The sequence below is a fragment of the Lathyrus oleraceus genome, chromosome 6, assembly GCF_024323335.1.
Source record: "Lathyrus oleraceus cultivar Zhongwan6 chromosome 6, CAAS_Psat_ZW6_1.0, whole genome shotgun sequence".
NCBI lineage: Eukaryota > Viridiplantae > Streptophyta > Magnoliopsida > Fabales > Fabaceae > Lathyrus > Lathyrus oleraceus.
This window is the reverse complement of record NC_066584.1, coordinates 511,021,152-511,082,099: the sequence shown is the minus strand read 5'-3', so window position 1 is coordinate 511,082,099 and position 60,948 is coordinate 511,021,152. Positions and strand designations below refer to the sequence as shown.

The following is a 60,948-nucleotide window of genomic DNA, read 5'->3' as shown; positions in this document are numbered from 1 at the left end:
ATTGCAGAAAGTTTTCAGAAATCTTATTGCTTGGAAAGCTCTGGTAAGAATTTCTGAACTCCCTAGTACTAACTCAGGGGGAGCTTTTGTCTATCTGATCTAATATTTTTCATGTTTCATCTGATAATTTTATTTGTTTTGTCATCATCAAAAAGGGGGAGATTGTAAGAACAAAAATTGTTCTACAACAGATTCCATGATTTTGATGATAACAAAGGATGAAACCAAAAATGGCACCCTAACGAAAAGTTTCTAAGTGTGCAGGGTTCTAAAGAAAGAAGAAATAAATCTGATGATGTCATCAGATGCAAAACAAGATCAGATGCAAAATCTCAAGTATCAGAAGCATCTAAAGAGAAATCTCGTTTTAAGAAGCTCTGACTCTGGACAAAACTGCAAGTATCAGAAGCATCTGAATATGAAGTAAAGTCTAGAAGCTCTGACTCTGAACATATGCCTTCTGCAAACTCTGAAGTTATCAGCGCCATCTGAACATTCAAGAAATAACATCAGAAGCAAGTTTCTCCAGATACACGAAGACTCTAATCAGAATTGTTAATCATGATGAAGTAACGTTTAAGCCAAGTTAAAGTTCTGCAAATGGATTTCCTCAATTAGAAAGAGACGTTAATCTCCACTTCCAAGAGAAAAGATACTAATTGTGGTAAGTAGTCACTTCTAAGTGAAAAAAGTCTACTGCAGAAGCTATTAATGGAATGGCGTAACTACATCTCAATATCCAACAGATTCAACGCCACTTCAACTCTACTTCAACTCCTATAAATAAGAGAAGAAATCTCATTCAGTATACACGAAGAAATCACTAGCCAAAACTATACTGAAATCATATCACGCTCAAGAAAAACATCTTTGATCTTCAAAGATTTTCACTAAGCTTTTGCTTATCAAGTGAAAAATTTGTTCTTAAGTTTGTAATATTTGCTTTCTTAGAAGCACTCTAGATTACACATCTTGTATCTATTTTTATTTGATTTCCTCAAGTGACTCTTTGTAGTCTGTAGACTTGAGAGGACTAAGAGATTTTCTTTTCTCTTAGGGGTTGTTTGTAATCTTTCAAGATTAGTGGATTAAGTCCTTGTTGAAGGCGAAATCACCTTGGCCGGGTGGACTGGAGTAGCTTTGTGTTATAAGCGAACCAGTATAAAATCATTGTGTGATTTCATTTTGCAAAAAGCGCTTATTTTTTTCAAACAATTCAAACCCCCCTTTCTTGTTTTTCTCACCTTCACGGACGTAAGGGGTGCTAAAACCTTCCCCTTACGTAATCTACTCCCGAACCCGAATATGGTTGCGATGACCATTATTCCATCTTTTAAAGGTTTTATCGATATTTTCCTATTCCTTCATTGGGATAAATAAAGTTCGGTGGCGACTCTGTTCGAACACTATTTTTCCACAACCATCGCGAGGAATCATATTTTTCGAGATGCGACACCAACCCATTTAAATCCGTTGATATTTGATTCGGTTAATGGGTTTGAAGTTTTAAATACACGAACCCGCGAACCCAACTCATTGGTATGTCACACTATTTTTATTTTTATTTGTTTATAAATTATCTAGCATAATTCTTACAATGCATATATTTGTTTAAAATAAAATTATAGTTTTTTATTAATTGTAAAAGCCTTAGTCTAAATCAAATTTGAGAGATCAAACTTTTTTATTCAAAGAGATATATATCTTACCTTTTAAATTATACTTTATACCATTTGTATATTTTTTTGACTTGATCTGAATCGTAAAAGAGTTTTTAGGTATTGACTTATAAATTTTACTCAAATTAAATACTAAAATTGTATGATTTTTTAATGTTTTTTTAAATAAATATGTTAATTAAAATAATATTTTATTTAGAATTTGAAATTATATTTACTGGACGACCCACGAATCCAACCCACCCCAACCCATTGAATAGCAAATTGATTTGGTTCGGGTTTAGTCTTATAAGTACGAGTTGAACACGCTTAGTTTTTTTGTTGTCTTACCTCCCTAGAGAAAAAGGAAAAGCCTTAAGCTTGCCATTAACAAAAACGAAAAGCTTAGCTAATTGAAGGATAATAGAGATCCAATTGCAGAAAGTAGTATTAAAATCAAAGAACTTTTGGTTCAACATATTAATTTTATCATAAATGAGGCAGATGCAGTCCTTGATTTGTCTACCCTTTACAAACCCTATTTTATTTTTTGAAATGATGATAGGGAGGATTTGAGCCATTCTATCAATCAACACTTTAGAGATGATCTTATACTTGAAGTTTGTCACTGCAATAGGTCTGAATTATGTGTGTGTGTGTGTCAGAGAGAGAGAGAGAGATAGATATATAGATAGATAGATAGATAGATAGATAGATAGATAGATAGAGAGAGAGAGAGAGAGAGGGAGTATATGCAATAAGTGACTTAGGAATGAGGACCACGATATTAGTATTCATGTTAGGCATCAACCAACTAGTTGAGAAAAAAAACCCTAAACAACTTTGTAGACATCCTCCTTTCCTTTGGGATGGACTATAAAGTTTGAACAAAGGCATCATTGTGAACATTTAATTTTGAATTTCTTCTAACAAAGGCATCATTGTAATTAAGTTGCTTGTGTTGTTTGAAACAAGGGCGAGAATCACATGTGCTATTAGAATATTATCCTGCATGTCATTACTACCAGTGAAAATGAAGGTAAAATGATTCACTACTTGGTATGCGATTTCAAAAGGATTAGTGACAATTTCATCATTAACTCTAAGAGAAGAAATCTTCTTATACGCTTGCTTAATACTAATTGTGTTGTGAAAGAAATATGTGTTTATATCCTCTTACAGTGCCACTTAACTGTATCTTTTTCTTGTAAAAAGGCTACTTTAAAATTTAGTGCATTGTCCAACTCAATTTTAACCAAATTTTCTTTGTGAAAAATATCACCAGAGTAACCATTATTATTGATGGCTTGTTCAATATTGTTTAGATGGTTTACAACATTGATGATAAGGGAATGCGTATCCCCAAATTTAGTTTTGTTATAAAACTTTAAGTCCTTCTTTGGCCTTTTCAACTTTTGTGTTTAATATTTGCACAAGAGATCTAAAAGCGCATAAATTCTAAGCATTTTTATGATATCTAAACAAAAATTGTGGTGTGACCATAATTTCATGAGTTTGAACTAGAAACATACCTCTGATTCTGAACTTGGATGTCAAATAAGATAGGAAAATGGTTTGACTCGTGCTTGGTAAATGTAGGACAATAAAGGGAGGAACAAGTAGTGATTCAAGCTTGATTACAAATAATTATGTCTAGCCTCTTCTCAATGCAGTGAATATCTTTTCTGCCATTGACCAAGAGAAATTACAACCTTTTATTGGTAAGTGCATTATGTTATCGACATCAGACCAATTAGAAAATCTTCCATAGGAAAATCTTCCATATGTTATTGGTAAGTGCACTAAAATCTCCTATATAAGACCAAGGGTGGTTGTATCTGTACTGAATATAAAAAAGAGTATTCCATAAACATTTTTCTTTTGATGTAATTAGTTGATGCATAAACCAAAGATATACCAAAAAATAAACTTGTTAATCATCAGCTTGGACTAAGATATGTTCTAAATAAATAGAAAAAATGTGCCACAAATTAGGTAAATGGGTTTGTATGTCATTGACTGCAAACCCTAATAGACATAGTCTAGCAAACTAGGTAGCAGGGAAACAACTAATATTCATCCAGATCGCAACTATAAAGTCTCATAAGGGTCAACTTTGTGGGTGAGTTGTCCAAACCCCTGAAATTGTAATGTAAACATTTCATTTTGCAAGGTTGGGGGATCTAACGTTAGACCTAGTGCCAAAAATGGTTTTAGAGTCATCGGGGCTCAACATGGCTTGAAAGGAATATGGCGAGTTAGCTTCAAAAATTTTATTTGAAGCAACATCATTTGAAAAATATTCATTGTGTTCAGAATCTTGGTCTGCAAGGTTAGTCCGTTAATTATTTAGGAATTTCATATGCTTGATGACCCTTTCAGGAATGGTATGACCATCAATGTGAGATTCCTTATGCATAAAATAGGATTATGTGTGTTGGTTTGCATCTATTAAAGCCTCATTAAATTCTACCATATCAATTATGAGTTGAATGACATCAACAAACTCTGAATCACAAGAGTCTTGTTCATCCACTTAGGTGGCACAAAGTTATGCTTGCTGGGTTGCATGGTTGTCATTAGGCACTGTTATCGAATCAATTTCAACATTTAACTACTTAGTTTCCTCAATGATTTTGTCAATTTATTCTACACGGGATTTGCCATAGGGTCTTGCTTGGAGGTTGAACCAACAATTACGATTTCAGCAACCTGAGGTTTAATATTCTTTCTTTTTTTGTCTCTAGAAAATATGTTGTATTTATTTCTTCTCTAAAATGGTTTTTTCTTTCATTCACATGGCCTTTTCCTTTTCTGCATTAGTCCGCTTGCAAATGTTGAAGGTGTTGTGATATAATCCAAGCCCAACTCCAAATCCAAGTTAGTTACTTGGGTTAGAAGTTAGTTATTTATATATATACATGTAAATAGTGTAACAATAATAACAATTACTTTTCACTCTCTCAATCTCTCTATTTCCTTCCCACCCAAAAAGCTTTTGCACTAACAAATTGGTATATATAGCTCCTGGTTCGTTCTTCTTGATCGGAAATTCAAGAACTGCATGTCGGTGGTCATGTTTCCGGGGATCGTGAATCCGTACAAAGATGAATGATAACAATGGTATTCTCAATTCTCTTTCGATTCTTGATGGAAAAATTGGGTCCGATGGAGAAACATATGCAGTCATTTTTTGGTTTTCAAGAAACCCTAGAATTGGTTACTAATGGCATCCCTGAGCTTTCTCATAATGCAAATGATGCTCAGAGAGTTACTCACAAGGATGCAAAGAAGAAAGATTGCAAGGTTGCGTTTTACATTCAATATATAGTAGATGCGACGAATTTTGATCAGATTTCTCATGTTGAATCGGCGAATGAGGCATGGGATATTCTTGTCAAGTATTATGAAGGTGGTGAGAAGGTTAAAGTTGTCAGATTGCTGGCACTGTGACGGCAATATGAGTTACTAAAGATGGGAGAAGATGAAAATATTACAAGATATGTCTCTAAAGTGCATAATCTTGTTCATCTCATGAAAGGCTATGGTGAAATCCTAACAGAAGATGATAGTTGAGAAGGCAATACGTACATTGACCTCTCACTTTGATCATGTTATCATAGCCATTCAAGAATCCAACAATATTGAAACCATGAAATTGGAAGATTTGATTGGTTTGTTGGAGGCATGTGAGCTAAGGATTGTCGAGAGAAAAAGGGTTCAAGATTCGATACAAGCATTGTAGGCACAGACATGGAAGAAGCATGATGGTTCCAACAAGTTCAAGGGAAAAGGAGAAAAGACTCAAAGCAATAAGTCTTGGGTGAATCTTCAAAAGCATAAGGTTGATGATAGGACTTCTGAATACTCAGAAAGAGGAGAAGGAACCTCATATCAAAAAGACAAACAAGAGAAGAAAAGTGTGCAATATTATAACTATGAAAATGGGGTCACTTGGCTAAGAATTGTTGGTATAAGAAGGATAATGGAGCGACAAAAGGCAAGGATGGTGAAGGAGAAAACATTACACGTGAAGATTTAAATGATTTTGATGGTATGGTGCTTATGGCTGCAGTTGTAGATGGGTATGCCGACTCCAAGACCCAATTCCTCGACACATGTTGCTTGAATCATATGAATGGTCGAATAGTGTGGTTAACAAATTTCGACGACTCGAAGAAGAGCAAATTGAGGCTTGTAGATAATAGCTTATTGCAAGCATAATTTACTGGCAACATAGTCATTCAAAGGAGTAATAGAGCGAAAGCTATGATCAAAGATGTACTCTATGTACCTGGCATGAAGTGCAATTTGCTAAGTGTTGGACAACTGGTCAAAAATGGTTTTTCAGTGGTTATGAAAGATGGAGCCTTTAAATTGTTCGACACCCATAATAACTTGGTCTTAAAATATCCTATATCAAAGAAGAAGACATTTAATACCATGATCAGTTTGACTGAGGTACAATGCCTAAAAAAAGTGGTCGACCACAAGCATAGTTAGTTATGGCATTTGAGGTTTGGCCATTTGAACTTTAGGCCACTCAATCAACTGATTACCCAGGATATGGTAATTGGTATACCAAGTCTTGTGATGCCTGACAAACTCTATGAAGGTTGCTTTGTAGGGAAGAAATCCAAAAAGTCTTTCATTTCGACTATGCCAATAAGATCCTCCTGCATACTAGAAGTAGTAAATTCAGATGTATGTGTCATGTTTGAGGGTCATACCATTGGTAGAAACATGTATTTTGTCTTATTTGTCGTACACTCGAAAGCTTTAGATTTATGTTATCAAGCGCAATAACAAAGTATTTTCAATCTTTAAGAGATTCAAAATGCTTGTCCAAAACCAGAGTTAAAAGAAGATTAAGGTTCTACGAACAGATGGAGATGGTGAATACACATCCAATATATTTTAAGAGTTTTCTGTATAACATCTAATTGATCCCAAGGCAATTGTTCCTTACACGCCTCAACATAATGGAATAGCAGAAAGAAGAAATCAGACCATATTTGATATGGCAAGATGCATGTTGAAACAAAAGAACTTGCCTAAATTCTTATGGGGTGAAGCAGTTACTACTCCTATTTATATTATGAACAGGTGTCCAACCAAGAAACTAAAGAACAAGGTTCCTAAAGAAGTATGGAGTGACAAATGACCACCAATCATTCATATGAAGATGTTTGGCTCTCATGTTCCTGATGCTAGGAGAAGGAAGCTTGATGATAAAAGTGAACCTATGATTCTAGTAGGATATCATAAGACTAGAGCATACAGACTATTCAATCCTAGCAATGATAAGATCGTGATGAGTTGAGACATTATGATTGATGAGAACTTTGGTTGGGATTGGAATTCAGGTGATGCAACTAACAAGCCATTAATGAGATATGGAATTGATGAAGCAAGTAGTGAGCACGAAGAAATTCCAGTTATTGATATTCTAGTCGCAGTTGAAGTCGAAGCAGACAATAAAAAGGGTGTGGCTAGCACAAGCAAAAGACCTCAAAGTACTAGAGTTCTACCAGCAAGGCTTCAAGATTGTGAAGTGGTCGGTGATGATGAAGTCACACCAGTTGGAGATTTGGTTCATTTCTCTTTACTTGTAGGTGATGAACAAATCAACTACAATGAGGCCTTAAAGGATAAACAATGGAAGGCGTCTATGTTTAATGAGTTACAAGCTCGAAAGAAGAAGTGCATGGGAGCTAGTCGAATTACCAACACACATTAAAGCTATCAAAGTGAAGTAGGTGTTCAAGCTAAAACACAATCATGATGAGTCGATTGCAAGACATAAGGCAAGACTAGTAGCTCGAGGTTTTCTCTAGAGAGTAGGACTTAACTACTCTAAAGTATATACATTAGTAGCAAGATTGGATACTGTCATATTGGTGATTGCCCTGGCATGCAAGCAAGGTTGGTCGACATTTTACTTAGATGTGAAATCAACATTTTTGAACGGTCCCCTAGATGAAGTTGTGTATGTCACACAACCTCCTGGGTTTGTGATATAGGAGGAAACAAGTAAAGTGTACAAGTTACACAAAGCTCTATATGGTCTCAAACATGTACCTAGGGCATGGAACAAGAAGATCGACTCATACTTAGTTGAATTGTGTTTCAACAAATGCATGCTTGGGTATGATGTCTATGTACAAGTTATGGCATAAGATATAACCATTATCTACTTATATGTTGATGACTTGCTAGTGACAAGAAACAAAATGAAGAGCTTGTCGAAGTTCAAAGAGTTAATGAAGAAAGAATTTGAAATGTCAAATCTGGGAAAATTATATTATTTCATAGGCATGGAATTTCAAATTTCGAAGCAAGGTATGGTGCTACATCAAAGAAAGTATGTCAAAGAAATACTCAAGAGATTCAGGATGGAAGACTTGAATCCTGCATCCTCACTTGTCGAACCAAATCTGAAACTAGAGAAACATGGAGAGGAGGATAAGGTCGATGCTACTTTGTTCAAACAAATTTTAGGATCCCAGAGGTATGTGTGCAACAATAGACCTGATATAGGTTTCTCAGTCGAATTGGTAAGCAGATACATGGATGAACCAAAGGTGTCACACATGAAGGCTGCAAGAAGAATCCTAAGATACCTAAAAGGATTAATAAATTATGGAATCCTATTTCATCAAGATTCTGAAAGCAAAGAAGTTATGATTAATTGATATTCAGATGTTGACTGGTGTGAAGATAAGGAAGATCACAGAAGCACAACTAGTTATTTTTTGAAGTGTTTGATGCCTCAATCTCATGGTACTCGAGAAAACAACTTATGGTGGCATTATCATCATGTGAGGCTAAGTATATAGCATGATCATATGCTGCTTGTCAAGCAATCTGGATCAAATATGTGCTGGATAAAATTGAGGTCAAAGTGAAGAAACCTCTGGTGTTGTAGATCGACAATAAGTTAGCCATCAATCTTGCAAAGAATTCAGTTCTGCATGGAAGGAGTAATCACATTGAGGCTAGATTTCACTTCCTAAGAGAGAAGATAAATCAAGGTGAACTTGAAGTGAGTCATTGTTCGAGTGAAGCATGGTTGACCGACAATTTCACAAAGAATTGAAGATCGACAGATTCCTGACTTTGAGAAAGAAATTAGAAATAGTTCAAATCAATTATTATTAGTTTGTGTTTGACGACTTAGATTATAAGGGGTATGTTGTGATATAATTCAAGCCCAAACCCAAATTAACTACTTGGGTTGGAATTTAGAATGTCTAATACAATTAGTAGCTACAATTGTTTGTTTATTCTTATTATTAATGTTCACGAAAAACCGGTCTTCTCAACGAACAGTACATATTTGTTAATTTCTCAAATCCATTTTCAAAAGTACTTTGAAAAAATGACTAATTTCTCTATCAAAATTATGATTATCGAAAATAAGTTGAGAAATTGGCCAATGAGTGTTTCAACACTACTCAGTATAAAAAAAATAGAATTTTGGACGCTGGATTCTTAAGATAAACCAAACATGTCTCATAGAGTGATTTTGCGCATTTAGATTGAAATTTCTAGTCCATCCAAAGAGCTCCAGAAAGACATGGTTTATAATGAGACAAGATTTCCAAATGCATTGTAATGTTTAATACAATTTTGGTATTAATCAATTATACATGGACATTTTAAACAAAAATGATATTTTGGAGAATTGATTTATAAAAGCAATCTAGGATAATAAGAGTAAATTGTAGATTTATCATGCTATTTATTATTTTATTTTTTGTCTTACTTACAGTTTGGTTCTTTATTAATATTTCTAATACAGAGTATTTTGGATTTTTTAAAATTAAATTAATTTAGAAAAATATTTGTTTTAGTATGTTCATATTACTATAAAGAAACATGTACTATATATTACTCATTCCGTTTCTTTTTAAGTGTTATTTTTTAATTTTTTACACATACAAAAAAAATTAATCATTGTTGTTATTTTTCATACAATAATTCTTCTTTTACCTATAATACCCTTAATTATATATTATATTTATTTTATTTTTTCTCTCTATGTAAAAATTAGCTAGAGGTAATTTTGACAAAAAAATCATTAATACTATCTTGAATTTTGTAAGTGACAATTAAAAGAAATATTTTTTTATCAAAAAAGTAATATTTATAAAGGAGCGGAGGGAGTAATATTTTTGAACTAAATTGCATGCAATTTTATACTTAAATGGAATGAGTTTATGTCTCAAAACAAATATAAACAGCACCCTAAAAAGCCATTGTTGGTGTATTGATGTGATTTGATGTTGACAGGAATACAATGCAATATAAACGTGTTATGGGGTCCCCAACCAAATAAAATGAGTGGAAAAGGAGATCACTCACACTCTCCTCTCCTTTATGTAAAAGATGAAATTATGAATTGATTTGAACTTGCCTTTTGGAAACTAGTCTGTATTTGTGTGGTGAACTTGGAGATTTATGTCGACAGATCAAGCAAGATAAGATACCATCGGTCTATGAATCATTACTCAATTCTTTTTTTATATATAAACAACAAATACTCCTCAAAACACGTTTTTCTCATCGATAAACTCACCCATTCATTTTTTAATTTGTAAATTTAAATTTCTCCATATGTGTCATAATGTATTTTAATATATGTGAACTAGTCAATTGGGTCGCTCATTGTGGGACGAAGGAAGTATACATCTTTTGATGTTCAGTTCTTCTAATTTGTTCATCGTTTTGAATTTCTCCGTTTAAACAACAGATCAAGTTCTTCTTAAGATGTTTGAAAAGTATTCTAAAATTGGATCTTCATCGGAAGCTTGAGAATTAAATAACAAACACGAGCATCTCTTTTGATAATTATGTTAGAAATTTTGAAGAAATATTTAAGAATAGAATTAAAAGATGTGTGGAAAATTGTGGAGAATGAATGACTTATTTATAAAAAAAAAGGCACTTCTTTTGCCTATATTACATGTGACAATCCTATTGACGCATTGACAGAGCATGCGTCAGGGGCTGTGGCCCTTATATGCTTGTTTTAGTGCATGTATTAGACCTAGAGACGCCTCCTCTTTGATGCGATTTTTTTTAAACATGGATATTTTGATTAATAATGGAGAAAGATAGTTATTGTGATATTTAATTAAAAAACTTGATTATTTAAAAAAAAATACTTTTCCACAATTATACAATTACAAATCAATCATTATTTGGTATTGATCTAACAATTTAAAAAAAGAATTTATTTTCTTTTATATCATTTTCAAATTATGTATTTCATGAAAACAATTATTTTGTAAAATTTTATGCTATTATTAAGTGTTATATGATATATGGATGGATTTATTAGACATTATATGACATGTTTGATCCAATTTGAGTCTTAGAAATGCGTGTAGTTGTATTGAATTGTGTTCATCTTATTCATAATAATAAAAAAAATTAGGAATGAAGAAGGTGACTCGGAAGAGAGGGCGACCACGCCGTAAGGTACCCTTGTCACCGGAAACTCCATCACAAATCAAGGGATATCACAAACAAACAGAAGAGGAAAAGCAAAGTGAAGATGATGAGGCCACCACAGAAAAGAAGAAAGAATAAATTATATCAAACAAGATTATTTCACTCTTGATGGAAAGAAAATTTAGAACGAACACCAGTACAACCAAACCCCTCTTTGAATTATTTTTCACTCACAAGGAACTAAGACAACTTTGAGTGAACAAATATAAAAGGATAGTAGAAATTTGAATTCTGGTATGTTTTGAAATGAGGAGAATCGTCCTTTAAAAATAACTTAAAAAGGAAAAAGATCTATGAGATTTTAATGCTCATAAGTCATAATCGAGTATCCATATCACCTAATCCATTATGTAGTTTAAATATAGAAAATTTTCAAATATGCTGCCACTAATTAATTAGAAGCCTTAATAATCAATTATGAGGTGTTACTAAAGAGATAATTGGTTAACCCTGATGTGCTAATTGATTATCTAGTGTAAACTACACTCATAAAGGTTTATTCAAGCTAATAACCAACTAGCAACTTGCGTAAGACATTTTTTTGGTGATTTTATAAAAGTAGACACACTTCAAAAATATTTTAGTGTGTGTAAGAGTGCTTTAGTATCTTAGGATATACACTTATACTTTTACAATACACTAATCATTCAGACATTGGAGTAGACAAACTTTCACACTTACTCTCTTTCACAACCTTGAAGTTTCAAGATCCCTTGCTAGATTCACCATGAATTCAACACTTTATCTGAAACTTGACATCTTCTATCTGATGGTATTTGATATGTCTTCTTTGATAGACGCTAACACCAAATGTTGCTTGATCAAATATATTAAATGATTCAATCGAATTCCTTATGACATTAGGTGTTGTCAGCATCAAAACAACCAAGGATCATTAGTTGATGACTGTACTTGCAAACACATAGCTATACACTAAACCCCATTCGACTAGCAAAAAGTTTGCAGTGGTTGGATTTCATTGATCTGTAAAGGAGATATGGGTCTGTCCTCCAGTATGTGGGTAATTTTGATGTTCTCACTAGCAAGAGATTGACGTGGCCTAGTCGTTAGATGCACTGCGGTTCTTTTACCTTTGTTTATCATTCTAAATGTTAATTGTACTCGTAATAGTTGACAACTGTGGTCCTCACAGACGACGTCAATGATCTTGTGAAGATCAATGAGATTCACAAAAGAGGGTGAACTTATATATGAATGTCAACTCTAGTATTTTGAATGTGCTTTGGTTCTCTTGTCCGACAATAGGGGTACCTGCAAAAAGTCAGACACTCAAGTCACTAAGAGTCAAAAGTGAGAAGTATTTAGATTTAAAAATGGGTATCTTGATGTGACACCTAAATTGTCCTTTTATAATGGCATTTTAGGATTTTAGGGATGATAAACTGGAATGTCTGCTCTGTTTCGACTCATACAGGACAGACCCGCGAGAACCACACCTTTAAAGTCTAAAATTGAAAAAAGATCTATAAACTCTTTTAATACTATCATACTCAATCAATTATTAACTAAATTTAATCCCATCCAATTAAACCAATGACCGAACCGTAACAAGATTCATTAAATAATTGATGAATCTAGTCCATATATAGACCATATACATCAAATCTTCAACGAAACTAAAAACAAAATTTTATTTATAATAATAACAAAAATAAATATTAGTTGTATTATTAAAATCAATATTTTTTTTAATTTAAATTTCATATCATTCAAATAAATATTTTTTTATGAAACTGACAATATACAAATATGTCTTTGATGTGTTGTGTCACTAATATAACTTTTGTAATAGTAGTCAAACTTAATGTCATATGTTTAATAAACATTATAGTATTTTAAGCAGACTTAACAATTTCCTTAACCAACCTTCCACCATTATAAAAACACAGCACCAATCAGTCACAAAACACACAACATTCATTCGCCAATTCACATTCTTTCTTCGTATTCATTCATCGCAAATGGCTCTCGAGATCGCTGTCAAGGCCGCCGTTGGTGCTCCGACTATTCTCGGAGACTGTACGCTCTCTCCGTCTAGATTTCGGTTATTTGTTCTTCTTTCATTTTTCATATTTTGATTTTGTTTTGTTTTCATTTCAGGTCCATTTTCACAAAGAGTGCTGTTAACTTTGGAAGAGAAGAAGATCACGTACAATACTCACCTGATTGATGTCTCTAACAAACCCCAATGGTACTCTAAAATCAACTCTGCATGTAGTTTTTCTCTTTTTCTATGTATTGTTTGTGTGTATTTTGTTGAAATTTGTGGGTTATTATTCATTGTTTTGTTGTTAGGTTTTTGGAAGTGAGTCCTGAAGGGAAGGTTCCAGTGGTTAAGTTTGATGGAAAATGGGTTCCTGATTCTGATGTTATTGTGGGGCTTCTTGAAGAGAAATACCCTGAGCCACCTTTTGTTACTCCTCCTCAATTTTCCTCAGTGTATGGTCCTTCAATTTGACACTCTTTGTCCTTTCAGAGTTGACTTTTTTCACACCGTTTTGTTTTCATTGTGTCGCTGTCACTGTTTTTGGTCCAATTTTGTTCAAAAATGCTACATGGACCCTTCATTTTTCTACACCTGCATCAACTTTCAAATCACATGCAAGTCCGTGGTTAATTTTATTGAGTTGTTGGTTAATTTAGATCATGCATAAAATTGTGAAACTATGGTAAATTATGTAGTTGAATTAATTACAATATTGATCCGTTGGTGAAGGCTTGGGTCCTTAGAGGTAGATTAGACCGTCTCAAAGGCCGGATGCTAAATTAAAAAAAAAAAAATACAATTTTGATCTTGAATTGAAATAATCCTCTACTCAACTGAATTAACAACATTTTCTAAAGTGATTTGTAGGAGAAAATGGGTGTTTGAAAATTATTACTGTTGATATCTTTTCTTATGTTAAAATTTTCTTTTGTTCTTTTTGTGTGGTGATGTTTAAGGGGAGAGATGGTAATAGTATATTAGTAAGAGGCATCTCTTCAAAGAAAGAACATCCTTGAAAAGAGGTTATGACAATTCACACCTTGAAGATAGTATTTAAGATCATGAGAATGCTTATGTTAGTGTTGGTTATGATCTTTTTTGTCTGTTCTTTTGTGAGGTGGGGGTGCGAACAGTTAAGTTAGTACAAAGAACTATTTGGATTGATTTATTTGAGCTTATTTACTTGCTTAAACACTTCTAAAACTCTTTAAGAAAGCTTATGGAAACAATCTATGACCTTTTCTGCTTATTTCCATAAAAATCTCTTGGATAGATTAGGAAAAAAGTTCGACTTTATTTTATACACATTTTTATAGAAATAACTTATACGTAAGCATTAAATGATAAGCATCTGTGCTTCTGAATTTGGCTGTACACACTCCATGTTCATAATTGCAGTGGATCTAAGATATTTGGGACTTTTGTGAGCTTTCTGAAGAGCAAGGATTCAAATGATGGAACAGAGCAAGCCTTGGTTGCTGAACTGAATGCTTTGGAGGAACATCTTAAGGCCAATGTATATATGTGAATTTATAATCAACAACCTTATTTTTTGTTAAGTTTTGTTTCTTTTTTTACCTTATGGTAATAGCTAATTAGCCACACTAATATGTTGGAGGTATGTATGGTAACCCAGGGTCCGTATGTTGCCGGTGAGAAGGTCACTGCTGTTGATTTGAGTTTGGCACCAAAACTTTACCATGTAGTGGTTGCACTTGGCCACTTCAAGAATTGGACTATTCCTGAGAGTTTGACACATGTTCACAACTACGTCAAGGTAAGCGGTTGTTTTCTGCAATACGTTGAAGTTAGCTTCAGATGACTCGTGAATCTTTATCTTTTTTTAACGGGTCCTATTTAACCGTAAAATTAACTGTGGAGTATGTGTATGGAGGTCCTTTTTGTCATACCTTAATCATGAAAATGTATGTGAGGCCTTGAGCTATAGGTCGCATTGCACGCCTCAAAGTCGGTCTTGCAATCGTGTTTTATGCATTGCCATTGAACTTATGTGAAAACCGAGACGGCCCTGCAATCATGCCTTATGCATTGCCATTGAACATCTGTGAAAACCGCCTGATGAAATTGTTTGGCATTTTGTTATGACTATTTTTTCACATAATGAGGCACAAACTGTATATGATTGGTTGGTTGATAGATAATAATGTTATATTGCAGCTGCTCTTCGCTCGCGAATCATTTGAGAAAACCAAGGCTGCAAAGGAATACATCATTGCTGGATGGTTACCAAAGGTCAATCCATGAAGTAGCTCGAAACTATGAGTTTAATGAACAACACCAGCCATGCACTATGATTGAAGGTTGTTAAGAATTAAGAACAGTATGTTGTAGCTTATCATTTTGAACGGTTGAATTAGTATGTTGTTCTCTTCTATAATAAATATGTGGTTTGTTCATGCGTGTTTTGTTGATCCATAACTGGTATTTTTCGTCAATCAGGAACATATGTATTAACTATGACGTTCCTGAATGATTTCCTAATCGTGCCAAACTTTAGATTACCGAATAGTATCTTCTCTTTAGATGCAAATTGCAATTTATGGCAAATTAGAGAACTGATTGAAGGAAAGCAGCATGTTTTCTTCTGAAAAATTAAAGATATATACTAGTACATGACATGAATATTTACATACAATGTTTCTGAAATCTTATGTACATAAAATGTTTCTGAAATCATGTGGATGATATTCTTGATCATTACAATACCATAATAATTGACACAGATAGCACTAGCTAGTGATAATAAAGTAGAAAATATAAAGATTTACTAAAGTACCTAAATTGGTCATAATTTTCAAGAGGTGAATTATTGTGTTTATTTGTTGTGTTGTTGTGGATTTTGAGAGGAATCCAAAGTTGAAATCATATTCTTTATCACGTGAGTTGTCATATTCATTATCCAACTTCTCAAGGCTGAATACATAAGACTTAACAAGTTATGAAGAAATATGCTGATGCTAAGAGATGATTTGCCGAGTTTCAGATAGGGGATGTGGTACTAGTGAAGCTACAGCCTTATAGGCAACATTCCATTGCTCTGCATCAGAAACAAAAGTTGGGATTGTGCTATTTTGGATCATTTCTTTTGATTCAGAAGATAGGCATATAAGTATCTACACTAGCTGAATCACATGATGAGAGTGGACGTGGGAATAGAATTAGAATTTCTAACAGAAAGTACATGGAGGAAACCTGACTCTCCTCTCTGAAGCTTCTATGCTTTTCTAATCCTTCCTTAAACTCCATTGTATCCCTACTGCAAGTGGCTTAGCTGTATACTTTTATATCTAAAATTGTACTATTGCATTGATTTATTAGTATAATTTTCTAAGCACCATTCTCAAGGAATGATCCTTTCATCAAAATCTTTGTTAGTAACACTTGAGAAATAATTGATTTTACAAAGGAATTATAACAATTAGATGTATGATTTCACAATGATTTTCTGGCCAGTATTTTGCAGTTAATTAGGAGACATGTAAGCTTGCACCATTTATATATATCAAGGATGACAGAAGAATCATCATATTTTCTTGGGTTTTTGATTTTGGGTTTGCGAGTGATGTATTAAGGTTGATTTTTTTCTTTAATGAGATTTGATTTTGTGCAAATTTTCTAAAGCTTGAGATTTATTTTTGTGATGATTTAATGCTATTTAATTTTTTTTTGGGTGTGATAAAATTAAGGCTGATACATGTATTAGTCCCTTAATTTAATAATTTTCCGATTTAGTGTCTTAATTAAAAAACTTTATAAGTTAGTCCCTTAACTTCATTCATGTTATTTTATTTGATCATTTCCGTTAATTTCTAACAAAAAACAACTGTAAGTTCCGGTAACGTGCTGTGACAACAAGATCATTCGTATAAATCTGAGTCTAATATATAAGGTTAAAATTGAAACATAATTTAAATTGTGTATAAGTTTTTAACTACACATGTCGACTCAAATTTGTATCAATGACTTTACTGTCACGCCACATCACTAGAATTTAACGTTTTATTTTTTTTTGTCAAAAATTGACGTAAGAGACCAAATAGAATAATTGAAGTGAAGTTAAGAGACTAACTTATAATATTTTTTAGCTAAAAAACTAAAGCGGAACATTTAAATTAAATTAAAGGATTTGATGATTAATTATACCTAAAATTAATATCTTTGATTCACTTATGTGTGTCTTGTAAAACACATCTAAACTTCACTTGAATGAGAGACTTTAGATCAGAACTTAGTAGGCTTAGATGACCAAACATATGTATCTTGGGGCAAGATATATATATGAACATAAACCAATACCTTTGGTTCATTTGAATGAGATATGGATATGTCGTTTTATCGAAGTATTTTGTAGAAGTATTTATTTAAACTTTGAGTGATGAAGAAAAAAAATATGCTTAGAGATTTCTAGAAATCATAAAGGCGAAAAGCAATAACAATATCGACATAATATGCCGAAGCAGCATGGGTAATCTGGAGGGAAACAATTGGTGACAATTAACCAGAAGTCAGCATGCGGCTGGGGGTCGACAACACCAAAGTCATTGTGGCGGTAGAGGCAAGGAGTCTAGCGGAGGTTCAGTGGCAAGTGCGACGATTTGGTCCGGTGTATCGATGTTTGTTTGTCGAGTATCAAGTCAATTTCATTCGGTTCACATGTATCGGGTTGGTTCATTTCAGTTCACATATCTGTTTGTTAATGAGTTGTATTTAGGGATCTTTAAGGATCCTTTATATTTCAGCAGGTATAAATATGCATCTTTATCATTATTGATTTTACAACCTTCAGAACTTCATGACTAAAGACATATAAAAGGGTTAGGAATCCTATTAGGAAACTTAGAGAGTGTAAAAGAATGTCTAAATCAAAGAGGTTTGACAAGTCCAGATTAAAATGTTTCACTTTCCAAAAATCGATCACGTCATTACGGATTGTTCATAGAGAAAGGGAAAATATGATTATATTTAGATTGCAGCTGTCTAAAATGAGGATAGTTATAAGAGTTTTGATGCATTAGTGATTTGGAGTTTGGAGATTGAAGAGTCTTGGGTCATGGGCTCATGTTTCTCTTATCACATGTGTCCAAAAAAATAATATTTTAAGACTTTGAAGTTGGATAAAGTTGGATCGGTTCTCCTTCGTGACAATAAGGCTTGCAAGGTTCATGGTATTGATACATTCATACTTAAAATGTTTGATAATCGTGAGTTTATTCTATACAATGTGTGGTATGTTCCAAAGCTTACTCGAAATTTGTTATCCATAAGTATGTTTGATAATTTAGGCTATTAAACTAGAGTTGACACAAAATGTAAGATTTTACACGGTGTAGTGATCATGGTTAAAAAGTCTAAAAATATGGGTTACATGTTTTAGAAAATTTTAATGTTTTTGCTCTTTCATCATCAGTTAGTGAGGACTTTTATGAGAAAAATGAGCTATGAGATCTAAGGTCTAGATATTATATATGATTGTTTTTGTTTTAGAGCACTTTAATGAGCTCACATAAGACAAGGGATAAAAACACATTTGACCACTGAGTTGCCATAAAATTTCTAAGGTAAGGATGACGTTAAAACAACTTATCTGGTTGGCAACTATTCTTTCACAAAAATAGACTTCTAGATACCTATGGAAGTTTAGACTATAAAATCTTTTAAATACTCTATTTTCAAGGTCATCAAAGTTTTGTCTATAGCATAAATCAAGCCAATCCAACTTGATGGTAAAGTTTAGGATTATATCTTCAATAGTTATCCAAGACGTGAGACGAGATATGAATTGTGGAAGTGGAATCTGAAAGATCAAAGTTTATCATTCGCAGATGTATAACCTTTAGTAAGTCTCGTCAGGGTATGAAGTGTAAAAATCGGGAGATGAGGGTTTTATAAACTATGGCAGAGAAGACTCAATATAAGGTGAAGTATGCTGCTATGGATATTAGTAGTATGGAGGAAATGATTACAGATGCCTCTGATTTTGACTTGTGATAAAGTAAGAATGGAGATTGTACCATCTCAAATATACGATTATGGAGACCTTGAATGTTATGATTTCAATGAGGATAAAGGGTTGGAAAACTAAGAAAAAAGACTTTTAGAGAGACATTTGAAAGCAGATGGAGTAAAAAATGGTTGAAATACCATGCTTGTGAACTTGTTAGATTACATAAACAAGCAAAGTTGGTTAGAATCAAGTAGTGCAAGTGAAAAAATCAAGGTTCAAGCGTTGTTTAAACTTGACCGATGTTGTTGAATAGAGATTTCAACATAGTATAAAAGAGTAAGATGGTTGAAGAGTAAATTGACATCTCGTGTTTTAAAATCAAGATGGAGAATTGTAGAAATATGTCTTAAAATCATAAACGATGAAGAGTAAGAAAACATATATAAAGATTTCCATAAATCATAAAGCCAAAAAAACAACAATAATGTCGACGGAAGATGGTAGAGCCGCGAGGGAGGTCCGATGGGTGGCAGCAAATGGAAGGTCGATAGGAAGTCGACAGACGTCAGAGGAGGCGGTTATATGTTTAAATTCAAGGTCGACTGGAAGTCAAAAATAATTTTATGTTGCAATGAAAAAATACTTGATCAATTAGTGAAAAAACTACCGCTATATGTAGGCTTCTTGTTTGTTTGTTGTATTTTGTATTGTGTTATATGTTTTTCTATGATCTCAATAATATCTCTCGAATTTCTCACGCCAAGGATTATTATAATTAAGTTAAGATCATACCGGTGGAAGTTATAATTGGATTAATATGTGCATGTTTAGAAAGAGCTTCCATGCATTCTTCCTTAGTCATGTGAAAGATCAAACACTTTTCGATCAGGTGCTGCACCTATAATAAATATTCAATTCACAAACTCTGTCAACTTGCATGTATGAGAGTATGATCAGTGATCACCATTTAACTATATACAGTCACAACAAAAAAGGAAAAAGATAGTTATAGACTCTAATACAAACTTTACCAAGTGAATGTAAGAAGCCGAAGAAGAAGAAGACGAGTCTCCCATTATCTAAACTAGCTTTTGGTATTGTATATGGAACAAGTCAACAAGATTTGTAATGTCTATAGGTGGAAATAAAATGTACTAGAATATAAAGTGAAGTTGTAAGAGGGTGCATCAAGAAAGTGGTGGGGGTGCATGGGACCCAGTGCCCCACGTGGGAGATAAATGCTAATTGGTCGGGAGAGGATCAGAGGAGATTCTAAATCACCATTACATTTGTCTTATACTACTACTACATAGTAGTATCATCATCTATTTATCTCTCTCTAGTATAATACAAATTGTATATATTTGGATTTTTTTAATTATTTAATTTGTAACTGATACATACCAATACATATTTATTGATAATTTTTTTTATATTAATTTTAATTATTTCAAAAGATTAGTCTTCCTTTCTAATTGCTAACTTAAAAAATAATGTATTGAAAAATGGTAAAGTAATTTTTTTTGAGTATATGTAAAATGGGAGTTTAGAATTTAGGAGGAGTATATGAGGTAAATTATTCAAAGTGTTGGGTTATTAGGCTTGATTTAGTGAAGTTTGTATATGTGTTTGGGGAAGTCCAAATATGTTTCGGGCTACCAACATAATTTTTATTGGAGATTGTTTTTTTATTATATGTGTTGCTCACTCACCACGATACAAATTCAATAATGCTTTTGAATTTTAGATTTTATTCTCCATTGAGCATTGTTGAAGTAATCCAGGATATTATTTTGAAAATATGAATAAGAAAAATTTCATAAAATTAGGAGGATGATCAACATACACTTCCTTCTAAATGTAACAGTTCAAAAACACATTATCTACATCCATTTGAAAGAGTTTAAGAAAATATAATGCATGAGAAAGATAGAAGCATCCTTATGGCTTCTAATCGAGCTAAATTTATGCCTTCATGTTGATTGTAACTTTTTGTAACAAGTCTATCATTGTTTATTTCTCAAAATATTTGCAAAAATATCAAGCTTGTTGCTAAGACCCACTTAGGTTTCAGTAACTAGATTAGCTAAATATTTAGGAACAAGCTTCCAAATGTTGTTTCTTTCAAATAGATTTAACTGCTCTTGAATAGTCAAAGATCAATATTCGTAAATGGTAGCTTCGTCAATTCCCTTTCGCTCAATGTACAAAACAAAAGCCATAAGGTCACATACCTTGTTAAGGGAGTGCCGGGTGATAATCCTCTTAGAGATATACAATTATATTCTGAAGAAGGTGTTCTTTGGCCATCCTTTATTCCTTAAGAAAATCTTGATGATCTAAAGAATTTTCTTCACTTATAATCTGATCTCGAACTTGATCGTGTTCTTCTTCTTGATCTTTATATTCATCCTCTAGAGTTATCTTTTCCAAGATACCTGCATAATCAACGACTTCCACTTCTTCTTACTAGGGGTTAGTTCAACAAAGATAATATGTATGAGTTCTTATATAGTTATGACCTTTTCGAAAGGAAGGTCTAAAAGAGGAAGACAATTTTATTTCAAGGTTTTAATGACCATGCATATAGAAGAAATACTTTATTACCTATGTATAAAACTTACTTAATATTAAGTAACTTGTATTATAAAACTTTAATCAATTAGAGCAACTCAAGGGTAAGATTAATGATCTTACCAAAAATCACATATTCAACGATATCTCCTTGTTGTTATTATGCGAAGAAATTTTCTCTTCGTAGGAGTGAATAAGAGAGCATATTTATTTCTTCAGTTGTATGACTTGAAGAGTCATTATCAATGTCATATTTTGAATTTAATTTTTCAAGCATATATGCATATCATGAGCATACATATTTTTATTTTTAGTAATATGATTGTCTTTATTACAGTAATTTTATTTTAGGGTTTAGAATTTATATGTTGGTTAGGTATTACAATTATTCCTAAAGTTTTTGTTGTTGTTCTTAGGTTCATAACAAATGTCATCCTTATTGCAAGACACTATTTGGTTACCTAACAAAAGAATCAGGATGTCTCTTTCTTTAGTAAATTTATCAAGTGTGTTTTGAAGATCATCAACTTTAACTTTCAAAATCTCACATTTATCACACTTGATAGATTCATCTAAGACTTTATGAAAAAAGGAGGAGTTTTAAATCAGATGATCCTGTCTCCCTTTAAGACTTTCTATTTCTTCCAAAAAAAATTATTTTTCAATTCGAGGAAAGAAATAATGTGTTTGGAGATAGAAACAATTTGTTCAAATTTGTTGTTTTGTCTTTAGTTAGATTTTTGCACATGCAAAATAAGTCTTGTTAAGAAAAATAAAAGGTTACTTCATATTATTCATGATTTTCCATGAGACATGTGTTTGCTTTTTTCTTATCAGAGGATTCCATATAATTTTCATCCCAAGGCTATTTTAAGTTTTTTTTTGCGGTTTCTTGGGCCTTTTCTAATTTTTGTTTCTTCTCTCTTCCTTTTTGCGTTGGTGATTTAGCATATTTGATAGAAGTAAAAGTGAGTAAAATTCACAGTCTAAGCACAGTTAGATGAGCATTTCTATGCTATGCTCAAGGCTCAATAAAAGACACTTTTGACAAGAGAAGTTCAAATATTTAAAAGACGGTTTAAAACAACATGAGTAGTTTAAGGCTATTCAAATGTCGAAGACACATAGAAGTATACTAGATTGTAATAGTATATAAGACTAGTTCATTCATGTCAAAATGGGTCACAAAATTCATTAAGCATTTTCTATAGAACTTAAGTATCCAAGTCACAGAGAGAAAATCGTTTGTGAGAAGATGAATGAATCCGCATCATTTTCTTTTAATCTTTAAATTCGAAGCATTTACTTAAATTATCTTTATGTTCTTTATTTAGTTTTTATCTTTAAAGAAATTATGTATTATTTAGTTAGAGTTTATATTCAAACTTCCGACATTCAAACATTAATATTCAAAGTATAAACATTCTTTCTCAAATCTTTGACACAAAATATCATAGGATTTTTTTGAGTTTAATCCTGTAAGTGAATGAAAACTTGTGATTTTATTTGCCAAAAACTACAGTAAACACTCATATTTAAGAAAATGTGAAGAAAAAGCATCTTCCACTAGATTCTTCGAAATAAGAAAATGAAGAGAGATGTCAACCTCGAGGAGAACTATAAAAGAATCTTCTTCCAACGAAGAAGATAAAGTTTTCTTAAAGGCATCCTGCAAGGAAAATAATGTTAAGGTAACTAAACCATCATATGAGAAATTGTTTAGAATTAGTTCTGAATTAGTTGAAGAGAATGATAAGCTTAGAAAATGCAATATAGACCTTAAAAAGCATGTAGTATTTCTTGAAGAAAGTAACAAATCATTTAAGATTGAAAAAGGTAAAATTATAAACTCAAGAGAAACATGTGAAACTTGTGTCTCTTTGAAAAAGGAAGTATTTAATTTTCATGAAACCCTAGGAAAGTTAACCAAAGGAAAGAAAAGCTTGACTTGATCTTATCAAGTCAAAGGCCTTTGTTAAATAAGAATGAACTAGGATTTAAAAAGGATAGAAACCCTATCAAAGGTGTATATCATAAGGAAAAGAATCATCCAATTTATAAATACACACACCGCAAAAGGTCTAGCTATCTAGAACCTTTGTGTTTTGACAAGTTAAAAATGTCTAAAGGTAATAACCCTAGACCTTCTAGAAAAACTAATGCACATGAATCCAAGAAAATATGGGTACCAAGGGTGAAACCTTCATGTTTTGCATGTATGTTTTGCTGCTCTAATCCTTAATGATAATTAATGGAGTTTTACAGAGAAGTATACTTCTAAGTATATAATATGTATGAAGTCTCTGATCCAAGAATGTACAATGACGGAAAATATCAGTTACAGTGATCAAAGCAAGTGTTTTGAGAATATGTCAAGGTTTATGATTGTCAGTGATCAGTTGAGAAAATACATTTGTAATGGACCTATTCATTTCATTGTTCATACCAACTCTCGCTTCCAACGATGTGTATAGAAGGACACGGTGTTCCCTTTAAGGGAAATATTTAATTAAAGTAGTACATTATTTTAAAGTTGAACTAATAAAAAAAACTCCGATTAATCCTTTAAAACAGTGTTTTTAATATTGCTAATCTCAATAAATTATATTTACGAACCAAAAAGATGAGTTTCCAAGTGTTTTATAGAAAGGAGGTGCAAATAAGACCAAACAAGGGTGTAACACACAAGCCAAAAACAAAATATGTTGAAAATGGGCCAACCAATCGATTGGGACTATGAACTAATTGATTGGATCAACTCAAAAATATGAAATTTAAACTTTGGAGAAAACCATAACGACTAGTTGGATGAGACATAAATGCAACGAGTATTTGAAATAGCTAACTCACAATTTTTGAACTTTCCAATCGATTGACACATCTTTCTAATCGATTGGACAAAAGATATATATATATATATATATATATATATATATATATATATATATATATATATATATATATATATATATAGGTAGGTAGGTAGGTAACCTTCCATTCTTCTAATCTCATCCTACTCTTTCTTGTGAATTACATTAGAAACATGTTATCTCTCTCAATCATCCATAATCACCTCCAATGACTTCAGAAAGAACCCAATCCTCCCAATCATCATCATCCTACTTCTCCAAAGATTTCTCCACTCAAGCTCAGAAGAATAATTTCAATTGATATTATGCCGATAGAGAATGATATGTCTCTAACTACTTGGATAAACATCTCTTCAGGGATTTCTCGCTCATGGAAGCTTTCATATTTGCCGGCCTGAAGGACTTCGTCTTTGAAAACCCTCAAGAGAGGTACCTAAAATTTTGAGTGATGAAGAAAAAATATGCTTAGAGATTGCTAGAAATCATAAAGGCAAAAAGCAATAACAATATCGACATAATATGCCGAAGCAGCATGGGTAATCTGGAGGGAAACAATTGGCGACAATTAACCAGAAGTCAGCATGCGGCTGGGGGTCGACAACACCAAAGTCATTATGACGGTAGAGGCAAGGAGTCTAGCGGAGGTTCAGTGGCAAGTGCGACGATTTGGTCTGGTGGATCGACGTTTGTTTGTCGAGTATCAAGTCAATTTCATTCGGTTCACATGTATCGGGTTTGTTAATTTCAGTTCACATATCTGTTTGTTAATGAGTTGTATTTAGGGCTCTTTAAGGATCCTTTATATTTCAGCAGGTATAAATATGCATCTCTATCATTATTGATTTTACAACCTTCAGAACTTCATGACTAAAAACATATAGAAGGGTTAGGAATCCTATTAGGAAACTTAGAGAGTGTATAAGAATGTCCAAATCAAAGAGGTTTGACAAGTCCAGGTTAAAATGTTTCACTTTCCAAAAATCGATCACGTCATTACGGATTGTCCATAGAGAAAGGGAAAATATGATTATATTTAGATTGCAGTTGTCTAAAATGAGGGTAGTTATAAGAGTTTTGTTGCATTAGTGATTTGGAGTTTGGAGATTGAAGAGTCTTGGGTCATGGACTCATGTTTCTCTTATCACATGTGTCCAAGAAAATAATACTTTGAGACTTTGAAGTTGGATAAAGTTGGATCTGTTCTCCTTCGTGACAATAAGGCTTGCAAGATTCATGATATTGATACATTTATACTTAAAATGTTTGATAATCGTGAGTTTATTCTATACAATGTGTGGTATGTTCCAGAGCTTACTCGAAATTTGTTATCCATAAGTATGTTTGATAATTTAGGCTATTAAACTAGAGTTGACACATAATGTAAGATTTTACATGGTGTAGTGATCATGGTTAAAAAGTCTAAAAATATGGGTTACATGTTTTAGAAAATTTTAATGTTTTTGCTCTTTCATCATTAGTTAGTGTGGACTTTTATGAGAAAAACGAGCTATGAGATCTAAGGTCTAGATATTATATATGATTGTTTTTGTTTTAGAGCACTTTAATGAGCTCACATAAGACAAGGGATAAAAACACATTTTACCACTGAGTTGCCATAAAATTTCTAAGGTAAGGATGATGTCAAAACAACTTATCTGGTTGGCAACTAGTCTTTCACAAAAATAGACTTCCAGATACCTATGGAAGTTTAGATTATAAAATCTTTTAAATACTCTATTTTCAAGGTCATCAAAGTTTTGTCTATAGCATAAATCAAGCCTATCCAACTTGGTGGTAAAGTTTAGGATTATATCTTCAATAGTTATCCAAGACGTGAGACGAGATATGAATTGTGGGAAGTGGAATCTGAAAGATCAAAGTTTATCATTCGCAGATGTATAACCTTTAGTAAGTCCCGTCAGGGGATGAAGTGTAAAAACCTGGAGATGAGGGTTTTATAAACTATGGCAGAGAAGACTCAATATAAGGTGAAGTATCCTGTTATGGATATTAGTAATATGGAGGAAATGATTACAGATACCTCTGATTTTGACTTGTGATAAGGTAAGAATGGAGATTGTACCAACTCAAATATACGATTATGCAGACCTTGAATGTTATGATTTGAATGAGGATAAAGGGTTGGAAAACTAAGAAAAAAGACTTTTAGAGAGACATTTGAAAGCAGATGGAGTAAAAAATGGTTGAAATACCATGCTTGTGAACTTGTTACATTCCATAAACAAGAAAAGTTGGTTAGAATCAAGTAGTGCAAGTGGAAAAATCAAGGTTCAAGCGTGGTTTAAACTTGATCAAGGTTGTTGAATAGAGATTTCAACATAGTATAGAGCAACAAGATAGTTGACGAGTAAATTGACATCGTGTTTTAAAATCAAGATGAAGAATTGTAGAAATATGTCTTAAACTCATAAACGATGAAGAGAAAGAAAACATATATAAAGATTTCCATAAATCATAAAGCCAAAAAAACAACAATAATATCAATGGAAGATGTCAAAGCCGCGAGGGAGGTCCGATGGGTGGCGGCAAATCGAAGGTTGATACGAAGTCGGCATGTGCCGGAGGAGGCGGTTATATGTTTAAATTCAAGGTCGATCGGAAGTCAAAATAATTTTATATAAAATGTACTAGGATCAATAATAGTTGTAACGAAAAAAATACTTGATCAATTAGTGAAAAAAATACAGCTATATGTAGGCTTCTTGTTTGTTTGTCTCAATAATATTTCTCACGCCAAGGATCAGTATAATTAAGTTAAGATCATACCGGTGGAAGTTATAATTGGATTAATATGTGCATGTTTTGAGAGAGCTTCCATGCATTCTTCCTTAGTCATGTGAAAGATCAAACACTTTTCTATCAGGTGCTGCACTTATAATAAATATTCAATTCACAAACTCTGTCAACTTGCATGTATGAGAGTATGATCAGTGATCACCATTTAACTATATACAGTCACAACAAGAAAGGAAAAAGATAGTTATAGATTCTAATACAAACTTTACCAAGTGAATGTAAGAAGCCGAAGAAGAAGAAGACGAGTCTCCCATTATCTAAACTAGTTTTTGATATTGTATTATGGAACAAGTCAACAAGATTTGTATTGTCTAGAGCTAGAAATAAAATGTACTAGAATATAAAGTGAAGTTGTAAGAGGGTGCATCAAGAAAGTGATGGGGGTGCATGAGACCCAGTGCCCTATTAGATTTAATTATTAGATTTAATTCATATTTAAGTTTGTTAGATATTAGATTTAAATATTAGATTTGATTCATATTTAAGTTTGTTAGAGGCTTATAAATAGGGTGTCAATCATTGTAACTTTTAATCCTTTTTGTAGCCATCATTCTCTGAATAAGAATATTTCCATTCATCATATATTCTACCTTTGCACCAACAATTGGTATCTAGAGCTCCGGTTCAGATTCATTGGGAAACACGGGAAACACGAGTGAACGTGAGGTCTTGTGTGTTTGATTTTGATTCTTAGATTCGTGTTGAATATTGAACAAAATCTGATCAGAATTTTAATTCTGTGGGTTGGGAAACACTGTGTGAGAAATCTGAGTGTATTGTGCAAGGTAGAAAGATGAACGGAAACGGCAACATGAACACCAAACTTCCAGTATTTGACGGTAAAAACTGGAATCGTTGGATGATCCAAATGCGTGTACTGTTCGGTGCTCAAGATGTTCTAGATCTTGTCACTGATGGTTATGTTCCGGTAGCAGCAGATGCGACGGATGAACAGAAAAACGCGCAGAAGGAAGTAAGGAAGAAGGATCAGAAAGCATTGTTCTTCATTCATCAATGTGTTGATGTAAATGTGTTTGAGAAGATTGCAGATTCAACGACAGCAAAGGCTGCGTGGGACACACTGGTTAGATGTTATGGTGGTGACGCATCAGTGAAGAAGGTGAAGCTTCAGTCCTTGAGAAAGCAATATGAGAATCTCAACATGAAGAATAATGAGAAAGTTTCTGAATACATCTCCAGAGTGATTCTGATCACTAATGAGATGAAAGCGTGTGGAGAAACTCTTTCTGAAGAAACAATCATGGAGAAGGTATTGAGATCCCTTACCTGTCAATTTGATTACATTGTGGTAGCAATAGAACATTCCAAAGATCTGAGCACCATGAGAATTGAAGAGCTGCAGAGCAGTCTAGAAGCGCAAGAGTTGCGTTTGACTGAGAGAACTTCTGAAAGGGAAGTAGAGCAGCAGGCTCTGAAAGCAACTTCTGATAGGAGGTATCAGAAGCAGTCAGAAGCCAGGAGAAGATCTGATGGTGGTCAGAAGTCAGAAAGCTCAACCTCTGATAGACAAAAGAATGCTCAGAAGGGAAAAGAGAAGTATGACAAGAAGAAGATCCAATGTTACTGTTGTAAGAAGTTTGGTCACTTTGCTAGAGACTGTTGGTCAAACAAGGAGAGAAAATCAGAAGAAGCAAATATAGCCAGAAGTTCTGATGACGAATCTGTGCTATTGATGGCCTCTGAATCTGATGATATGGATCTGATAGACTGGTGGTATATGGACACTGGTTGTTCAAATCATCTTACTGGAAACAAGAAATGGCTGGTTGACTTTGACTCTGAAAAGAGGACAAAGATCAGATGTGCTGATGACAAATATCTTAATGCAGAAGGTATGGGAAATGTCAGAGTGACTCTGAACAATGGGAAAACAGCATTGATTCAGAACGTGTGGTATGTACCTGGCATCAGAAGCAATCTGATGAGTGTGGGACAATTAATTGAGAAAGGTTTCTCAGTTACCATGAAGGACAATCTTCTGAAGCTGTACGACTGTAATCAGAAGTTGATTATGGAGTCAGAACAGGGAAGGAATAGAACATTCAAGGTGAATGTCAGAACTGCAGACTCAGAATGTCTTAGTGCAACAAGTGCTGAGAAGGAGAGTGAGCTGTGGCACAGAAGATTTGGTCATTTGAATTTCAGAAGCTTAAAACATCTGAATTCAAAGAAGTTGGTACATGGAATTCCTGCAATTAAGAAGCCTGAAAAGTCATGCAAAGTTTGTATGGAAGGAAAACAACCACGATTGCCATTTGCGTCAGAAACTGCTCCAAGAGCAAAACATGCCTTGGGAGTTGTACATTCTGATGTGTGTGGTCCATTTCCAGTAGCATCGATGGGAGGGAATAAATACTTTGTGTTATTTGTTGATGAATTCACAAGAATGACATGGGTATCCCTTATTAAGTTCAAACACGAGGTGTTTGATGAATTCAAGAAGTTCAGAATGAAGGCTGAGAATCAGAGTGGTCAAAAGCTGAAGATTCTTAGAACTGACGGTGGAGGTGAGTATAACTCCAAAGAGTTCCAGAAGTTCTGTGAGGAGAATGGAATTGAGCATGAGGTTACTGCTCCTTATACCCCTCAACACAATGGTCTTGCTGAAAGAAGAAACCGAACTTTGCTTGATATGGTGAGAAGCATGCTAAAGGAGAAGAAGCTTCCTCAGAAGCTCTGGGGAGAAGCTGTTGCCACCGCAACGTATGTACTCAACCGATGTCCTACGAAGAAGTTGAAGGAAATAGTTCCAATACAGAAGTGGACTGGAGATAAGCAAAGTGTTAGTCATCTGAAGGTGTTTGGTTCTGTTTGCTATAAACATGTTCCAGAAGCCAGAAGACAGAAGCTGGATGATAGAAGCAAAGTGATGATTCTGATAGGGTACCACAGTACAGGTGCATACAAGCTCTATTGTCCAGAAACCAATAAAATTGAATTCAGCAGAGATGTGATTGTGAAGGAATCAGAAGTTTGGAATTGGGATAAGTCTCAATCTGACTCTGATGTTAGAACCTCTGAAGAAAGGTCAGAGTTCAGAATTTCTGAGGCTGGAGTAAACTCTGATGTTGATTCTGACTCTGATAGTGATCCAGAATCTGATGTTCCAGACTCTGATGTTCCAGACTCTGATGTTGCAGACTCTGATGTTTCAGACTCTGATGATCCTGACTCTGATGACCCAGACTCTGATGGTAATCCAGATTCTGGTGGCAATTCAGACTTTGGAAATATGCCAGAACCTTCAGATGGTCAAAGTTCTGGAGGAAGTCAACCATCTGAAGGTAGAAACTCTGAAGTTGAAGACTCTGAACAAGTTCAGAGACCACAAAGAGTCAGAAACATCCCCAGAAGATATGCAGAATTTGACATGCTGCAAGACACTGAAGTAGACTCTGAAGGAGAAGTTATTCAGTGTGCCATGTTAGTAGACTCTAAACTCATAAGTACAGAAGAGGCTCTTAAGCAGAAGCTCTGGCTGAAGGCCATGAAAGAAGAACTTGATGCTATAGAGAGAAACAAGACTGGAAGTTCTGAACAAGAGATAGCCAAGTTCAAGAAAGTTCTGATGAATGAATTCGAAATGACTGATCTAGGCAAAATGACATACTTTCTAGGGATGGAGTTCAGATACTCTGAGAAAGGTATTATTTTGCATCAGCTCAAGTATGAATTAGAACTTCTGAAGAGATTTGATCTGAAGAATTGTAAGATTGCTGTTACTGCATGCCAAGCTGTGTGGATTCTGAATCTATTGCAGGATCTGAAGATTAAAGTAAACAAACCTCTGAAGCTGATGATTGACAACAAGTCTGCAAACAATCTTGCCAGAAACCCAGTGTTGCATGGGAGAAGCAAGCACATTGAGACCAAGTATCATTTTCTGAGACATCAAGTTCAGAGGGGAGTGTTAGAAGTTGTACACTGCAGCACTCAGAAGCAGTTGGCAGATGTTCTGACGAAAGCTATCAAGACTGATCAATTTCTCAGATTAAGGGATGGAATTGGTGTTACAAGTTTTGATGGAATATGAATTAAGGGATGGTATTAGATTTAATTATTAGATTTAATTCATATTTAAGTTTGTTAGATATTAGATTTAAATATTAGATTTGATTCATATTTAAGTTTGTTAGAGGCTTATAAATAGGGTGTCAATCATTGTAACTTTTAATCCTTTTTGTAGCCATCATTCTCTGAATAAGAATATTTCCATTCATCATATATTCTACCTTTGCACCAACATGCCCCACGTGAGAGATAAATGCTAATTGGTCGGGAGAGGATTAGAGGAGATTCTAAATCACCATTATATTTGTCTTATACTACTACTAAGTAGTATTATTTATTTATCTCTATATATATATAGTATAATACATATTGTATATATTTGGATTTTTTAAATTATTTAGTTTGTAACTGATACATACCAATAAACATTTATTGATAAAAAATTATTTTTATATTATTTTTAATTATTTCAAAAGATTAGTCTTCCTTTCTAATTGCTAACTTAAAAAATAATGTATTGAAAAATGGTAAAGTAATTTTTTTAAATAGTTATATTTTAAATTAACTATTTTTTTTTGGAAAATTAAAAAAATGGAAAAATAATTTTTTGATAATATGTAAAATGAGAGTTTAAAATTTAGGAGGAGTATATGAGATAAATTATTCAAAGTGCTGGGTTATTAATTAGGCTTTATTTAGTGAAGTTTGTATATGCGGTTGGGGAAGTTCAAATATGCTTCGGGCTACCGACATAATTTTTATTGGAGATTGTTTTTTTTATTATATGTGTTGCTCATTCACCATGATGCAAATTCAATAATACTCTTAAATTTTAGATTTTATTCTCCATTGAACATCGTTGAAGTAATCCAGGATATCATTTTGAAAATATGAATAAGAAAAGTTTTATAAAATTAGGAGGATGATCAACATACACTTCCTTCTAAATGTAATTGTTCAAAAACACATTATTTACTTCCATTTGAAAGAGTTTAAAAAAATTTAATGCATGAGAAAGATAGAAGCATCCTTATGGCTAATCGAGCTACATTTATGCCTTCATGTTGATTGTAACTTTTTATAACAAGGCTATCGTTGTTTATTCCTTAAAATATTTGAAAAAACATCAAACTTGTTGCAAAGACCCACTTAGGTTTCAGTAACTAGATTAACTAAATATTTGGGAACAAACTCCCAAATGTTGTTTCTTTCAAATAGATTTAACTGCTCTTGAATAGCAAGAGATCAATATTCGTCAACGGTAGCTTCGTCAATTCCCTTTCGCTCAATGTGTAAAACAAAAGTGATAAGGTCACATACCTTGTTAAGGGAGTGTCGAGTGATAATCGTCTTAGAGATATACAGTTATATTCTGAAGAAGGTCATGCACCTTCCCCCCACCTTTATTCCTTCAGAAAATCATAACGATCTAAAGAATTTTCTTCACTTATAATCTGATCTTGAACTTTATCTTGATCTAGATCTTGATTATGTTCTTCTTCTTGATCTTTACACTCATCCTCTAGAGTTATCTTTTCCAAGATACTTGTGTAATCAACGACTTCCACTTCTTCCTATTAGGAGTTAGTTCAAAAAAGGTAATATGTATTAGTTCCTATATAGTCATGGTCTTTTCGAAAGGAAAGTCTAAAAGAGGAAGACAATTTTATTTCAAGGTTTTAATTGTTGAATTGTAATTCCTTGTGTCGAAGAAGGTTGCTCGACAAGACAAGGATGTGTCGAGTTGTATTAGTGTGTGTCAAAGTATCGAAACATGTTGCTTCACACAAGATTTTGACTTAGGCCCATTTTTAATAGTGTTAACTATTTTGGGTTTTTATAGTTTTGGGCTTTGGCTTAGGGAGTAAGTTAACCTAAATCTATAAATAGAGGGAGTAACCCTTATTCTTATATGAAGAGAAAAAAGAACTCATAACATTGGATTCACAGAATTTTGCAGTTGTAAAGTGAATAAAGAAGTTTTCCACAGGTTGTGGGCAGAGAGAAAACTCTGCAGAAAATATTCTTCTTCTCAAACGTTTATTTTCTTTTCATTGTCATTACATGATTGATAACAATCTTATTCATCAAGATTGATTGAAATTCTCCTTAGGTTATGGTGGATTTCCAACATCTAGTATCAAGAGCTCCGGTTTGAGCGATTCGTGGGAAGAAAATCACGATGGCAATGAATTATCCAAACAAGCATTTTCAAGCGAATCTTCTGATTCTCAAGAACAACAATTATGAGAATTGGTGTAAGCAGATAAAGTTTGTGTTATGTTATCAAGATCTTTGGGATCTTATGAAGGAATGACTAATAACGCTTGCAGAAAACACGACGGATCAAGAAAGGGTTGCATATAAAAAATTGAAAAAGAAAGATTATAAAACTCTCTTTATAATCCATCAATGTGTTGATTCAGATAACTTTAAAAAGGTTAGTGATGTAGAGTCAGCGAAAGAAGCACGGGAAATTCTAGAGAATTCGTTTGGAGGCAGGGAGAAGGTGAAAGAGGCGAGGTTACAACTCATAAAAAGACGTATGAATTGCTTCAGATGAAAGACAATGAAAGCATAATTGATTTCTTCAATAAGGTTACGTAACTGGTGAATCAAATCAAGGTATGTGGAGAAGTGTCGACATCAAGATCTATTGTTGGAAATATCTTGAGGTCGTTAGATCCAAAGTTCGACCACGTGGTAGTAGCCATAAATGAGTCAACAGATTTGTCAAAACTGACAAAGGAAGAGCTTCAAAGAACGCTTAAATCTCATGAACAAAATGTTGGTGTAAGCCCTAGAGGCCAATAATTTTGGTACTTGTATCAAATTATTTATTAATAATAAAAGACTTTTTTCTTTATTGTGTTTGTTTAATAAAGTCTCTAGAATAGCTAGTCCGTTTAATGTATCAAGTGTGACTTAATCATGAGATCCCATTAAACATGAGGACATTATTCTTAAAGTATCCGTAGTCGAGCTTTGTTGTGAAGTGGGATAAAATTAAAGCATTAAGACTACTATGTATATAGACTGATGATCACATCTCATGGATCATGGATAAAGATTTATCAAGTCTTAAACATAGGTATGAATATTAGGAGTAATATTTATACTGGATTAACCCGCTATGAGAATACTATATAGAATGTTATGCAAAGTGTCATAAGTTATTCTCATGGTGATAGTGGTGTATACCACCCTTCAACCTGAAACCACTATGGACCCTAGATATATAGTCGAGTTCCTTATTGCTGATCAAACATTGTTCGTAACTGGATGACCATAAAGACAGTTGATGGGTACTCCACGAAGCATGCTAAGGGACATGAGTGATCTAGATGGAATTTTCCCATCCTGCATAACAGGATAAATGTTTAAGGGCCCAATATTGAACTGGACAAGGATGACACAGTCTATGCCTTGTGTTCAATATAGACATGAGGGCAAAAGGGTAATTGTACACACAAGTATTATCACAGAAGGATTTGTCAGATCACATGACATTTTCGTGTCTTAGGTAGTAGTGATGTGTTACTAGATATCGCTCATTGTTTATTATGTTAAATACATGATTTAATATAATACCAATGCCGCGAAAACCTACAGGGTCACACACAAAAGGAAAGATTGATGAGAGATAGAGTAAATAAGGAACACCGTAAGGTACGATGCACTTAAGTGAATTGTAGAACATCGTAAGGTACGCTGCACTTAAGTAGACTACGAAATATGGTAAGGTACCACACACTTAAATGAGTTTGGTATATCATAAGATATGGGCCACATATACTTAAGTGGGCTTTTTAGCTTGCAGCCCACACATGTGGTTCTATAAATAGAACCCTTGTGTAGAAGCATTTGTTCAGATGAAATTTCGTTTCTCTCTCTCTCTCTCTCTCTCTCTCTCTCTCTCTCTCACTCAAAGCCTTCATCTATAGTAGCTAGCACTAAGACTGAAGGAATTCGTTCGTGTGGACTGAGTAGAGGCGTTGTCACCATTCAACGTTCGTGATCGCTCCTTAGATCTGCATCAAAGGTTTCAATCGCCACAAGAGGTAACGATTCTATTACTCATCATGCCCATTCATAAGGATCACTAAAGGAGAAATTTTTTAAATTCCATTGCATTTTGGATCGCTATTCTCCTTCAGTGGTATCAGAGCCACTTACGAAACCATGCATCTGATAGCTGTTTATTTTCTGTATTTTCTGTATTAATATGATTAAAAGACAAAATGAATCAAAGAATAAACGAGTAATTAAATTTCGCTAGTTACTTCGATACAGTAGAACGCTTGCTTCCAACAAAACATCCAATTATAACCTCTAACAAGTTTTGCAATCAATTATTACATCTATAATTTCTAGGAAATATTTCAACAAACGACAAACTTTCTAAACACCATTCACAATGAATGATCGCTTTCATCAAAATCTTTGTTAGTAAGACTTAAGAAATAGTAATTAATTTTCTAAAGAATTACAAGGTATGATTTCACAATGATTTTTTGGCCAGTATTTTGCAGCAATTCGAGGGAAGGAAACTGAATTTGGTAGATATTTGGATGAAGAGTTTCGCAAGAAAGGTTTATCATTTTTACAAGAGCATTGGTATTCCTACACTAAAAATTACACCAAATACTTACACCAAACACTATTTACCGTATTTATACGGTGAACAGTGTTTTTATTTTTTTAATAAAAAAAATATTTATAAAAAATATTTTTATTTTTATAACACAAATATAAATTTTTTCATTAACCAACTTCATTATTGTATTAACCACAAAAATGTAAATGATTAACCATATATTTTATTTATAATTTATTAACCAAGTTTATTATTTAATTAACTTATAAAATATATATTATTAACCAAATTCTGACATTAAAATATAAAATATAGTAATTAATTTTTAACCAAGTTTGTATATATTTTAATGTCAGAATTTAGTTAATATTATGTAGTTTATTGGTTAATAAAATAGTAAATTTGGTTAATGAATTATAAGTAAAATATGTGGTTAATGATCTATATTTTTGTTGTTAATTCAATAATAAAATTGGTTAATGAAATTTTTTATATTTGTGTTATAAAAATAATTTTATAAATAAAAATATTTTTTTATAAAAATATTTTTTTATTTATTAAAAAAATAAAAAATACTGTTTACCGTATAAGTACGATAAACAGTGTATGGTGTAAGTATTGAGTATAACATTTAGGTGTAAAAATAACATTATTGTTTTTACAATATGCTCAACTTGATAAGATGCATGTAGACCTATCCATCGATGATGCGTGTCTGCTTAAAGCTTAGCTAATCATTGTAATTTTGTGCATATTTTTCTAAAGCTTGAAATTTAATTTTGTGCATATTTAATGAGATTTTACTTTTCGGGTGTGATAAAATTAAGATCTCTAGTTCACTTATGTATCTTGTACGAACCAACAACATCTTTGAAGTGCATCTCAACTTCACTTGAATGAGAGACTTTAGATCAAAACTTAATGGATTTAGATGACCAAACAGATGCACCCCAGGGCAAGATATATCGAATTTAAGAAGATTTGTTAATGCCCCAAAATTATTTAAATGCCCCAAAATTCTGGAGATGCACATTCGAACACACCAAATTTTGAATAAACATTGAAATATTTTGGAGATGCATCTCCGTAACAATTTAAAATATACTTTCTTCGTCCCACAATGAGTGACACAATTGACCATTTCACACATATTAAAAAAAAAGAATAAATGAAAGAGAGAGAATGATATTTTTACTAAAGTACCCTTATCATGTATTGAGAATGATGAAAGTAATATTAATTAAAGGGTAAAATTGGAAAAGATGCATTGAAATTTGAAATGGATCATTTATTTTGGGACACTATTTTATTCCAAATTAGACACTCATTGTGGGACGGAGGGAGTACTATAAATCACACTTAGAAACCATTATACACGTGAATTGGACCGGAGATGCATCTTCGTGAATATTCTGGAGATACATCTCAGTAATGTAAAAAAACATAACTTTTCATGTTATGCTATGTTTACGTGTATTTAGATGCAAATTTAAACCATACCATACAATCGAAAATAAAAAATAGACGTACATAAATTCAGATGATCCAAAAATGCCACATATATATAAAAGACCAATAAATGTCAAAAATTTCATACAACCGAAACCAATAAAGTAGCTTGATGTCAAAATAAAATACAGATCATAGTACTACTGCTATATAGTAATATACTACTATGTAGGTCTGACTACCTCTCCTCTACCTCCTCGTCATCAATCCCTCAGTCCTCCGATGCTATCTACGATACATCAATGCCCCCCGTGTCTCCGTCATGATGACATCTAAGACTGACCTCACATCAGACTCATCAGGGAAGATACCTCTGTCAAATGCCTGCATGCGCAATCTCCACAATGTGACGACATCTAGACAAGACATCGTCAACATGATCTAACTGTGTTTGCTCCTCCTCAAGTATCTCCTGATGAGCCGACCTATGCGGGTCTCCTAAAGCAGCATGCACCATGTACGTATGTGGCACCCTGAAGAACCATCTGATATACCCTTCAACATAGTTCCAATCGTTCACGACTATAATACTCCATGCCTCCTCCGGTACCAGATGACTCTCATAATCATCAAACATGTCATCTATCTTCCTACGTGTCAAAGCATGAGAAGCAAAGACAACAAGGTGTCTGGGAATGGTCTGAGTATAGACAAACTGTCGCATGATGCACTCGCATAGACGAGGAGCAGTGAGACGTGATCCGCATGCCAACCATCCAGAGTATAACACTATCTCGTCAAATGGCCGCGTCTGGCGGTGATCAACATAGTTGTTGAAGTGCATGTCCTTGGCAACCAAACAGTAAAGATACACTCTGAAAGACTTAGTTGCTTGGTTCCCTATGAGCGCGGGAAAAGTAGTAGCAAGCGACATATCCTTAGTGTAAGTCTCAACACTCGCCCCATCGAAGATGCCCGGGAAGTGTTGGAAGATCCAAGCCTAAAATGAAAAGTTTGGATCACACGAATTATCAGTAATGGTTCTGCAAAGATGAAATGAAAATGATAAAGAAACATTAAAAGACCAATAATTATTACCGTCAGTAGTGTCACGCTGCCTGTGACCTGCTTCGTCTTCCACATACAACCCTATGTCAACTTCGAGTATAGGTAGACCAAACAAGCGTCCCCTCAATTGTACTCCTGGATCCACTCGAAATCCAGGAAGTGCCATAGGTAGATGACATATGTATAAGTGGAACTCTTGTCCATAAAAATGGAAGTGCCAACCAAATATAGCAGGTATGCTCTCATAGCATGCGCTACGTGGAGTCTCACATGCTCGTCATCACTTACGGCCTGATGTGCTATATGTAGCTCAACTAAATATATCTTCTTTAGGTATTAAAACCTAGAATGAGCACCCCTGGTCCTATCCAACTCGTCATTCGCCTCCCCTAAGTAAGCCCCTAGATGGTCTACCATCATCTCGAATGCCTCGTCTTTGATAACCCTCCCATGATCTAGGAGTCTCCCCCTGATCAGAAGATGTAACAAACACGAGATATCATCAAGTATGATAGACATCTCACTAAGAGGGAGATGAAATGATGAGGTCTCCAAGTTTCATCTCTCCACGAATGCATTAAGCATCTTGTGGTTGTCCATACTATAACCGTTCATGCACAAGTCCTTCAGGCCAGATAAGGACAAAATGTTTTGAAACCAATCCTCATCCAGTTGAGGCAAGCAAGCAATCTTTCACATGTGGTTAATAAACTTCTGTAGAAACTTGGCTCAGGTGCCTAAATAGGGGAAACCTAGCGTCTGTGGGAGGATGGAGGGAGTGATGTGTCATATGGTGAATCCCGTCTCCTGCAAGAAGAAGAAGATGAAGTGGCATGAGGAGAAGCATAAGCCATAGAAGTAGATGGCTCTGCATAACCAGAGGGACCAGGAGCCTCCAGAGCCTGCTGAATATTCTCCCTCCGCACTGATGCATGCTGAGCAAGACTCCCATGCCTCAGTCTATCGTGTCTATCAACCATTATGCATGTAAGTTAAAGTAAAGCAGATAATTTTTGCAGGCCAACAACACCACAAGCAAGAAAATAAAACAAATAATGTGAAAATTTCAGAGATGCATCTCCAAAATTTGGGAAACTAAAACGCTGAAAAATTCTGGAGATGCATCTCCAAAATATTTGCAACTCAAAAGTTGCGTCAATGGCGTGAATGTACCCCATGCAATTCCAAAAAACATGCTTTGATCATCCTTTTCAGCCAACAAACGTCTAATACACTATGTCTAAACTATCTTAAATGCTATTTCTACTCATTTCTAACCTTAATAATCAATTTCTACTCATTTACACAAAAACTCAAAAAACTTACAAGAGATTGATATTTCTGATGTTAAAGATGTTGATTGAAGTTCCCTTGAGTCTTGTTGATTGAGTTTTGACTTGATGTAGAGAAAAAAGATGAGAGAGTTTGAAGTTGAGTTTGAGTAAAATGAGAAATGAGAAAGGAGAAGGATCAAATGCGATTTAACCTCCAAAATATTACGGAGATGCATCTCCATAATATTTTAACATTAACTGAGCTTTTGGTGCGTCCGGAGATGCATTTCCAAAATCTGGAGACATTTATGTATTTTTGCATAGTGGCAAAGAAACGTATGAGGTGCATTAAGAACTCCTCGAATTTAAAAGCAGACACTAAAGAGCCCATAAAAGAGGTTTTTGAAGCTTGAAGAATGTTATTTGTACCTTAGTCCTTTTAGAGTATTCTTGGAGCCCATCAGAAGTAACTCTATGGAACAACTCATATATTATATCTTGTGTATAGATATATGTGAACATTACTCAATGTATTTGGTTCATTTGGACGAAATATGGATATTTCTTTTCATCAAAGTATTTTGTAGAAGTATGCCTTAAAACTTTGAGTGATAAAGAAAAAGAAAAGATGTTTCGAGATTTCTAGAAATTATAAAGGCGAAAAGCAACTACAACATCGACAAAAGATACTGAAGCTGTGATGGAGATATGGGGGCGACATCTAACTAGAAGTCGGCATGCAATAGGGGTCGGCAACACCAAAGTGGTGGTGGTGGTAGAGCCAAGGAGTCTAGCAAAGGTTTGGTGGTGAGTGCGATGATTTGGTCCAATGGGGCGGTGTGTGTTTGTCGAGTATCAGGTCAAGTACAATCGGCTCACGTGTATCGAGTTTGTTCATTTTTCAGTTCATAAATCTTTTTTTAATAGGTTATATTTAGGGCTCATTAAGGGTCTTTTATATTTCAACAGTTATAAATATTCATCTCTATCATTATTGATTTTACAACCTTCAGAACTTCACAAATAAAGACAGATAAAAGGGTTAGGAATCCTATTGGGAAACTTAGAGAGATAAGGGTAGAAATTACTTGATGTTCTTTGAATTTACGAAACCCTTGAAAGTTTCTAAGGTGGTTAAGAAACTCTTATAAATACCTTGGGTTTGTGTGATTAATATATAGAGAGTTGGAGAGATCTAGAAACACTTGGGGGAGAAAATAAGGTTTGTTACTGGGAATTTTGGTCACTATTTTCTTGTAACTCTTTTGTAATATCTTATAACAAATTTTGGAAGCATACTTAATCAAAAAGATATTCACTCACATAGATTCGATCCATTTGATTGAACTTGGTAAATAAGTTTTTTTGTGTTCATGTATTTGATCTTTTTCTGATTTTGTGTGTGTTTGTCTTCACTCTTAACATGATAATGTGTTTCTTGAGACCATAGATTTTGGTGATCATTGTTATTTTTGCCACGTATAATATTTTTTGTCTGTTTGAAGCTATAAATTAATTTACTAAAATGGTTATAGTTTTCACAACAAGCGACACCCACTGTGGAGGAAATAGATTTTGCTACAAGTGAGCATCATGGATTCTAAATGGAAGATCGAGAAGTTCTTTTGTAGATAATAATTTTGGATTATGGAGAGTGAAGATGCAATTAATCTTAATTCAAGAGAAGTGTATTTAAGCATTGAAGGGTGAGAGATTGATGCTTGTACACCTAACACAAGAAAAGAAGACCAAGATGGTGAATAACACCACGAGTGTCATTATTTTGTGCCTTAAGGATAAAGTTCAAAGGAAATTCGTAAAGGATAAGACTAGAGCTTAAATATGGACCAAACTTGAATAATTGTATATAATCAAGTCTTTGGCTCATACGTAGTCTTTGAAATAAGAACGCTATTCAATATGAATGGTAGAGAATAAATCCATACCAGACAAATTAACAAAATTCATGATGAGTACATGGATCTACTCTTGTTAAGATCATTATCGAGATCCTTTGGAAATTCAAAGATGCCCTTATTTATGACAAAAAAAGGTACTATTACTTTGGATGAAGTCAAGGTAGCTGTGAGATCCAAATTATTTTTAAAGATGAAAGATTTGAAGATTATCGAAAGTGGTAAAGGCTTAAATGTCTCAAAATGGGGAAGTGAGCGTATAAAGATGTCCAAATCAAAGAGGTTTGACGAGTCAAGGTTAAAATGTTTCACTTTTCAAAAATCGATCACTTCATGATGGATTGTCCATAGAGGAAGGGGAAAGATGGTTCTATTTAGATTGAAGTTTTATAAAATGAGGATAGTTATAAGAGTGTTGGTGCATTAGTGATTTGGAGTTTGAAGATTGAAGAGAGTTGGGTCATGAACTCATGTTGCTCTTATCACATGTGTCTAAGAAAATAATACTTTGAAACTTTGAAGTTGGATGAAGGTGGATTGGTTCTCCTTCGTGACAATAAGGCTTGCAAGGTTCATGTTATTGGTACATTCATACTTGAAATGTTTGATAATCGTGAGTTTGTTCTATATAATGCGAGGTCTGTTCCAGAGTTTAGTCAAAATTTATTATTCATAAATATGTTTGATGATCTAGGCTATTAACTAGAGTTGAACATGGAATGTAAGATTTTATATAGTGTAATGGTCATGGTTAAAGAGTCTAAATATGTGGGTTATATATTTTAGAAGTTTTTAATGTTCATTCATCATCGGATAGTGAATACTTTTATGAGAAGAACGAGCTATGAGATTTAAGGTTAAGATATGGTAGATGACTGGGTTCGTTTTATAGCACTTTAATGAGTTTGTATAAGACAATGGATAAAAATATATTTGACCACTGAGTTACCATAGAGTTTTTAAGAAAAGGAAGGTGCCAAAATAACTTACACGGTTGGCACTGTTCTTTCACAAGAATAAGCTTCCAGATATCTATGGAAGTTTATACTATAGAATCTTTTAAATACTTTATTTTCAAGGCCATCAAAGTTCTTCCTATAGCGTAAATCAATTTTATCCAACTTGATGGTAAAGTTGAGGATTATATCTTCAATCGTTATCCAAGACATGAGAAAAAATATGAGTTATGAGAAGTGGAACCTGGAGGATCAAAGTTCATCATTCACATATGTATAACTTTTAGTGAGTCCCGTCAGGGGAGAAAGTGTAAAAATCTGGAGATGAAGGTTTTAGAAACTATGGCAAAGAAGACTCAATATGAGGTGGAGTTTCATGCTATGAATACTAGTAGTAGGGAATGCATAATTACAAAAGTCTTTGATTATCATTTGACTCGTGATAAGGTAAGGATGAAGATTGTACCATCTTAAAGGTACGATTATGCTAATCATGGATGTTATGCTTTGAATGAGGATGAAGAGTTGCAAAACTAAGAAACAAAGACCTTAAGAGAGACATTTGAAAGTAGGTGGAGTAAAAATGCTTGAAATACCATACTTATGGGTTTGTTAGATTATATAAGCAAGAAAAATTGGTTGGAATCAAGTGGTGCAAGTGGCAAAATCAAGGTTCAAGTGTGGCTTGAACTTGATCAAGGTTGTTGGGTAGAGATTTCAACATGGTATAGAGCACAAGGTAGTTGGTGAGTAAATTAGCATCACCGTATTTTAAAGTCAAGGTGAAGAATTATAGAAATATATCTTAAAACCAAGAACGATAAATAGAAAGAAAACAGGTTTAGAGATTTCTATAAACCATAAAGCTAAAAAAAACAATAATGTCGACGGAAGATGTTGGAGTCACGAGGGAGGTCCGATGGGTGACGGCAAATAGAAGGTCGATCAGAAGTCAGAAGACGTAGGAGGAGGCAGTTATATGTTTAAATTCAGAAGGCGTCGGAGGAGGCAGTTATATGTTTAAAACTACAACTATATGTAGGTTTCTTGTTTGTATTTTGTACTGCGTTATATGTTTTTCTATGATATCAATAATATCTTATGAATTTCTCACATCAAGGATCAGTATAATTAAGTTAAGATCATACTGGTGGATGTTATAATTGGATTAATATGTGAATGTTTAGAGAGAGCTTCCATGTATTCTTCCTTAGTCATGTGAAAGATCAAACCCTTTTCGATGCTCCACTTATAATAAATATTCAATTCACAAACTCTGCCAACTTGCATGTATGAGAGTATGATCAGTGATCACCATTTAACTATATACAGTCACAACAAGAAAGGAAAAAGATAGTTATAGATTCTAATACAAACTTTACCAAGTGAATGTAAGAAGCCGAAGAAGAAGAAGACGAGTCTCCCATTATCTAAACTAGTTTTTGGTATTGTATTATGGAACAAGTCAACAAGATTTGTATTGTCTAGAGCTAGAAAAAAAATGTACTAGAATATAAAGTGAAGTTGTAAGAGGGTGCATCAAGAAAGTGGTGGGGGTGCATGGGACCCAGTGCCCCACGAGGGAGATAAATGCTAATTGGTCGGGAGAATATATATATATATATATATATATATATATATATATATATATATATATATATATATATATATATATATATATAGTATAATACAAATTATATGTATTTGGATTTTTTTAATTATTTAATTTGTAACTGATTCATACCAATAAACATTTATTGATAAAAAAAATATTTTTATATTAATTTTAATTTTTTCAAAAGATTAGTCTTCCTTTCTAATTGCTAACTTAAAAAATATCGTATTGAAAAATGGTAAAGTAATTTTTTAAGATAGTCATATTTTAAATTAACTATTTTTTTTGGAAAATTAAAAAAATGGTAAAATAATTTTTTGATAATATGTAAAATGGGAGTTTAAAATTTAGGAGGAGTATAAGAGGTAAATTATTCAAAGTGCTGGGTTATTATGCTTTATTTAATGAAGTTTGTATATGCGTTTGGTAAAGTCCAAATATGCTTCGGGCTACCAACATAATTTTTATTGGAGATTGTTTTTTTATTATATGTGTCGCTCATTCACTATGATGCAAATTCAATAATATTCTTAAAATTTAGATTTTATTCTCCATTGAACATCGTTGAAGTAATCCCGGATATCATTTTGAAAATATGAATAAGAAAAGTTTCATAAAATTAGGAGGATGATCAACATACACTTCCTTCTAAATGTAACTGTTCAAAAACATATTATCTACATCCATTTGAAAGAGTTTAAGAAAATATAATGCATGAGAAAGATAGAAGCAACCTTATGGCTTCTAATCGAGCTACATTATGCCTTCGTGTTGATTGTAACTTTTTGTAACAAGTCTATCATTGTTTATTTCTCAAAATATTTGCAAAAATATCAAGCTTGCTGCTAAGACCCACTTAGGTTTCAGTAACTAGATTAGCTAAATATTTGGGAACAAACTTCCAAATGTTGTTTCTTTCAAATAGATTTAACTGCTCTTGAATAGCAAGAGATCAATATTTGTCAATGGTAGCTTCGTTAATTCCCTTTCGCTCAATGTTTAAAACAAAAGACATAAGGTCACATACCTTGTTAAGGGAGTGTCGAGTGATAATCCTCTTAGAGATATACAATTATATTCTGAAGAAGATGTTCTTTGGTCGTCCTTTATTCCTTAAAAAAATCTTGATGATCTAAAGAATTTTCTCCACTTATAATCTGATCTTGAACTTTATCTTGATCTTGATCACGTTCTTCTTCTTGATCTTTATATTCATCCTCTAGAGTTATCTTTTCCAAAATACCTGCATAATCAATGACTTCCACTTCTTCCTACTAGAGGTTAGTTCAACAAAGGTAATATGTATGAGTTCTTATATAGTCATGATCTTTTTGAAAGGAAGGTCTAAAAGAGGAAGACAATTTTATTTCAAGGTTTTAATGACCATGCATATAGAAGAAATACTCTATTACCTATGTCGTAAAACTTATTTAATATTTAGTAACTTGTTTATAAAACTTTACTCAATTAGAGCAACTCAAGGGTAAAATTAACGATCTTACCAAAAATCACATATTCAACTATATCTCCTTGTTGTTATTATCCAAATAAATTTTCTATTCGTAGGAGTGAATAAGAGAGCATATTTATTTCTTCAGTTGTATGACATGTGTTTGCTTCTTTTTTATCAGAGGATTCCATATGATTGTCATCCCAAGGCTCATTTAACTTTTTTTTTGTGGTTTCTTGGGTCTTTTCTAATTCTTGTTTCTTCTCTGATTTTGAGCGGAGTTTGGTCCTATGTACCCTTCCTTTTTGCGTTGGTGATTTAGCATATTTGATAGAAGTAGGAGTGAGTAAAACTCACAGTCTAAGTGCAGTTAGATGAGCATTACGATGTTATGCTCAAGGCTAAACAAAAGACACTTTTGACAAGATCAGTTCGAATATTTAAAAGATGGTTTGAAACAATAAGAGCAGTTTAAGGCAGTTCAAATGTCGAAGAGACATGGAAGTATACTAGATGGATGAAGCCCACGTAAGAGAGTATGTGCCAAATTCTATGAAGATAACTGTTATCGACAATTGATATTGTGATAGTATATAAGACTAGTTCATTCATGTGATAATGGGTCGCAAAATTCATTAAGCATTCTCTATAGAACTCAAGTATCCAAGTCACAGAGAGAAAACAGTTTGTGAGAAGGTGTATGAATCTGCGTCATTTTCTCTTAATCTTTAAATTCGAAGCATTTAATTGAATTATCTTTATGTTATTTATTTAGTTTTTATCTTTAAAGAAATTATGCATTATTTTAGTTAGAGTTTATATTCAAACTTTCGACATTCAAACATCAATGTTCAAAGTACAAACATTCTTTCTCAAATGTTTTACACAAAATATCATAGGATTTTTTTCGAGTTTAATCCTGTAAGTGAATGAAAACTTATGATTTTTATTTGCCAAAAACTACAGTAAACACTCATATTTAAGAAAATGTGAAGAATAAGCATCTCCCACTAGATTCTTCAAAATAAGAAAATGAAGAGAGATGTCAACCTCGAGGAGAACTATAAAAGAATCTTCTTAACAAAGAAGATAAAGTTTTCTTAAAGTCATCCTGCTAGGAAAATAGTATTAAGTTAACTAAACCATCCTATGAGAAATTGTTTAGAACTAGTTCTGAATTAGTTAAAGAGAATGGTAAGCTTAGAAAACGCAATATAGACCTTAAAGAGCATGTAATGTTTCTTGAAGAAAGTAACAAATCATTTAAGATTGAAAAAGCTAAAATTAGAAACCCAAGTGAAACATGTGAAACTTGTGTCTCTTTGAAAAAGGAAGTAGTTGATTTTCATGAAACCCTAGGAAAGTTAACCAAGGAAAAGAAAAGCTTGACTTGATCTTATCAAGTCAAAGACATTTTTTAAATAAGAATGGGCTAGGATTTAAAAAGGATGGAAAACCTATCAAAGATGTATATCACAAGAAAAAGAATCATCCAATTTATAAATACACACACTGCAAAAGGTCTAGCTATCTAAAACCTTTATGTTTTGACAAGTTAAAAATATCTAAAGGTAATAACCCTAGACCTTCTGGAAAAACTAATGCACATGAATCCAAGAAAATATGGGTACCAAAGGTGAAACCTTCGTGTTTTGCAGGTATCCTTTGCTGCTCTAATCCTTAATGATAATCAATGGAGTTTTACAAAGAAAAGAGTATACTTCTAAGTATATAGTATGTATGAAGTCTCTGATCCAAGAATGTACAATGATGGAAAATATCAGTTATAGTGATCAAAGCAAGCGTTTTGAGAATATCTCAAGATTTATGATTGTCAGTGATCAGTTGAGAAGATACATTTATAATGGACCTATTTATTTCATTGTTTATACCAACTCTCGCTCCCAACGATGTGTAGAGAAGGACATGGTGTTCCCTTTAAGGGAAATATTTAACTAAAGTAGTACATTATTTTAAGGTTGAACTAATAAAAAAACTCTGATTAATCCTTTAAAATAGCGTGTTTAATTTTGTTAATCTAAATAAGTTATATTTACTAACCAAAAAGATTATTTTCCAAGTGTTTTATAGAAATGAGGTGCAAATAAGACCAAACAAGGGTGTAACACACAAGCCAAAAACAAAATATGTTGAAAATCGATTGGGACTATGATCTAATTGATTGGATCACCTCAAAAATCTGAAATTTAAACTTTTGAGAAAACCACAACGACTAGTTGGATGAGACATAAATGAAACGAGTATTTGCAATAGCTAACTCGCAATTTTCGAGCTTTCTCATCTTACTCTCTCTCTTCACATTACATTAGAAACATTTTATCTCTCTCAATCATCCATAGTCACCTCCAATGACTTCAAAAAGAACCCAATCCTCCCAATCATCATCATCCTACTTCTCCAAAGATTTCTCCACTCAATCTCAAGAGAACAATTTCAATCGATATTACGTCGATAGAGAATAACATGTCACTCACTACTTGGATAAACATCTCTTCAAGGATTGCTCGCTCATGGAAGCTTTCATATTTGTCATCCTGAAGGACTTCGTATTTGAAAAACCTCAAGAGAGGTACCTAAAATTTATAAAAATGTTTAATGCAAATCTCACTTATAAAGACGATATCATAAATTCTGAAGTCAAGAAACATCATATCACTATATCCCTTGAATAATTTTCATGAGTTTGTAACCTACCACTCATGGAGCAAGATTATGATGAAATTGATCTTCAAGGTAATTCATTTAATTTTGACACTTTTGTTCACACCCTTTTCATCAATCATTCCTTTGAGATTCCATCTTCATTCACTGTCTGCCTCATACGTCCCAACAGTAGATTGATTCACTATAAAATGAATCACGAGCTTTTCCCAAGGAAAAGTAATTTTAGCACCATCACATTCTATATAGAAAAAAATTCACTATACCCTATGCCAAATTAATCACAAAAATTTGGACCTACACCTACTATGATTTCGAAGAAGAAGAATCAGAAATTATGCAGACAAAGATAGGAAAAGGGGTTGTAAGCAAAATGGGGTATTTTGTTAAGGAAGAGAACTTGTTCCACTACCTCTAGTAAGGGCAAGGGAATGGAGAAGAAATGACCTTCCTCCATCATCCTCAAATACCCTCAATGACACCCGTGATGAGCAATTAATAATGAACTCAAAAATTAACAAGCTCATTCAATGAATGGAAAGAAGAGACCTCGTTTCTCTAATAACCTTAAGCGAGGATGATGATGATGAGATGAAATAATTGTTTCTTATCTCCTTATGTAGTTATTTTCCTTCCTTGAAATTTTCCCTTCCTTTGTACTTTCTCTTGAATAAAATAAAATGTTTTCTCTTCCGGAATGTTTAATTGCCTATGTCTGCATATTTAAATTATCATAATGTATCTTTACTCACCTTTTTTATTTCACCAAAGGGGGAGAAATATACTTTTAGGGGGGAGTAGAGTATACTCTCTAATTAATTGAAAGGGAGTTTAATCACTCCAAAAATACATTTATTATTCCCTTTCCACCTCCCTGAGAAATATGTTGTCATCATCAAAAAGGGGAAGAATGGGGAACCTTGTTTTGCATGTTGCCGATAAAGGAACTTTCATTAAAGATGAATATGATTTTGATGATGAAAACCAGTATTTGATAATAACTAAAGTAAAGATTTATTAAAGATGCAACAAGATGATATAACTTGATAAGTTGGATTCTCTCATGCTTACACTTGTCGCACCTCAAAAAATGAGAATACGATGCTCGCGAAGTGCAATCGCACGCTCGCGGGATGGACTGAATAGAGTCGCCACCTAACTTTATTTATTCCTAAAAAGGAAAAGGGGAAATACAGATAAAACCCAAGAAATAACGATAATGATTATGATCGTCGCAACCAAATCAGGATTCGAGAGTCAATTACACAAGGGGAAGGTATTAGCACCCCTCACGTTCGTTGTATTCAACGGGAATCAGTAGGTTAATTATGGGCGTCAGTGTTAGCTTAGAAATATTAGGTTTCTCAAATTATTATGAGGGAAAGAATAATAGGATCAAAAGAAAATAGAAGATATTTTATTGGATTTTTTGCAACGAAGGGGACTAAATCTAAGTTTTTTTATTAATGGGCCTGACAAGATTTCATAATTCTGCTCCTACGTATCTCAATAGAGAACTCAAGACACATATAGTTTTGGGTAGAAAAATGTTTGTTTGTTGGTCTATTTTAGCAAAAGCTACATTATTTTAATCGACGAAGAACATTGCTTTATCCAAAACAGGTGAGGTGCAGACATTTTGCATCATATCAAATGGATTTACAAATCAACATTCGGAAAAACGTTACTTATCTCAACTCAACAATTGTGGATGAAGCATTGATTTGCATCAACTTAAGACAAAATGTATTTCATTTTTGAAAAGGTTTTAAAGATCGCACGACGGCGAGAAAAAAGAGTTTGATTGGTTGAAAGTCTTTTTGGATTGGAAAGACGAGTATTTATGACTTGTAAGCTTTTACGACTTGAGTCTAATATTTGAGACTACGTCTGGACCTTTCACCCAGGTAATATTTTTCTTCCAATTTTATTAGGAAAAAGGTTTAAATATTTACAAGTGTTTTGAAGGGAAGACGAACACTAATGACTTGCATGCTCTTACAACTTGGGCCTAACATTCGGGACTACATCTGGACCTTTCATCCAAGTAGTCTTTTTCTTCCAATTTAGTTATGAAAATGGTTTGAAGTAATTTAAGAGTAATTGAAATGCAGACAAGTAAATGCGAGAATGCAAAAAGAAAAGAACTCATTGTAAGAAGACCCAAGAGTAAGCCACAGGACTGAAAGCCAACCGAAATCGTGAGCAAACTGAATTTAGCTCTAAGATAACTTAGAGTGGATTCATGTAAGAATCATTCTTTAATAAGTCAGACAAATATCTATGCGCCCAAACAATTTCGAAAGCTAAATTGGACTTAAGCTTCTAAATCACAATGCATTCGAATTGATGCAACAAATAATCAAATAATCTACTTAGCAGTTAAAAAGAATATTAAATAATTAAATTACGATTAACTAATTAAATAATAAAAATTAATTAAATATTAATAAAATAATTAAACTAAACAAAAATAAATAAAATAAGAACACTAATCATAACAAGAGTGCATATTAATATAGGGGATTTATGAAGATAACTATGAGCTTGAAGTCCAATCTCAAACTAAACCTAAAATAAAATAATAAATATAAAGAAAAAAAAAAATTAAAATAAATAACTTGTATTTTGGTATAGTTTCTTTTCTAAAGAAAACAAATAAACCAAAGAATAAAACCTAAACAAATTAATAAAATAAATTGAACCCAAAATAAAAAATTAAATAAAAAAATTCTAACTTTGAAAATCTAAACATGTTGTTTATGAAGAAAATTTAATGTGGCAACATGGGATATTATTTCCTTTAAGAATATAGGAATGTTACTAATATAAAAACTAAATGTCCCCTGTCACAATTTTATCTCAAAAAAAATCATGGGTCAAAAATACAAAAGAGTAACCCCCACATACACAACAAACACACAGGAAACAAGATTCCTAATACACACAGAATATTAAACATGATTCTTAATACATACAAAATATTAGAAATTTAACTTAGGAGCAACATGTTATCATGCAAAACGCGAAAGAGTAGCAAGAAAAAAGTTTACTTCTGGCTAAGACGGTGAAGCGGAGGAAGAACAGTGGTTGGAGTAAGGTTGGTTTTCAAGTTGTTATTATGAAGAGGGTGGTGATGATATTATAACGAAAGTGGGAGAAAAATAGAAAAGATGGTTAGTGTTTATTCTGATATGGGGTGAAGAAGTATCATGAATATTAAGTGTTATATGAGTTCTCTTTACATTGAATGAAATAAAATCACATACAACTCCATTCCTTTCCACTTTCCATTTTCCAATATTGGTTCAGAGAAAACAAAAGAAAACAAGTGGATTGTTAGTTTGTTGTTTGAAAAATGGGAGAGAGGTTACCGAGGGCATGATGCGGCACATTTTATTTTCTGAATGGTCTCCTCTTCATTTGGCCAATGGTCTCACAATATATAGCACGAGTTTTAGGATTGCAACTTTATTTAATACCAATAATGCCCTTTAGAATGTTGTTAGTATAAAATAGTTATAAATAAATAAAATAAAATAAAAATAATACTAATATAAATAAACAAAATTAAATCGGAATAAAACATAAAAATTCTAATTAATTATTATGAACTTTTTGACAAAGAAATAAAAAAAAATGACTCAAGATGAATAAAATTCGGGCATGAAAGTTCTCGAAAAATTAAACTGAATGCACCAAAATGACCAGCTCGGAATAAACTTCTCACAAACATACAAGTTTTGATAAAATTTTGAAATAAAAAATGACCGGTTAAAATGTTCAGACTGATCTAAATGCGATCAAAAAAATAGTCAAAAAATTAAAACGAGCACACCAGGTTAAACTACGACAATCGTAGGTTAATAAAATTGATAATTGCAAGCACGATTTTGAAAATTTTCGCTCCCTTATTTCACGTACATTTGAGGATCAGTTTGACCGGTCTGACTGTAAATTCAAAATTTTATTCTGGCTGACATTTTTAACATTATGCGAGATAAAATGTATGTTATGTTATACAAATGATATGAACTTACGATGAATGCATTGATTCGATGATTCAGGGTCAAAATTGGGGTATGACAACACTTAAAGGAATATAACCCAAGCCTTTTCTTAAAGTAAAAGTCAAGAAGTGTCTACAAGATAGAAGTATCTTACAAGACTTGAATTATTTGAAAGCCTACCTAAATGTGTTTGAGTGAATATACATTGTAAAAGCATTGAGGCTTTCTCTTAAAGTATACGACTAATCACACACACACACACAAACAAGTTTTTAAACCTATTCTCCTCAAGAAAATATTTTTTTAAATGCCTTAAAGTCATGCCAAATGAGTTGGGAGCTATCAGAAAAGCTTTGGGAAATGTTTTTTCTTTGACAATCGATTGACACCTTAACCCAATCGATTAGGTCAGGTCAAAAATGTGTCCTATGCAATTAGGACAACATCTTAATAATAAGTAATGACTAAATATCTTTTCTTACCTTTTTGAACTTATTAATAGATTTATTTTAGGCCTACCAATCTATTGATGCATGATGCCAATCGGTTGACACTCAATTATGGCCATAAAACTTATCATTTTTGTGCAAACCTCTAGCCTATAAATAGATGTCCTTTCACACATATACTCACATCCATAAATGTGAGATCTTATTCCTCACTTCTCACTCTCTCTCTCTAAAATTCTTTTTGTTTATTTTCTCTTACTAAAATTTAGTTGTAGCACTTTCGAGAAAGTCATTTTACAAGTGAGGAAATTGTAATTCTAGATGGGTAGTCTTGTCGGTTCACCAAGGAAGTTTTTTTTTACCTTGGTTGAACAATTTATCCATTTAAAGATTATTTACTTGGGTTCAAAGCTAAATCCGTGAAAAGCTTTGGTTTGAGATTTGTGTGATCAAGTCTCCATTTAGGTCCGAGATTAGCCCGTTGTTAAAATCTCAGAGGTTCTTGGTTAGCCGAGTATAAAATTAAGATTCAGTTTAAGCTCAGACCGATATTAAAATCTTGTTTTGGTTCGAGATCAACAAGGAGGTAAAATCTCACAAGTTCTTTGTTAGCCCGATATAAAACCAAGTTTTGGTTCGCAAGCTCACTCATGTGTTAAAAGCTTTCCAAGGTTCAAGATCAACCCGTGCAAAATCTTAGTTTGAAGCTTGAAGACTAACTACTCTAAGTTCCTTGTGAAAAGGAGACAAACTATTTTGATCCATCATTTAGAAGGAAGACTCGCCGCTTCTCCTTGTTTGTTGTTTGGTTTGAAGTTAGCCATAAACTTCATTTTCATTGTATAAGGGGGTTCGAGAGTTCAATATACTAAAATCTCTTAAGTTTAATTGGATACTCTCAAGATCTATTCTTGGGGACAAGACTAAGTCATTTTTTACTGAACATGTATCATTTATGGTGTTCTTCTATCTTACCTTAAACTCTTTATATTTTCGAATTTTACCTTCTACAGTTTTATTTTCCGCAGCTCCTTTTTCAAACTCTTCTAAATTTTTTTCAAACTCTATTTTTTAATCCTAAGTGTTTTTCAAACTCAAGTTTTTGTGAAATACACAATTCACCCATTCTTGTATGTGAAGTTAAATGTTTAGCATCACCTATAAGCTTGAAATGCTGGACGAAAGACTTATTACTAGAATCTAGAACTTAGTTAATTTGAGATACTATTACATTTAATTATTTAATATTTCCTATATGATAAGGCTAAGGCTTTAACCCCGCCAATGCATGAATCATCTCAAAGATTTATTTTTTATATCTAAAAGGTCGGGCCACAGTATTTTCCCTTGGAAGGGTGAAGGTTTTTAACTAGACACCTATGTCTTCTTAACTATACGATGATATGGTAAATAGTATGCTGGACCTTTAATGAAGGATCCTTTCTACAAATGAGACAACTATATGGTGAACCTTTAATGAAGGATTTTTTAACACATGAGGCAACTGTATGTTGAACCTTCAAAGAAGGATTTGTGTCACCTGCGATACAATTATATGATGTACCTTGGATGAGGGATTATTGCCACTTATATGACATATGAATATTAGAGTCCTCATCAACGTTGGTATACACACACTATAAGAAAAAAAAAAAGAATATTACTACACGTGAGTTGCGACAGTTCCCAAAAATCTGCCCTATATCCTTGTCCCCGACGATTGTCACGCCTGTTGGAGATAAGTGTCATTGGTTTTCCAAGAAGACTGAGTAACATAGGTATAACTATTACCAAATAATCATCCACCTTTCACACTCACAACCATTAGATCCATGTAAATCATCGTTGCACTAGATTTCACCTTTGCTAAATCTGCCTTCTCACTTTCACAGAATATGCACTATACACTTTATCCCCAAAAAAATTCCCTTAAAATCGCAAAATCCCTTATCTCTCTCTTAAACAACTAGAAATATTAGAAAAATGGAGTCTTCATTTCAATTCCAACTTGCTATATTCTTCAAATTCTTCATATTCTTCATATTTGGATTTCAATGAGATTCAGTTTCAAGAGGTTTCTTAAATTTCTTCATTTCGACTTTAAATGAATTTCAACTGTAGTGGTGTTCTTTCAATTTCTTGATTTTTAGAGTTCAATTTCAAATAGGTTCTTCAATTTATTCATTTTTGAACTTCAACAAGGTTTGTTCAATTTCTTCATTCACCTAAAACTTATTTGTTTATGCTATTTACGACGTCTTCACCTATTTTGCTGTCGAGATTGAATAGGTTTATTACGTTGGGGTTAGTTCCCCGCACACCATCGCCTAAGCGTACCCCAAAGACCATTGGGCCACAAATTCTCCTTGACATTCATTTATTAATTTATCATGTCGTCGTCGAAAGTATAGGTGTGTATATTACACGTTGTACCACATCAGATACATTTTGTTTTTCTTTTGTTAAAAAAAGTTAATAGATTCACCTAAGGTTCATTATTTTTTTTCCATGTAAATCTACATACATTGAGAAACATTATTGAGAATGATCTCCCATTGTCATTATAATGATATCTCCTTGCATTTTGATTCCTTAATTGATGATTTTAATTCTTAAAGGTGTTTCAATCAGTAATGCAGTTCTAGACTTCTTATTACTTTTACATTATAAAAATCATTTTTTAATTTGCGTTGCTTCATTAGGTTGAAATTGTTCTTACAACTCACCATATACAAATTAACTGTTCTTCTATACAAACACATTAGAATTGCTGAATTTTTTTATTTTTTTTTACTTTGTTTGGAAATTGTAAACATTTGAATGGTTTGAAGTTTTTCAAATTAAAATAGGATATACGAATTTGTCTAACTATTTTCCCTTCTCACCATGCATGATCTCTTGGTTTATAACATCGACCTAATCTTAGCCCTGAAGATCGAGAAACGCTGATTAAATATCTCGTACTTCTGCTCTACTAGATTTTCACTCTAGAAAGATATTGTATGTTAAAGTATATAAATTATCTTTTATTTATTAAATGGAAATATTTGTTATATTGTCATGTGCCATATCAATTTGGTTTGTGAGAGATAAATTCAATATGACAGACAGATGAGCTTAGGCGCTAAAAACCCACTCCAGTTGATGAAGCTAGAGCTGGTAAGCTTCATGAGTTCAAGTAGCATTACATATGTCACCTCTTCTGGTTCATGGGAAAAGAAAAATAGTAAATTGTCATATAAGAACTTGTTTTATTAATTTTTTTATCTTCCCATGTTTGATTATAGTGGAGTAATCACTTTGGAAAGTTGTTCCTCATTGTTTGCGTCGAGTGAGGAATGCTTTAAAGAATGTCTATCATATTTACTTATCGTTCAAATAGATGTACGTTTTTGAAAGATATTCTCAAATATAATCTATAATCCCTTGTGTTTCAGCATACATGAATTCCATTTCCAGTGACTTTCCCTAAATTGCACACCCATACAGATTAGTTATGAAGAAAGAAATCCAAAACAAGGCCAATCGCCACAAGACCTGAGTGTTTTCATCGATAAACTTTGAAGGGCCTACAGACACTACAACAAACAAGACCTTAGACAGCGCTTTTTTTAGCCTTAGACAGCGCTTTAAAGCGCTGTCTAAACCTCCGCTGCTAAAGGTTTAGACAGCGCTTTTTTAAATCTTAAAAGCGCTGTCTAAGCCCCCCCCTTAGACAGCGCTTTGGCCAAAAGCGCTTTATAAGACCCTCCTATTTTAATTTTTTTAGGTATACCTTAGACAGCGCTTTTCAAAAAGCGCTGTCTAAGCCCCCCCCCTTAGACAACGCTTTTGCCTAAAGCGCTTTCTAATCCCTCCCTTAGACAGCGCTTTTTACAAAAGCGCTGTCTAAGGTATACGAAAATTTTTGAAGCTTTTGTTTTAAACCACATTTTTTCCAGGTTTATAAACCAGAATTTCTACCTGTTTTCAACCAGATTTTGACAGACAATTATCACATTTTATATATGCCAATGGACAGGGTCAACACCTCTCCATTGGCCTTGAATTTGTAGCTTTCTTTTGCCAAAATTTGAAAGTTGTATGGCACTGATAAGCTGGATGCATGGTAGAATTAGACTCATCTTTCATGCTGAACCTCTCAACTGTAGAGTGTTTCTCAAACAATTTAGGCAAACTTTTCAAGCTTTAGATTATGAGTACTAGTACAAAAATGAACCAAGGTCTAAGAAACTAATAACAAAAACTTATAATTGAAAGTTCATGAGTGAAGGAAAAAATCATCATTTCATGAGTGAATAAATATCTGTTACAACAGAGTATTAAATATCAGTTGAGGAGTCCTCTAACTGTCAGTAGCTTTAACATCATGGTCTTTATTGTTCAACTTCTGTACAAGCTTCACCTCCGACATGCCCAGAAGAGCCCTTTTCTGTGTCTAGACGTATTAAAAGCCTTTCAAGCAATTCTTGGCAGTCCATTGCAGTAACCATCACTGACAACCTTGCCCTACCCCTCCAGCATCCGATGGCTATTGTTGACTCATCAACTTTGAGGGACTCTTTAGTAACTGTGTTCTCTGCAGAAAAGGAAAAATGCCAGTAATCAGATATATCGATGTCAACGGGATAGTTTAAACTTTTCTAGAGCATCACCTGGGATTATACATACCTTTACCCAGAACTATCACGCAACAGCCTGGCAAAAGATTTTCTGCCTTTTTACCAAACTCGGCATCAGCAAAATCTGTAAATTTTACATCTTTGTCTTGCAGAAGATGCTTGAAGTCCACGGGAGAAGCCTGTATAATTTGCTTTGTTATGTATGGGAGAATAAGGGGCAATCCTTCAGATGATATCCTGAAAGCACATGGTGCATCGGTACCTTCTCGTGCTGTTTGTCTTTCCTATAAGATAAGGCAAGAACAGTTATTCACAAGTACTAGTAAAAACAAACTGAGACTTATATCTCAATCGGTCAAAGACTGACTCCTTGACCAGAAAACCACTTCCATTACAAGGACAAGTTTACAAACTACAAGGCCATGTCATTCAAATACTAATAAATTTATTCAACAGTGTAGATTGTGACAATTCCTTGTGGCGTGCATGCTATTTGTACTATGCTAGAATGACGCATAGAAAAATCAGGTTGGTAAAGCAGTTTTAAATACATAAACTATTATATCACCATATAATCCTTACAGAATATATGTCAAAATGAGATATGAAAGCTTGACTATATAATTCATATCCAATAAAACTATAAACAATTTGAGCCAAAAAAACAAGTGCTGAAATTCATTAAATGATCTATGATATGAAATACTAGTTTCTAACTCTAATAGAAGATACAAGGTATAATTAACATTGACTTGAATGTTTTTAAAAAATTTATACATTTCCCTTTCATTATTTAAACTCAAACTCTGACAGAATGCCTCCCAAACCCAGCGCCAACACCATATCTACCAACCAATGTATTTAGGCCTTCTAATGGTGAGATTACCCACAAATTATTACGACCTCTGGCCCTTTATAACCGACCAAATACATTTGATATTCAATGAATCTAAAAAACGAGTTGTCTCTTATATAGAAGAACGGAGGTAGTATTTATTTAAACCCGAAAAATGGATGACAAATAAAATAAGACAATCATGTAATATAAAAATTCTAACAAGACCAGCGATATCTCTAAATTGAGAATAAAGTATACTTACAAACATCTTCATGCCAACTGAGGTTATTTTCAGTTGCTGCCCAGCTGAAAAGTTCAACTCAAGAATATCCTTGACAAACTTGGAGACATAGTAAATTCTTTTCACGTGACTGGTATCACTGTTTCGTGTAATAAGGTGGCCATTGAATGGAAAACCCTCATCAATCCCATAAAAGTCCCTTATACTATTAATAATTGTGTCATCTTTAAAAAAGACGACAGGGTCAACACCTCTCCATTGGCCCTGCTAAGAGTAGTATGTGTTGTCAGTCTTGATTATGTAAGTCTCAAATGATAGAGTATTATGACATCAGGATACAGATTGAAAAATCCTATCAAAATAGCATGCATGAAAAAAGCAAAATTACATAATGCATCAATATTGAAAAGATTAAGCAGAACTGAACAGAAATTCAATAACAGAACCGTCAAAAACCACAGAACAGCCAAGGGTAGTGGCAACAGCAAAATAGCTACTGCTCAGAAGAATAACAAAAACACTGCTGGGGCACAGCACAACCACAAACAACCAGTTGCATGTGTTGAACAAAACACACAGCATCCACACACATTCTGTTTGAAGTTAGTACAGATAGGTTATTTTTATGGAAATAGAAGATTAACTATTCCAAATATTGAGTTTTTAACCAAGAATTTCCTATTTCATAACTGGCCACAATAATCATTACACGTGCACCTCAGTCCTAGGTAAACACAGAACAGGCAATCAAATGTAAGTCATCAAGAGCCATCAATCAAAAAATAAAAACCAACCATACATTACATACTACAAACCTGGCATGACCTATTTGATAAAGTCATACATCTAGCCATTTGAAACTCATCATAAGTGAAGAATTTTAAATTTATAAGCACACAAAAGCTATGAAAAGATGCATACAAGAAGCTCGCAATGTTTCAAAGACTAAACCGCGAGCCATTCAACCAGTAGAATTGTGAACTGCATTGTTTACACTTCGGCTATTTGACCGGATCAATCACACTTTCACCTAAGCTCAAGCTATTCAAAACCATGACCCAAAGATCTCACCCGTTCAAAAACATCGACATATAAAGCTTATTAAAGAATTAACTAACTAGCTATTAACAAGTTCAAACATACTAACTAAGCAAATTAATGCCTATTTGGATAAACAGTTAAACTAAAGAATGAAGATGTGGATGTCACAACAACATAGGTTTGATCTATATTCACACATATTCAGAAATTTAGGAATACCATAGTTGTTAACAACAAACACCATGACCATAAGCCAGGTGCAGTCTGTGGTTCCTGCTTTGAGCCTTCTTGGTTTCAAGAAAGGCGCGATTGGCAAGAGTATAAGTAAGGATGATAGATGACATACCCGTTTGCTTTCATCCATATCAGCTTTGTTGCCTACCAGTATCTTGTTAACATTGTCAGAAGCATGCTGCTCAATGTTACGAATCCAATTCCTGATATATGGACACAAGATGATATAAGACTATTTGCCATGTAGAAAAGAAATAAAAATACATTTGAAGCACATGATCTGGACACAGTAAAATAAGTTGTATTGTCATGTAAAAGAACTTAAAACACATTGCAAGCCAAATTGTCCAATTGAACTGTTGAATAATTGAATTGGCTGAATATAATGGGTGTTCTACTAAGACATTAAGATTTAAGTAAATCCGGATTTAAGGAGTGGAAATGATGAAAGAGGAATAGCATGCAACACGAGAGTGTGAGGAAGAGAAAATTACTGTTAAAAGAAGATTCGTCAGTAACGTCATATACAAGCAAAATACCCATGGCTCCACGGTAGTAAGCTGCAAAAGAGGGAATAATTTTTGTGACATAAGATCAACAATTTGCATATATTATGAAATGGTAGCAGAAGCCAATTGACACTTAAATTTGAACATTCTACAACAAAATCTTACGATAACAACAAAGGTCGTTTACATTAAGGTGGAATCAGCAACATAGATCAAATACCCCCATGATATCCCAAAATAAGCACATAAAAGCTATAAATTGTATTCAAAACAAACCTTATCTTGCCAAACTTTGAAAAAATGGTATGAGTAACAAGCATAGAAGGTTTAGAAGAAACCCTAGTCTCCGCGAACCACCGCGACGGCACACCACTAACAACAACCGTATCCGGTTCGCGCCTGGAACTCCGATTGACATTCCGAAGACCATTCCTCCATTTCACAACGTCGTTTTCATTCTTCTCACTCAAAAACGACAGGTCCCAGATGTGGAGTGTACCGTAAACGACGGGATCTTCGCATTTACGCTTTTTGAGGTCTTTGTTGAAGCGTTT

At 33.3% G+C, this 60,948-nt stretch overlaps 3 protein-coding genes across 5 annotated transcripts in view; 1 reads left to right on the top strand and 2 right to left on the bottom strand.

Annotated features, from left to right (window-relative positions):
- Window positions 1-13,006: 13,006 nt before the first annotated feature.
- On the top strand, window positions 13,007-15,602 carry LOC127098111 (glutathione S-transferase DHAR2). Its single transcript, XM_051036614.1, has 6 exons — window positions 13,007-13,217; window positions 13,299-13,389; window positions 13,494-13,637; window positions 14,584-14,701; window positions 14,822-14,962; window positions 15,364-15,602. The coding sequence occupies exons 1-6, from the start codon at window positions 13,010-13,012 to the stop codon at window positions 15,448-15,450; spliced, it is 789 nt and encodes a 262-aa protein (XP_050892571.1). The 5' UTR covers window positions 13,007-13,009; the 3' UTR covers window positions 15,451-15,602.
- A 205-nt stretch (window positions 15,603-15,807) lies between these two features.
- LOC127098113 (uncharacterized) lies at window positions 15,808-44,162 on the bottom strand. 3 transcript variants are annotated; one of them, XM_051036619.1, is made up of 3 exons: window positions 44,086-44,162; window positions 19,943-20,048; window positions 15,808-16,243 (listed from the first exon to the last, which is right to left on the bottom strand). In XM_051036619.1, exons 1-3 carry the CDS (start codon window positions 44,128-44,130, stop codon window positions 16,164-16,166), a joined length of 231 nt encoding a protein of 76 aa, XP_050892576.1. In that variant the 5' UTR covers window positions 44,131-44,162; the 3' UTR covers window positions 15,808-16,163. The 3 variants fall into 3 exon arrangements, with proteins under 3 accessions (XP_050892576.1, XP_050892575.1, XP_050892574.1); XM_051036618.1 differs by lacking the exon at window positions 44,086-44,162 and adding an exon at window positions 27,621-27,697; XM_051036617.1 differs by lacking the exon at window positions 44,086-44,162 and adding an exon at window positions 20,182-20,282.
- A 13,123-nt stretch (window positions 44,163-57,285) lies between these two features.
- The window catches only part of LOC127096483 (uncharacterized), a 3,946-nt gene continuing 283 nt past the window's right edge, over window positions 57,286-60,948 (bottom strand). Inside the window, exons 1-5 of the mRNA XM_051035047.1 lie at window positions 60,671-60,948; window positions 59,998-60,088; window positions 58,632-58,874; window positions 57,581-57,815; window positions 57,286-57,488 (exon numbers count right to left, since the gene is read on the bottom strand). The exon at window positions 60,671-60,948 is cut by the window's right edge and continues 283 nt beyond it. Coding sequence (XP_050891004.1) covers window positions 57,286-57,488; window positions 57,581-57,815; window positions 58,632-58,874; window positions 59,998-60,088; window positions 60,671-60,948 — 1,050 coding nt within the window. The remainder of the gene's footprint in view (window positions 57,489-57,580; window positions 57,816-58,631; window positions 58,875-59,997; window positions 60,089-60,670) is intronic.

Coding starts and splice junctions, on each gene's coding strand:
- LOC127098111 (XM_051036614.1), top strand. CDS start 13,010: ATGTTTAATAAACATTATAGTATTTTAAGCAGACTTAACAATTTCCTT. Junction 14,702..14,821: donor AGGAACATCTTAAGGCCAAT/GTATATATGTGA, acceptor ATGGTAACCCAG/GGTCCGTATGTTGCCGGTGA. Junction 14,963..15,363: donor ATGTTCACAACTACGTCAAG/GTAAGCGGTTGT, acceptor GTTATATTGCAG/CTGCTCTTCGCTCGCGAATC.
- LOC127098113 (XM_051036619.1), bottom strand. CDS start 44,130: ATGGGAGACTCGTCTTCTTCTTCTTCGGCTTCTTACATTCACTTG. Junction 20,049..44,085: donor CGGCTTCTTACATTCACTTG/GTAAAGTTTGTA, acceptor TATTTATTATAG/GTGCAGCACCTGATCGAAAA. Junction 16,244..19,942: donor TCCAATTATAACTTCCACCG/GTATGATCTTAA, acceptor TTTCTGATGCAG/AGCAATGGAATGTTGCCTAT.